Here is a 72089-nt window from a genome sequence, read left to right on the forward strand (position 1 = left end):
GCTATGACAGGGGTCATGGAGCATTGTGATGACAGGTGCATAGAGAATTGTGATGACAAAGCATGTAACACTGTGATGAGAAGTGTCATGGAGCATAGTGATGCCAAGAACATGGAGAATTGTGATGACAGGGGACATGGAGCATTGTGATGACCAGGGCATGGAGCATTGTGATGGCAAGACAGTGGAGCATTGTGATGAGAAGACCATGGATAATTGTGATTACGAGCGTCAGGGAGCACTGTAATGACAAGGGGTGTGGAACATTGTGATGACAGTGGCCATGGAGCATTGTGATGACAAGGGTCAAGGAGCATTTTGATGACAAACTTGTGGAGTATTGTGATGACAATGGCATGGAGCATGGTGATGAAAAGGGCATGGAGCATTGTGATGAAAAAGGCATGGAGCCTTTTCATGACAGGGTTCAAGGAGCATTCTGATGACAAGTGTCAGGGAGCATTGTGATGACAAGTGTATTGAGAATTGTGATGACAAAGATCATGGAGCATTGTGACAACAAGGGCATGGAGTATTGTGATGACAGGCATCATGGAGCGTTGTGATGACAAGTGTTATGGAACATTGTGATCACAAGGGTTTGGAGCATTGTGATGACAGAGGTCATGGATCATTTTGATTTCAAGGAGCATGGAGCATTGTGATGACAAGGGCATGAAGCAATGTGATCCCAAGGTTCATGGAGGATTGTGATGACAATGGTAATGGAGTATTGTGATGACAAGCGCATGGAGCATTGTGATGACAAGGTCATGTAGCATTTTGCTGACACAGGCATGGAGCATTGTGATGATAAGGGTCATGGAGCACTGTGATGACAAGCATCACAGAGCATTGTGATTACAGGGGTCATGGAGCATTGGAATGACAAGGGCGTGGATCATTGTGATGACAAGGGTCACGGAGCATTGGGCTGAAAATGTTCATGGAGCATTGTGATGACAAGGGAATAGAGCATTGTGATGACAAGAGTCCCGGATCATTGTGTTGTCAGGGATCATGGAGCGTTGTGATGACAGTGGTCATGGAGCATTGTGATGATCTGTGTCATGAAGCATTGTGATGAGAAGGTCATGGAGCATTGGGCTGAAAATGTTCATGGGGTATTGTGATGACAGGGTTCATGGAGCATTGTGATGACAAGGGCGTGGTGCATTGTGAGGAGAAGGGCAGGGAGCATTGTGATGATAGGGTCATGTAGCAATTTGATGAAAATGGTCATGGAACACTTTGATGACAGGGGTTATGGAACATTGTGATGTCAGGGGTCATGGAGCATTTTGATGACAGGGGTCATGGAACATTTGATGTCAGGGGTCATGGAGCATTTTGATGAAAAGGGTCATGGAGCATTTTGATGACAGGGGTTATGGAACATTGTGATGTCAGGGGTCATCGAACATTGTGATGATAATGTATGTAGCATTGCGATGACAGGAGTCATGGAACATTGTGATGACAGGGGTGAGGGAGTATTGTGATGAATAGTGATGTAACATTGTGATATCAGTGGTGAGAGAGCATTTTGATGAGAAGTGCATGGAGCATTGTGATGACAAGGTTTATGGAGCATTGTGATGACAAGATTGTGGAGCACTGTGATGACAAGCGCATGGCACATTGTGATGACATGGGTCATGGAGCATTGTGATGACAAGCGCATGGAGCATTGTGATGACAAGGATCATGGAGCATTGTGCTGAGAAAGGCATAGAGCATTGTGATGACAAGGGTCAAAGAGCATTGTGATGAAAAGTTCATGGAGCATTATGGTTAAAAAGGTCACAGAGACTGTTGATGACGAGGGCATGGACCATTGTGATGACAAAGGTCATGAAGCATTGTGATGACTGGAGTCATGGAGCATTGTGATGACAGGGGTCATGGAGCATTGTGATAACAAGGGCATGGAGCATTGTGATGACAATGGCATGGAGCATTGGTCTAATAAGTTTCATGGATTATTGCGACGACAGTTGGAATGGCACATTGTGATGACAAGGGCATGGAGCATTGGTCTAGTAAGTTTCATGGATTATTGCGATGACAGTTGGAATGGCGCATTGTGATGACAAGGGCATGGAGCATTGTGATGACTAGGTAATGCATTATTGTGAAGACAGGTGTCAGGGAGCACTGTGATGACATATGTAATGGCGCATCGTGATGACAATGGCATGGAGCATTGTGATGCCAAGTGTCATGGAGGATTCTGATGACAAATATAATGGAGCATTTTGATGACAATGGTTTGGAGCATTGTGATGACAAGGGTCAGGGATCATCGTGCTGACAAGTGCATGGAGAATTGTGATGACAAGGTTCATGGAGCATTCTGATGACAAGCTTGTGGAGTATTGTGATGACAGTGGCATGGAGCATTGTGATGAAAACGGCATGGGGCATTGTGATGAAAAAGGCATGGAGCCTTTTCGTGACAGGGTTCAAGGAGCATTCTGACGACAAGTGTCAGGGAGCACTGTGATGACAAGTGTATTGAGAATTGTGATGACAAAGGTCATGGAGCATTGTGATGACAGGGGTTATGGAACATTGTGATGACAAACGTTATGAAGCATTGTGATGACTGGAGTCACGGAGCATTGTTATGACAGGGGTCATGGAGCATTGTGATGAAAAGGGCATGGAGCATTGTGATGACAGGGGCATGGAGCATTGGTCTGACAAGTTTCATAGATTATTGTGATGACATTGGCATGGTGCATTTTGATGAGAAGGTCATGGAGTATTGTGAAGACAGGTGTCAGGGAGCATTGTGATGACATATGTCATGGTCCATTGCGATGACAATGGCATGGAGCATTGTGATGCCAAATGTTATGGAGGATTGTGATGACAAATATAATGGAGCATTGTGATGACTAGGGCTTGGAGCATTATGATGACAAGGGCCATTGAGAATTTTCATGAAAAGTTCGTGAAGCATTGTGATGACAAGGTCTTGGAGCACTGTGATGAGAAAACCATGGAGCCTTGTGATGACAAGTCTCATGGAGCATACTGATGAAAAGGGGCATGGAGCATTGTGATTACAGGGGTCTTGGAGCATTGTGATGACAAGGGCATCGAGCACTGTGATGAGAAGGCGAAGGAGCATTCTGATGACATGCATCATTGAGCTTTGTGATGACAAGGGCATGGAGCATTGTGATTACAGGGGTCTTGGAGCATTGTGATGAAAAGGGCATGGATCTTTGTGATGAAAAAGGCATGCAGCCTTGTCATGACAGGGATCAAGGAGCATACAGACAACAAGTGACAGGGAGCATTTTGATGACAAGTGTATTGAGCATTGTGATGACAAAGATCATGGAGCATTGTGATGAGAAGACCATGGATAATTGTGATGACGAGCATCATGAGGCATTGTGATGACAAGTGTTATGGAATATTGTGATCACAAGGGTTTGGAGCATTGTTATGACAGAGGTCATGGAGCATTTTGATTTCATTGTGATGACAATAGCATGAAGCATTATGATGATGGGCATGGTGCATTGTGATGACAGGGTTCATGGATCATTGAGATGAAAAGGGGCATGGAGCATTGTGATGACAAGGCCATGGAACATCGTGATGGCAGGGCTCATGGAGCATTGTTATGACAGGGTTAATGGAGCATTGTGATGGCAAGTGCATGGAGCATTGTGATGAGAAGGCCATGGAGCATTCTGATGACATGCGTCATGGAGCTTTGTGATGACAAGGTCATGGAGCATTTTGATGACAAGTGCGTGGTGCATTGTGATGAGAAGGGCAGGGAGCATTGTGATGACAGGGTCATGGAACAATTTGATGAAAAGCATCATTGAACATTGTGATGTCAGGGGTCATCGAAAATTGTGATGATAAGTGCCTGTAGCATTGTGATGACAGGAGTCATGGAACATTGTGATGACGGGGTGAGGGAGTATTGTGATGAATAGTGATGTACCATTGTGATATCAGTGGTGAGAGAGCATTTTGATGAGAAGTGCATGGAGCATTGTGATGACAAGATTTATGGAGCATTGTGATGACAAGATTGTGGAGCACTGTGATGACAAGATTGTGGAGCACTGTGATGACAAGCGCATGGTGCATTGTGATGACATGTGTCATGGAGCATTGTGCTGACAAGTGCATGGAGCATTGTGATGACAAGGGTCATGGAGCATTGTGATGAAAAGTTCATGGAGCATTGTGGTTAAAAAGGTCACAGAGACTGTTGATGACGAGGGCATGGACCATTGTGATGACAAAGGTCATGAAGCATTGTGATGACCGGGGTCATGGAGCATTGTGATAACAAGGGCATGGAGCATTGTGATGACAAGGGCATGGAGCATTGGTCTAATAAGTTTCATGGATTATTGCGATGACAGTTGGAATGGCGCAATGTGATGACAAGGGCATGGAGCATTGTGATGACCAGGTCATGCATTATTGTGAAGACAGGTGTCAGGGAGCATTGTGATGACATATGTAATGGCCCATTGTGAGGACAATGGCATGGAACATTGTGATGCCAAGTGTCATGGAGGATTGTGATGACAAAGGTAATGGAGCATTGTGATGACAATGGTTTGGAGCATTGTGATGACAAGGGTCAAGGAGCATTGTGCTGACAAGTGCATGGAGAATTGTGATGACAAGGGTCATGGAGCATTCTGATGACAAGCTTGTGGAGTATTTTGATGACAATGGCATGGAGCATTGTGATGAAAACGGCATGGGGCATTGTGATGAAAAAGGCATGGAGCCTTTTCGTGACAGGGTTCAAGGAGCATTCTGACGACAGTGTCAGGGAGCATTGTGATGACAAGTGTATTGAGAATTGTGATGACAAAGGTCATGGAGCACTGTGATGAAAAGGGCATGGAGTATTGTGATGACAGGCATCATGGAGCGTTGTGATGACAAGCGTTATGGAACATTGTGATCACAATGGTTTGGAGCATTGTGAGGACAGAGGTCATGGATCATTTTGATTTCAAGTAGCATGGAGCATTGTGATGACAAGGGCATGAAGCAATGTGATCCCAAGGTTCATGGAGGATTGTGATGGCAATGGTAATGGAGTATTGTGATGACAATTGCATAGAGCATTGTAATGACAAGGTCATGTAGCATTTTGCTGACAAAGGCATGGAGCATTGTGATGACAGGTGTCATGGAGCACTGTGATGACAAGCGTCACAGAGCATTGTGAATACAAGGGTCATGGAGCATTGGGATGACAAGGGCATGCATCATTCTGATGACAAGTGTCATGGAGCATTGGGCTGAAAATGTTCATGGAGTATTGTGATGACAGGGGTCATGGAGCATTGTGATGACTAGGGAATGGAGCATTGTGATGACAAGAGTCCCGGATCATTGTGTTGTCAAGTGTCATGGAGTGTTGTGATGACAGTGGTCATGGAGCATTGTGATGATATTGGTCATGGAGCATTGTGATGAGAAGGTCATGGAGTATTGGGCTGAACATGTTCATGGATTATTGTGATGACAGGGGTCATCGAGCATTGTGATGACAGGGAAATGGAGCATGGTGATGACAAGGTCCTGGAGCATTGTGATGAGAAGACCATGGAGACTTGTGATGACAAGTCTCATGGAGCATTCTGATGAAAAGGGGTATGGAGCATTGTGATTACAGGGGTCTTGGAGCATTGTGATGACAAGGGCATGGAGCATTGAGACGAGAAGGCCATGGAGCATTCTGATGACATGCGTCATGGAGCTTTGTGATGACAAGGGCAAGGAGCATTGTGATTACAGGGGTCTTGGAGCATTGTGATGAAAATGGCATGGATCATTGTGATGAAAAAGGCATGGAGCCTTGTCATGACTGGGTTCCAGGAGCATACTGACGACAAGTGTCATGGAGCATTGTGATGAGAAGACCATGGATAATTGTGATGATGAGCGTCAAGGGGTGTTGTGATGATAAGTGTTATGGAACATTGTGATCACAAGGGTTTGGAGCATTGTGATGACAGAGGTCATGGAGCATTTTGATTTCATTGTGATGACAACAGCCTGAAGCATTATGATGATGGGCATGGTGCATTGTGATGACAGGGTTCATGGGACACTGAGATGGAAAGCGGCATGGAGCATTGTGATTACAAGGGTCTTGGAGCATTGTGATGACAAGGGCATGGAGCATTGTGATGAGAAGGCCATGGAACATTCTGATGACATGCGTCATGGAGCTTTGTGATGACAGGGGCATGGAGCATTGTGATTACAGGGGTCTTGGAGCATTGTGATGACAAGTGTCATGGAGCCTTGTGATGACAAGGCCGTAGAACATTGTGATGGCAGGGGTAATGGAGCATTGTTATGACAGGGGTAATGGAGCATTGTGATGAGAAGGGCATGGAGCATTGGTCTGAAATGTTTCATGGATTATTGTGATGAGAGTGGGCATGGAGCATTGTGATGACAAGTGCACGGAACACTGTGATACATGGGTCATGGAGGATTGTAATGACAAGGGCATGGAGCATTGTGATGAGAAGGGCATCGAGCATTGTTATGACAAGTGTCATGGAGCTTTGTGATGACAAGGGCATGGAGCAATGTGATGAGAGGGTTCATGGAGCATTGTGATGACAATGACATGGAGCATTGTGATGCCAAGGGTCATGGAGCTTTGTGATGACAGAGGTCCTGGAGCATTATGATGACAAGGCCGTGGTGCATTGTGATGAGAAAGGCAGGGAGCATTTTGATGACAGGGTCATGCAGCAATTTGATGAAAAGTGTAATGGAACATTTTGATGACAGGGGTTATAGAACATTGTGATGTCAGGGGTCATGGAGCTTTGGGATGAAAAGGGTCATGGAGCATTTTGATGACAGGGGCTATGGAACATTGTGATGTCAGGTGTCATGGAACATTGTGATGATAAGGGGATGTAGCATTGTGATGACAGGGTTCATGGAACATTGTGATGACAGGGGTGAGGGAGTATTGTGATGACTAGTGATGGAACATTGTGATATCACTGGTGAGAGAGCATTTTGATGAGAAGTGCATGGAGCATTGTGATTACAAGGTTTATGGAGCATTGCGATGACAAGGTTGTGGACCGTTGTGATGAAAAGCGCGTGGCACATTGTGATGACAAGGGCCATGGAGCATTGTTCTGACAAAGGCATTGAGCATTGTGATGACAAGTGTCACGGCGCTTTGTGATGAAAAGTTCATGGAGCATTGTAGTTACAAAGGTCACAGAGCCTTGTGATGATGCGGGCATGGACCACTGTGATGACAAATGTTATGAAGCATTGTGATGACTGGGGTCACGGAGCATTGTGATGACGGGGGCATGGAGCATTGTGATGACAGGGGCATGGAGCATTGGTCTGACAAGTTTCATAGATTATTGTGATGACAGTGGGCATGGTGCATTTTGATGAGAAGTTCATGGAGTATTGTGAAGACAGGTGTCAAGGAGCATTGTGATGACATATGGCATGGTCCATTGCGATGACAATAGCATGGAGCATTGTGATGCCAAATGTTATGGAGGATTGTGATGACAAATATAATGGAGCATTGTGATGACTAGGGCTTGGAGCATTATGATGACAAGGGCCATTGAGAATTTTCATGACAAGGTCGTGAAGCATTGTGATGACAAGGTCCAGGAGCATTGTGATGAGAAAACCATGGAGCCTTGTGATGACAAGTCTCATGGAGCATACTGATGAAAAGGGGCATGGAGCATTGTGATTACAGGAGTCTTGAAACATTGTGATGACAAGGGCATGGAGCACTGTGATGAGAAGGCCATGGATAATTGTGATGACGAGCATCATGGGGCATTGTGATGACAAGTGTTATGGAATATTGTGATCACAAGGGTTTGGAGCATTGATATGACAGAGGTAATGGAGCATTTTGATTTCATTGTGATGACAATAGCATGAAGCATTATGATGATGGGCATGGTGCATTGTGATGACAGGGTTCATGGATCATTGAGATGAAAAGGGGCATGGAGCATTGTGATTACAGGGGTCTTGGAGCATTGTGATGAGAAGGGTCATGGAGCCTTGTGATGACAAGGCCATGGAACACCGTGATGGCAGGGCTCATGGAGCATTGTTATGACAGGGTTAATGGAGCATTGTGATGGCAAGGGCATGGAGCATTGTGATGAGAAGGCCATGGAGCATTCTGATGACATGCGTCATGGAGCTTTGTGATGACAAGGTCATGGAACAGTTTGATGAAATGGGTCATGGAACATTGTGATGTCAGGGGTCAACGAACATTGTGATGATAAGTGCCTGTAGCATTGTGATGACAGGAGTCATGGAACATTGTGATGACAGGGGTGAGGGAGTATTGTGATGAATAGTGATGAAACATTGTGATATCAGTGGTGAGAGCATTTTGATGAGAAGTGCATGGAGCATTGTGATGACAAGGTTTATGGAGCATTGTGATGACAAGATTGTGGAGCACTGTGATGACAAGCGCATAGTGCATTGTGATGACATGTGTCATGGAGCATTGTGCTGACAAGGGTCAAAGAGCATTGTGATGAAAAGTTCATGGAGCATTGTGGTTAAAAAGGTCACAGAGACTGTTGATGACGTGGGCATGGACCATTGTGGTGACAAAGGTCATGAAGCATTGTGATGACTGGAGTCACGGAGCATTGTGATAACAAGGGCATGCAGCATTGTGATGACAAGGGCATGGAACATTGGTCTAATAAGTTTCATGGATCATTGTGATGACAGTTAGAATGGCGCATTGTGATGACAAGGGCATGGAGCATTGTGATGACAGGCATCATGGAGTGTTGTGATGACAAGTGTTATGGAACATTGTGATCACAAGGGTTTGGAGCATTGTGATGACAGAGGTCATGGATCATTTTGATTTCAAGAAGCATGGAGCATTGTGATGACAAGGGCTTGAAGCAATGTGATCCCGAGGTTCCTGGAGGATTGTGATGACAATAGTAATGGAGTATTGTGATGACAAGCGCATAGAGCATTGTAATGACAAGGTCATGTAGCATTTTGCTGACAAAGGCATGGAGCATTGTGATGACTGGTGTCATGGAGCACTGTGATGACAAGCGTCACGGAGCATTGTGAATACAGGGGTCATGGAGCATTGGGATGACAAGGGCATGGATCATTGTGATGACAAGTGTCATGGAGCATTGGGCTGAAAATGTTCATGGAGTATTGTTATGACAGGGGTCATGGAGCATTGTGATGACAGAGGTCATGGAGCATTTTGATTTCATTGTGATGACAATAGCCTGAAGCATTATGATGATGGGAATGGTGCATTGTGATGACAGGGTTCATGGAGCATTGAGAGGAAAAGAGGCATGGATCAATGTGATTAGAGGGGTCTTGGAGCATTGTGATGAAAAGGGCATGGAGCACTGTGATGCGAGGGCCATGGAACATTCTGATGACATGCATCATAGGGCTTTGTGATGACAAGGGCATGGAGCATTGTGATTACAGGGGTCTTGGAGCATTGTGATGACAAGTGTCATGGAGCCTTGAGATGACAAGGCCGTGGAACATTGTGATGGCAGGGGTCATGGAGCATTGTTATGACAGGGGCAATGGAGCATTGTGATGAGAAGGGCATGGAGCATTGTGATTACAAGTTTTATGGAGCATGGCGATGACAAAGTTGTGGACCGTTGTGATGAAAATCGTGTGGCACCTTGTGATGACAAGGGTCATGGAGCATTTTTCTGACAATGACATGGAGCATTGTGATGACAAGTGTCATGGAGCATTGTGATGAAAAGTTCATGGAGCATTGTGGTTACAAAGGTCACAGAGCCTTGTGATGACGCGGGCAGGACCACTGTGATGACAAACGTTATGAAGCATTGTGATGACTGGAGTCACAGAGCATTGTGATGACAGGGGTCATGGAGCATTCTGATGGCAAGCTTGTGGAGTATTTTGATGAAAATGGCATGGAGCATTGTGATGAAAACGGCATGGGGCATTGTGATGAAAAAGACATGGAGCCTTTTCGTGACAGGGTTCAAGGAGCATTCTGACGACAAGTGTCAGGGAGCATTGTGATGACAAGTGTATTGAGAATTGTGATGACAAAGGTCATGGAGCATTGTGATGAAAAGGGCATGGAGTATTGTGATGACAGGCATCATAGAGCATTGTGATGAGAAGTGTTATGGAACACTGTGATTACAAGGGTTTGGAGCATTGTTATGACAGAGGTCATGGAGCATTTTGATTTCATTGTGATGACAATAGCATGAAGCTTTATGATGATGGGCATGGTGCATTGTGATGACAGGGTTCATGGATCATTGAGATGAAAAGGGGCATGGAGCATTGTGATTACAGGGCTCTTGGAGCATTGTGATGAGAAGGGTCATGGAGCCTTGTGATGACAAGGCCATGGAACATCGTGATGGCAGGGCTCATGGAGCATTGTTATGACAGGGGTAATGGAGCATTGTGATGGCAAGGGCAGGGAGCATTGTGATGAGAAGGCCATGGAACATTCTGATGACATGCGTCATGGAGCTTTGTGATGACAAGGGCATGGAGCAATGTGATGACAGCGTTCATGGAGCATTGTGATGACAATGACATGGAGCATTGTGAAGCCAAGGGTCATGGATCTATGTGATGACAAAGGTCATGGAGCATTTTGATGACAAGGACGTTGTGCATTGTGATGAGAAGGACAGGGAGCATTTTGATGACAGGGTCATGGAGCAATTTGATGAAAAGGGTCATGGAACATTTTGATGACAGGGGTTATGGAACATTGTGATGTCAGGGGTCATGGAGCATTTTGATTAAAAGGGTCATGGAGCATTCTGATGACAGGGGTTATGGAACATTGTGATATCAGGAGTCATCTAACATTGTGATGATAAGTGCATGTAGCACTGTGATGACAGGAATCATGGAACATTGTGATGACAGGGGTGAGGGAGTATTGTGATGAATAGTGATGTAACATTGTGATATCAGTGGTGAGAGAGCATTTTGATGAGAAGTGCATGGAGCATTGTGATGACAAGGTTTATGGAGCATTGTGATGACAAGATTGTGGAGCGCTGTGATGATAAGCGCATGGCACATTGTGATGACATGGGTCATGGAGCATTGTGCTGACAAGCACATGGAGCATTGTGATGACAAGGGTCATGGAGCATTGTGCTGAGAAAGGCATAGAGCATTGTGATGACAAGGGTCAAAGAGCATTGTGATGAAAATTCATGGAGCATTGTGGTTAAAAACGTCACAGAGACTGTTGATGACGAGGGCTTGGACCATTGTGATGACAAAGGTCATGAAGCATTGTGATGACTGGAGTCACGGAGCATTGTGATAACAAGGGCATGCAGCATTGTGATGACAAGGGCATGGAACATTGGTCTAATAAGTTTCATGGATCATTGTGATGACAGTTAGAATGGCGCATTGTGATGACAAGGGCATGGAGCATTGTGATGACAGGCATCATGGAGTGTTGTGATGACAAGTGTTATGGAACATTGTGATCACAAGGGTTTGGAGCATTGTGATGACAGAGGTCATGGATCATTTTGATTTCAAGAAGCATGGAGCATTGTGATGACAAGGGCATGAAGCAATGTGATCCCGAGGTTCCTGGAGGATTGTGATGACAATAGTAATGGAGTATTGTGATGACAAGCGCATAGAGCATTGTAATGACAAGGTCATGTAGCATTTTGCTGACAAAGGCATGGAGCATTGTGATGACTGGTGTCATGGAGCACTGTGATGACAAGCGTCACGGAGCATTGTGAATACAGGGGTCATGGAGCATTGGGATGACAAGGGCATGGATCATTGTGATGACAAGTGTCATGGAGCATTGGGCTGAAAATGTTCATGGAGTATTGTTATGACAGGGGTCATGGAGCATTGTGATGACAGAGGTCATGGAGCATTTTGATTTCATTGTGATGACAATAGCCTGAAGCATTATGATGATGGGAATGGTGCATTGTGATGACAGGGTTCATGGAGCATTGAGAGGAAAAGAGGCATGGATCAATGTGATTAGAGGGGTCTTGGAGCATTGTGATGAAAAGGGCATGGAGCACTGTGATGCGAGGGCCATGGAACATTCTGATGACATGCATCATAGGGCTTTGTGATGACAAGGGCATGGAGCATTGTGATTACAGGGGTCTTGGAGCATTGTGATGACAAGTGTCATGGAGCCTTGAGATGACAAGGCCGTGGAACATTGTGATGGCAGGGGTCATGGAGCATTGTTATGACAGGGGCAATGGAGCATTGTGATGAGAAGGGCATGGAGCATTGTGATTACAAGTTTTATGGAGCATGGCGATGACAAAGTTGTGGACCGTTGTGATGAAAATCGTGTGGCACCTTGTGATGACAAGGGTCATGGAGCATTTTTCTGACAATGACATGGAGCATTGTGATGACAAGTGTCATGGAGCATTGTGATGAAAAGTTCATGGAGCATTGTGGTTACAAAGGTCACAGAGCCTTGTGATGACGCGGGCAGGACCACTGTGATGACAAACGTTATGAAGCATTGTGATGACTGGAGTCACAGAGCATTGTGATGACAGGGGTCATGGAGCATTCTGATGGCAAGCTTGTGGAGTATTTTGATGAAAATGGCATGGAGCATTGTGATGAAAACGGCATGGGGCATTGTGATGAAAAAGACATGGAGCCTTTTCGTGACAGGGTTCAAGGAGCATTCTGACGACAAGTGTCAGGGAGCATTGTGATGACAAGTGTATTGAGAATTGTGATGACAAAGGTCATGGAGCATTGTGATGAAAAGGGCATGGAGTATTGTGATGACAGGCATCATAGAGCATTGTGATGAGAAGTGTTATGGAACACTGTGATTACAAGGGTTTGGAGCATTGTTATGACAGAGGTCATGGAGCATTTTGATTTCATTGTGATGACAATAGCATGAAGCTTTATGATGATGGGCATGGTGCATTGTGATGACAGGGTTCATGGATCATTGAGATGAAAAGGGGCATGGAGCATTGTGATTACAGGGCTCTTGGAGCATTGTGATGAGAAGGGTCATGGAGCCTTGTGATGACAAGGCCATGGAACATCGTGATGGCAGGGCTCATGGAGCATTGTTATGACAGGGGTAATGGAGCATTGTGATGGCAAGGGCAGGGAGCATTGTGATGAGAAGGCCATGGAACATTCTGATGACATGCGTCATGGAGCTTTGTGATGACAAGGGCATGGAGCAATGTGATGACAGCGTTCATGGAGCATTGTGATGACAATGACATGGAGCATTGTGAAGCCAAGGGTCATGGATCTATGTGATGACAAAGGTCATGGAGCATTTTGATGACAAGGACGTTGTGCATTGTGATGAGAAGGACAGGGAGCATTTTGATGACAGGGTCATGGAGCAATTTGATGAAAAGGGTCATGGAACATTTTGATGACAGGGGTTATGGAACATTGTGATGTCAGGGGTCATGGAGCATTTTGATTAAAAGGGTCATGGAGCATTCTGATGACAGGGGTTATGGAACATTGTGATATCAGGGGTCATCTAACATTGTGATGATAAGTGCATGTAGCACTGTGATGACAGGAATCATGGAACATTGTGATGACAGGGGTGAGGGAGTATTGTGATGAATAGTGATGTAACACTGTGATATCAGTGGTGAGAGAGCATTTTGATGAGAAGTGCATGGAGCATTGTGATGACAAGGTTTATGGAGCATTGTGATGACAAGATTGTGGAGCGCTGTGATGATAAGCGCATGGCACATTGTGATGACATGGGTCATGGAGCATTGTGCTGACAAGCACATGGAGCATTGTGATGACAAGGGTCATGGAGCATTGTGCTGAGAAAGGCATAGAGCATTGTGATGACAAGGGTCAAAGAGCATTGTGATGAAAATTCATGGAGCATTGTGGTTAAAAACGTCACAGAGACTGTTGATGACGAGGGCTTGGACCATTGTGATGACAAAGGTCATGAAGCATTGTGATGACTGGAGTCACGGAGCATTGTGATGACAGGGGTCATGGAGCATTGTGATAACAAGGGCATGGAGCATTGGTCTAATAAGTTTCATGGATTATTGCGATGACAGTTGGAATGGCACATTGTGATGACAAGGGCATGGAGCATTGTGATGACCAGGTCTTGCATTATTGTGAAGACAGGTGTCAGGGAGCATTGTGATGACATATGTAATGGCCCATTGTGATGACAATGGCATGGAGCATTGTGATGCCAAGTGTCATGGAGGACTGTGATGACATATGTAATGGCCCATTGTGATGACAATGGCATGGAGCATTGTGATGCCAAGTGTCATGGAGGATTGTGATGACAAAGGTAATGGAGCATTGTGATGACAATGGCTTGGAGCTTTGTGATGACAAGGGTCAGGGAGCATTGTGCCAACAACTGCATGGAGAATTGTGATGACAAGGGTCATGGAGCGTTTTGATGACAAGCTTGTGGAGTATTTTGATGACAATGGCATGGAGCATTGTGATGAAAAAGACATGGAGCCTTTTCGTGACAGGGTTCAAGGAGCATTCTGACGACAAGTGTCAGGAAGCATTGTGATGACAAGTGTATTGAGAATTGTGATGACAAAGGTCATGGAGCATTGTGATGAAAAGGGCATGGAGTATTGTGATGACAGGCATCATGGAGCATTGTGATGACAAGTGTTATGGAACATTGTGATCACAAGTGATTGGAGCATTGTGATGACAGAGGTCATGGATCATTTTGATTTCAAGAAGCATGGAGCATTGTGATGACAAGGGCATGAAGCAATGTGATCCCAAGGTTCATGGAGGATTGTGATGGCAATGGTAATGGAGTATTGTGATGACAAGCGCATAGAGCATCGTAATGACAAGGTCATGTAGCATTTTGCTGACAAAGGCATGGAGCATTATGATGACAGGTATCATGGAGCACTGTGATGACAAGCGTCACAGAGCATTGTGAATACAGGGGTCATGGAACATTGGGATGACAAGGGCATGGATCATTGTGATGAAAAGGGTCATGGAGCATTGGGCTGAAAATGTTCATGGAGTATTGTGATGACAAGGTTCATGGGGCATTTTGATGAATAGGGAATGGAGCATTGTGATGACAAGAGTCCCGGATCATTGTGTTGTCAGGTGTCATGGAACGTTGTGATGACAATGGTCATGGAGCATTGTGATGTTATTGGTCATGGAGCATTGTGATGAGAAGGTCATGGAGCATTGGGCTGAAAATGTTCATGGATTATTGTGATGACAGGGGTCATGGAGCATTGTGATGACTAGGGAATGGAGCATTGTGATGACAAGGTCCTGGAGCATTGTGATGAGAAGACCATGGAGCCTTGTGATGACAAGTCTCATGGAGCATTCTGATGACAAGGGCATGGAGCATTCTGATGACATGCGTCATGGAGCTTTGTGATGACAAGGGCAAGGAGCATTGTGATTACAGGGGTCTTGGAGCATTTTGATGAAAAGGACATGGATCATTGTGATGAAAAAGGCATGGAGCCTTGTCATGGAAGGTTTCAAGGTGCAAGAGTCAGGGAGCATTGTGATGACAAGTGTATTGAGCATTGTGATGACAAATGTCATGGGGCAATGTGATGAGAAGACCATGGATAATTGTGATGACCAGCGTCATGGGGCATTGTGATGACAAGTGTTATGGAACATTGTGATCACAAGGGTTTGGAGCATTGTGATGACAGAGGTCATGGAGCATTTTGATTTCATTGTGATGACAATAGCATGAAACATTATGATGATGGGCATGGTGCATTGTGATGACAGGGTTCATGGAACATTGTGATGTAAAGGGCATGGAGCATTGGTCTGACAATTTTCTTGGATTATTTTGATGACAGTGGGCATGGCACATTGTGATGACAAGGGCATGGAGGACTGTGATGACAAGGTCATGGAGTATTTTGAAGACAGGTGGCAGGGAGCATTGTGATGATATATGTCACGTTCCATTGTGATGACAATAGCCTGGAACATTGTGATGCCAAGTATCATGGAGGATTGTTGTGACAAAGTTAAAGGAGCATTGTGATGACAAGGGCATGGAGCATTGTGATGACAAGGGTCATTGATAATTTTAATGTTCAGGTCATGAAACATTGTGATGACAAGCGCATGGAGCTTCCTATGACAGGGTTCATGGAGCACTGCGATGACAAGTGCATGGAGTATTGTGATGACAAGAGCATATAACATTGTGATGAGAAGTGCCATGGAGCATTGTGATGACAAGGACGTGGAGAATTGAGAGGACAAGGGACATTGAGCTTTGAGATGACCAGGGCATGGAGCATTGTGATGGCAAAACCATGGAGCATTGTGATGAGAAGACCTTGGGTAATTGTGATGACGAGCATCATGGAGCACTGTAATGACAAGGGGCATGAAGCATTGTGATGACAGGGGTCATGGAGCATTGTGATGAAAAGGGCAAGGAGCATTGTGATGACAAGGGCATGGAGCATTGTGATGACAAGGGCCATTGACAGATTTGATGACAAGGTCGTGAAGCATTGTGATGACAAACACTTGGAGCTTGCTATGACAGGGGTCATGGAGCATTGCAATGACAAGTGCATGGAGAATTGTGACGAAAAGAGCATGTAACATTGTGATGAGAAGTGTCATTTAGCATTGTGATGACATGGACATGGAAAATTGTGATGACAAGGGATTTGGAGCATTGTGATAACCAGGGCATGGAGCTTTGTGATGACAGGGGTCATGGAGCATTATTATGACAATGGCCATGGTGCATTCTGACATTAGATATCACTTATGAAGGGAATGTAAACATGGCTACATATGAACTGAATTAGGAAAGAGAACAGAGTCTCAGATTTAGAAAACACTCTTATGCTTGCTGAAGGGGAAAGCAGAGGTGGGGAGATGCACAAAACCAGAGTTTGATATTAGCACAGGTACCGTTCCATAAACCAAATACAGAAGAGACAAGCCCCACCCCTTCCTCAGTGAATGGAACTCAACACCCTTATTCCCTGCAGAGAAATATATCTGACTAGTAAGAATTTTAAAACCTATGTATTGATATGTCTCCGTAAGGGAACCAAGTGTGTCTAGAACGACATATACACAGCAGTGAGAATCAGCTCAAAACCACTATAAAAATGAATTTCAAAACAAAACAAAAAAACAGTGAAATTCTTACACAATACCTTCAGGGGTTCTGATGAAACCTGGAATGACCATATCTACAACGACAGCTGGATGTGGCATAAGGCTGGACACTTGGCACTGAGAGGATTGGTGAGATTGGGTGTGATAATGCAGACCCTTTAAAGCAATAATGCCTACCACCCATTCCATGTTTCCCAACTCTGCAGGTAGAAGGGAATATCACTACAGTTATTACATATATGGGAAACCTAGAGAATGGACACCCTGTGATGTTGAAAGGTTTCTAAAACTCGGCTAATTTTTTCTCTCCTTTGCTCCAGTTTGACATTCCAACTGCTTTACTATCAATCTCCCAACTTGGAGAGTCAGCCCCTATAACCTCCTGGTTCGCACAGTTGGCAAATTGTGCAGAGAATATAAGGGAAGAGGGAGAACCAATGAGAGAGTAGCTGTAGGCATTTGGACGGCCACATGTCACTGTAATTTCCCGTCACGAAGAAGAATTAACCAAACTCTCAGCCTGCCCCCCCTGCCCCCGGAACCAATGTAGGTCGTGAAGCAAAATTGTGGATTTGCGGACAGCTCACAAAAACGCGAGTTGAAAAATGGAGCTCAGGGGCACTGCAATTCACTAACATGCAGAGTTATAAAGGACTACTCGCTTCCAAAAATCTGTTGAGGGAAATCCACGAGGAGGACTTGAAAATGAGGCAGAATTGCATGAAGCAGATTTCAAGAAGTATATTGGAATTGCTTTTAAACACAGGAAAAGCATCACAACTTCGCAAATTATGGAATTGGCCAAAAAGCGCGTATGCGTTTTCACCTAAATATATTCAGGAGAAAACGCATACGCACATTTTGGCCAAGCAAGCAAGCAGGCAATGCAAATTTGAACTAAAATGAAGTATCACTTCCCACAGGTCAAAAGGGACATCCACAAAATGTGTAAAAACCAGAAAGGCAAGAAAGGCCCTGGAGAACAGGGAGCCTTGTTATGCTGATGGGCGGGATGTAAACTGCCAACTGCCCCTCAGGAGGAGTGCATTGTGTTCCCTAAAACAAGTAAACAACAGAGCTACAGAGCCAAGGGCACTTCCAGTCTAGGGAACATACCGTGGGAAAACTGAAAATCAATAACACACAGGCACCCCAAAATTTAGGGCTGCACTGCTTACAAGAACCTCAACTTGGGTACACCTTAAATATCCCAGGAAATACAAAAATGGTTAAAGAAATTGTGGTACTTACGTACAATGGAATATCCCACAGCCATGAAATAAATGTCATAAGGCCAGTAGCAGCTAAATGAGTGGATTCAGGTAAGATGATTCTAAATGAAATAAGTCACACAGAAAAAGGAACTTATCATAAGATATCACTTATGAAGGTCCTGTAAACATGGCTACACATGAACTGAGTTAGGAAAGAGAAAAGAGTCTCAAGTTTAGAAAACACTCTTATGCCTGATAAAGGGGGAAGGAGACGTGGGGTGATGCATAAAACCAGAGTTTGATATAAGCACAGGTACCGTTCCAAAAACCAACTATGGAATAGACAAGACCTGCACCTTCCTCAGTGAAAGGGACACAACACCCGATATTTCCCAAAGAGGAAGGTATCTGACTAGTAATAATCGTAAAAATAATGTATTGATATGTCTCCATAAGGGAATCAAGTGTGTCTATACTGGCATAAACATGACACTGAGAATCAGCTCATACCCACTATAAAAAGGAATTTCCACCAAAACAATAAAACAGGGAAATTCTTTACAATTCCTCCAGGGGATCTGATGAAACCTGGAAAGACCCTATGTACAATGACAGCTGGATGTGGCATAAGTCGGGACACTTGGATTGAGAGGATTGGTGAGGTTCGGTGAGCAAATGCAGACCCTTTAAAGCAATAATGCGTGGCACCCATTCCATCGGTCCCAACTCCCCAGGTTGAAGGGAATATTACTACAGCTATAACATGTACGAGATACCTAGACAATGGACACACAGTGAAAACGAATGGTTTCTAAAACTCAACTAATAGTCGTGCTCTGGTTTGAATTTCCAACCGCTTTACTATCAATCTCCCAAATTAGTAGAAACAGCCCTTTAACCTCCCGGTTCGCACAGATTGCCAAATTGGCAGAGGATGAAAGGGAAGAGGGAGAACCAATGAGAGTGTAGCTGTAACGCTCTTGGACAGGCACATGGAACTCTAATTTCCCGGCAGGAAGAAGAATTAACCAAAGTCTGAGCAACCCACCCTGAACCAGTATAGGTCTTGAACGAAAATTTTGGACTTCTGGTCAGCTCACAAAAAACGAGTTGAAAAATGGAGTTCAAGGGAACAGCAATTCACAAACTTGCAGAGTAATAAAGGACAACTATCGTCCAAAAATCTGTTGAGGGAAGGCAATCAGGCGGCCTTTAAAGCGAGGCAGAATAGGAGGAAACAGACTTCAAAAGGTACGTTGGAATCGCCTGTAAATCACAGGAAGAGGGGCACAACTTCGACAATGATGCACTTGGCCAAAAAGGGCGTATGCGTTTTCTCCTGAATATATTCAGGAGAAAACGCATACGCCCTTTTTGGCCTAGCAGGCTAGCGGGCAATGCAAATCTGCACTACAAAGAAGTATCACTTCCCACCGTTAAAAAGGGATACGCGCAAAATGTGTAAAAACCAGAACGGCAAGACAGGCTCTGGAGAACAGGGAGCCTTGTCATGCTGACAGGCGGGATATAAATTGCCAACTGCCTCTCTGGAGGAGTGCACTGCGTTCCCTAAAACAAGTAAACAACAGAGCTACAGAGCCAAGGGCACTTCCAGTCTAGGGAATATACCTTGGGAAAACTGAAAATCAATTAGACAGAGCCACCACAAAATTTAGGGCTGCACTGCATACAAAAACCTCAACTTGGGTACAGCTTAAATACCCCAGGAAAGACAAAATTGATTCAAGAAATTGTGGTACTTACGTAGGATGGAATATCCCTCAGCCATGAAATCAATATCATAAGGCCAGTAGCAGCAAAATAAGTGGATTCAGGTACGATGATTCTAAGTGAAATAAGTCAGAGAGTAAAAGAAACTTATCATAAGATATCACTTATGAAGGTCCTGTAAACATGGCTTCACATGAACTGAGTTAGGAAAGAGAAGAGAGTCTCACATTGAGAAAATACTCTTATGCCTGATTAAGGGGGAAGGAGAGGTGGGGTGATGCATAAAACCAGAGTTTGATATTAGTACAGGTACCGCTCCAAAAACCATATACGGAATAGACAAGACCTACACCTTTCTCAGTGAAAGGAACTCAACACACCATATTTCCCGCAGAGGAATATATCTGACTACTAAGAATCTTAAAACCTATGTATTGATATGTCTCCATAGGGGAATCAAGTGTGTATAGACTAGCATAAACATGGCAGTGAGAATCAGCTCAAACCCACTATAAAATGGAATTTGAAAAACAAAACCAAAAACCGGGAAATTCTTGACCATTCCTTCAGGATCTCTGATGAAACTTGGAATGACCCTATCTACAACGACAGCTGGAGGTGGCATAAGGCTGGACATTTGGGACTGAGAGGATTGGTGAGTTTGGGTGAGCAAATGCAGACCCTTAAAAGCAATAATGCGTGGCACCCATTCCATGGGTCCCAACTCTCCAGGTTGAAGGGAATATTACTACAGCTATAACATGTACGGGAAACCTAGAGAATGGACACACTGTGAATACGAATGTTTTCTAAAACTCAATGAATAGTCCCTCTCCTGGTGCTCCGGCTTGACTTTCCATCTGCTTTACTATCAATCTCCCAACTTGGAGAGACAGCCCCTTTAACCTCCTGGTTCTCACAGAGTGCCAATTTGGCAGAGGATGAAAGGGAAGAGGGAAAACCAATGAGAGAGAAGCTGTTAGGCATTTGAAGGGGCACATGTCACTCTAATTACACGGCAGAAAGAAGAATTAAACAAAGTCTCAGCCACCCGCCGGGAACCAGTATAGGTCCTGAACCAAAATTATGGACTTGCGGTCAGCTCACAAAAAACGAGTTGAAAAATGGAGCTCAGGGGCACAGCAATTTACAAACTGGCAGAGTAATAAAGGACAACTATCGTCCAAAAATCTGTTGAGGGAAGGCTACGAGGCGGACTTGAAAGCGAGGCAGAATAGCAGGAAACAGATTTCAAGAGGTACGCTGGAATCGCCTTTAAAGCACAGGAAGAGGGGCACAACTTCGACAGTGATGCACTTGGCCAAAAACGGCGTATGTGTTTTCTCCTGAATATATTCAGGAGAAAACACATACGCCCTTTTTGGCCAAGCAAGCAAGCGAGCAGTGCAAATCTGCACTACAAAGAAGTATCACTTCCCACTGGTCAAAAGGGACATCCACAAAATGTGTAAAAACCAGAAAGGCAAGACAGGCCCTGGAGAACACGGAGCCTTGTTATGCTGATGGGCGGGATGTAAATTGCCAACTGCCTCTCTGGAGGAGTGCATTGGGTTCCCTAAAACAAGTAAACAACAGAGCTACAGAGCCAAGGGCACTTCCAGTCTAGGGAATATACCTTGGGAAAACTGAAAATCAATAAGACAGAGCCACCCCAAAATTTAGGGCTGCACTGCTTACAAGAACCTCAACTTGGGTACACCTTAAAAATCCCAGGAAAGATAAAAATGGTTCAAAAAATTGGGGTACTTACGTACGATGGAATATCCCTCAGCCATGAAGTCAACGTCATAAGACCAGGAGCAGCAAAATGAGTGGATTCAGGTACGATGATTCTAAGTGAAATAAGTCACACAGAAAAAGAAACTTATCATAAGATATCACTTATGAAGATCCTGTAAACAAGGCTACACTTGAACTGAGTTAGGAAAGAGAACAGAGTCTCACATTTAGAAAACACACTTATGCCTGCTTAAGGGGGAAGGAGAGGTGGGGTGATGCAGAAAACCAGAGTTTGATATAAGCACAGGTACTGTTCCAAAAACCAACTACGGAATAGACAACACCTACACCTTCCTCAGTGAAAGGGACTCAAAACCCCATATTTCCCGCAGAGGAATATATCTGACTAGTAAGAATCTTAAAACCTATGTATTGATATGTCTCCGTAAGGGAATCAAGTGTTTCTAGACTGGCATAATCATGGCAGCGAGAAACAGCTCAAACCCATTATAAAAAGGAATTTCAAAAACAAAACAAAAAATCAGGGAAATTCTTTACAATTCCTTCAGGGTCTCTGATGAAACCTGGAATGACCCTATCTACAACGACAGCTGGATGTGGCATAAGGCTGGACACTTGGCACTGAGAGGATTGGTGAGATTGGGTGAGCAAATGCACACCCTTTAAAGCAATAATGCATGGTACCCATTCCATGCGTCCCAACTCTCCAGGTTGAAGGGAATATGACTACAGCTATAACATGTACAGGAAACCTAGAGAATGGACACACTGTGAATACGAATGTTTTCTAAAACTCAATGAATAGTCCCTCTCCTGGTGCTCCGGTTTGACTTGCCATCTGCTTTACTATCAATATCCCAACTTGGAGAGACAGCCCCTTTAACCTCCTGGTTCGCACACAGTGCCAATTTGGCAGAGGATGAAAGGGAAGAGGGAGAACCAATGAGAGAGAAGCTGTTAGGCATTTGGACGGGCATATGTCACTCTAATTTCCCGGCAGGAAGAAGAATTAACCAAAGTCTCAGCCACCCGCTGGGGACCAGTATAGGTCCTGAACCAAAAATTTGGACTTGCGCTCAGCTCACAAAAAACGAGTTGAAAAATGGAGCTCAGGGGCACAGCAATTCACAAACTGGCAGAGTAATAAAGGACAACTATCGTCCAAAAATCTGTTGAGGGAAGGCTACGAGGCGGACTTGAAAGCGAGGCAGAATAGCAGGAAACAGATTTCAAGAGGAATGTTGGAATCGCCTTTAAAGCACAGGAAGAGGGGCACAACTTCGACAATAATGCACTTGGCCAAAAAGGGCATATGCGTTTTCTCCTTAATATATTCAGGAGAAAACGCATACGCCCTTTTTGGCCAAGCAAGCAAGCGGGCAATGCAAATCTGCACTACAAAGAAGTATCACTTCCCACTGGTCAAAAGGGACATCCACAAAATGTGTAAAAACCAGAAAGGCAAGACAGGCCCTGGAGAACACGGAGCCTTGTTATGCTGATGGGCGGGATGTAAATTGCCAACTGCCTCTCTGGAGGAGTGCATTGGGTTCCCTAAAACAAGTAAACAACAGAGCTACAGAGCCAAGGGCACTTCCAGTCTAGGGAATATACCTTGGGAAAACTGAAAATCAATAAGACAGAGCCACCCCAAAATTTAGGGCTGCACTGCTTACAAGAACCTCAACTTGGGTACACCTTAAAAATCCCAGGAAAGATAAAAATGGTTCAAAAAATTGTGGTACTTACGTACGATGGAATATCCCTCAGCCATGAAATCAACGTCATAAGACCAGGAGCAGCAAAATGAGTGGATTCAGGTACGATGATTCTAAGTGAAATAAGTCACACAGAAAACGAAACTTATCCTAAGATATCACTTATGAAGATCCGGTAAACAAGGCTACACTTGAACTGAGTTAGGAAAGAGAACAGAGTCTCACATTTAGAAAACACACTTATGCCTGCTTAAGGGGGAAGGAGAGGTGGGGTGATGCATAAAACCAGAGTTTGATATAAGCACAGGTACCGTTCCAAAAACCAACTACGGAATAGACAAGACCTACACCTTCCTCAGTGAAAGGGACTCAAAACGCCATATTTCCCGCAGAGGAATATATCTGACTAGTAAGAATCTTAAAACCTATGTATTGATATGTCTCCGTAAGGGAAGCAAGTGTTTCTAGATTGGCATAATCATGGCAGCGAGAATCAGCTCAAACCCACAATAAAAAGGAATTTCAACAACAAAACAAAAAATCAGGCAAATTATTTACAAGTCCTACAAGGTCTCTGATGAAACCTGGAATGACCCTATCTAAAACGACAGCTGGATATGGCATAAGGCTGGACACTTGGCACTGAGAGGATTGGTGAGATTGGGTGAACAAATGCACACCCTTTAAAGCAATAATGCATGGCACCCATTCCATGGGTCCCAACTCTCCAGGTTGAAGGGAATATGACTACAGCTATAACATGTACGGGAAACCTAGAGAATGGACACACTGTGAATACGAATGTTTTCTAAAACTCAATGAATAGTCCCTCTCCTGGTGCTCCGGTTTGCTTGCCATCTGCTTTACTATCAATCTCCCAACTTGGAGAGACAGCCCCTTTAACCTCCTGGTTCGCACAGAGTGCCAATTTGGCAGAGGATGAAAGGGAAGAGGGAGAACCAATGAGAGAGAAGCTGTTAGGCATTTGGACGGGCACATGTCACTCTAATTTCCCGGCAGGAAGAAGAATTAACCAAAGTCTCAGCCCCCCACCGGGAACCAGTATAGGTCCTGAACCAAAATTTTGGACTTGCGGTCACCTCACAAAAAACCAGTTGAAAAATGGAGCTCAGGGGCACAGCAATTCACAAACTGGCAGAGTAATAAAGGACAACTATCGTCCAAAAATCTGTTGAGGGAAGGCTACGAGGCAGACTTGAATGCAAGGCAGAATAGCAGGAAACAGATTTCAAGAGGTACGTTGGAATCGCCTTTAAAGCACATGAAGAGGGGCACAACTTCGACAATGATGCACTTGGCCAAAAAGGGCATACGCGTTTTCCCCTGAATATATTCAGGAGACAACGCGTACGCCCTTTTTGGCCAAGCAAGCAAGCGGGCAATGCAAATCTGCACTACAAAGAAGTATCACTTCCCACTGGTCAAAAGGGACATCCACAAAATGTGTAAAAACCAGAAAGGCAAGACAGGCCCTGGAGAACACGGAGCCTTGTTATGCTGATGGGCGGGATGTAAATTGCCAACTGCCTCTCTGGAGGAGTGCATTGGGTTCCCTAAAACAAGTAAACAACAGAGCTACAGAGCCAAGGGCACTTCCAGTCTAGGGAATATACCTTGGGAAAACTGAAAATCAATAAGACAGAGCCACCCCAAAATTTAGGGCTGCACTGCTTACAAGAACCTCAACTTGGGTACACCTTAAAAATCCCAGGAAAGTTAAAAATGCTTCAAAAAACTGTGGTACTTACGTACGATGGAATATCCCTCAGCCATGAAGTCAACGTCATAAGACCAGGAGCAGCAAAATGAGTGGATTCAGGTACGATGATTCTAAGTGAAATAAGTCACACAGAAAAAGAAACTTATCATAAGATATCACTTATGAAGATCCGGTAAGCAAGGCTACACTTGAACTGAGTCAGGAAAGAGAACAGAGTCTCACATTTAGAAAACACACTTATGCCAGCTTAAGGGGGAAGGAGAGGTGGGGTGATGCAGAAAACCAGAATTTGATATAAGCACAGGTACTGTTCCAAAAACCAACTACGGAATAGACAAGACCTACACCTTCCTCAGTGAAAGGGACTCAAAACCCCATATTTCCCGCAGAGGAATATATCTGACTAGTAAGAATCTTAAAACCTATGTATTGATATGTCTCTGTAAGGGAATCAAGTGTTTCTAGACTGGCATAATCATGGCAGCGAGAATCAGCTCAAACCCACTATAAAACGGAATTTCAAAAACAAAACAAAAAATCAGGGAAATTCTTTACAATTCCTTCAGGGTTTCTGATGAAACCTGGAATGACCCTATCTACAACGACAGCTGGATGTAGCATAAGGCTGGACACTTGGCACTGAGAGGATTGGTGAGATTGGGTGAGCAAATGCACACCCTTTAAAGCAATAATGCATGGCACCCATTCCATGGGTCCCAACTCTCCAGGTTGAAGGGAATATGACTACAGCTATAACATGTACGGGAAACCTAGAGAATGGACACACTGTGAATACGAATGTTTTCTAAAACTCAATGAATAGTCCCTCTCCTGGTGCTCCGGTTTGACTTTCCATCTGCTTTACTATCAATCTCCCAACATGGAGAGACAACCCCTTTAACCTCCTGGTTCGCACAGAGTGCCAATTTGGCAGAGGATGAAAGGGAAGACGGAGAACCAATGAGAGAGAAGCTGTTAGGCATTTGGACGGGCATATGTCCTCTAATTTCCCGGCAGGAAGAAGAATTAACCAAAGTCTCAGCCACCCGCCGGGAACCAGTATAGGTCCTGAACCAAAATTTTGGACTTGCGCTCAGCTCACAAAAAACGAGTTGAAAAATGGAGCTCAGGGGCACAGCAATTCACAAACTGGCAGAGTAATAAAGGACAACTATCGTCCAAAAATCTGTTGAGGGAAGGCTACGAGGCGGATTTGAAAGCGAGGCAGAATAGCAGGAAACAGATATCAAGAGGTACGTTGGAATCGCCTTTAAAGCACAGGAAGAGGGGCACAACTTGAACAATAATGCACTTGGCCAAAAAGGGCGTATGCGTTTTCTCCTGAATATATTCAGGAGAAAACGCATACGCCCTTTTTGGCCAAGCAAGCAAGCGGGCAATGCAAATCTGCACTACAAAGAAGTATCACTTCCCACTGGTCAAAAGGGACATCCACAAAATGTGTAAAAACCAGAAAGGCAAGACAGGCCCTGGAGAACACAGAGCCTTGTTATGCTGATGGGCGGGATGTAAATTGCCAACTGCCTCTCTGGAGGAGTGCATTGGGTTCCCTAAAACAAGTAAACAACAGAGCTACAGAGCCAAGGGCACTTCCAGTCTAGGGAATATACCTTGGGAAAACTGAAAATCAATAAGACAGAGCCACCACAAAATTTAGGGCTGCACTGCTTACAAGAACCTCAACTTGGGTACACCTTAAAAATCCCAGGAAAGATAAAAATGGTTCAAAAAATTGGGGTACTTACGTACGATGGAATATCCCTCAGTCATGAAATCAACGTCATAAGACAAGGAGCAGCAAAATGAGTGGATTCAGGTACGATGATTCTAAGTGAAATAAGTCACACAGAAAAAGAAACTTATCATAAGATATCACTTATGAAGATCCTGTAAACAAGGCTACACTTGAACTGAGTTAGGAAAGAGAACAGAGTCTCACATTTAGAAAACACACTTATGCCTGCTTAAGGGGGAAGGAGAGGTGGGGTGATGCAGAAAACCAGAGTTTGATATAAGCACAGGTACTGTTCCAAAAACCAACTACGGAATAGACAAGACCTACACCTTCCTCAGTGAAAGGGACTCAAAACCCCATATTTCCCGCAGAGGAATATATCTGACTATTAAGAATCTTAAAACCTATGTATTGATATGTCTCCGTAAGGGAATCAAGTGTTTCTAGACTGGCATAATCATGGCAGCGAGAATCAGCTCAAACCCACTATAAAAAGGAATTTCAAAAACAAAACAAAAAATTAGGGAAATTCTTTACAATTCCTTCAGGGTTTCTGATGAAACCTGGAATGACCCTATCTACAACGACAGCTGGATGTGGCATAAGGCTGGACACTTGGCACTGAGAGGATTGATGAGATTGGGTGAGCAAATGCACACCCTTTAAAGCAATAATGCATGGCACCCATTCCATGGGTCCCAACTCTCCAGGTTGAAGGGAATATGACTACAGCTATAACATGTACGCGAAACCTAGAGAATGGACACACTGTGAATACGAATGTTATCTAAAACTCAATGAATAGTCCCTCTCCTGGTGCTCCGGTTTGCTTGCCATCTGCTTTACTATCAATCTCCCAACTTGGAGAGACAGCCCCTTTAACCTCCTGGTTCGCACAGAGTGCCAATTTGGCAGAGGATGAAAGGGAAGAGGGAGAACCAATGAGAGAGAAGCTGTTAGGCATTTGGACGGGCACATGTCACTCTAATTTCCCGGCAGGAAGAAGAATTAACCAAAGTCTCAGCCCCCCACCGGGAACCAGTATAGGTCCTGAACCAAAATTTTGGACTTGCGGTCACCTCACAAAAAAACGAGTTGAAAAATGGAGCTCAGGGGCACAGCAATTCACAAAATGGCAGAGTAATAAAGGACAACTATCGTCCAAAAATCTGTTGAGGGAAGGCTACGAGGCAGACTTGAATGCGAGGCAGAATAGCAGGAAACAGATTTCAAGAGGTACGTTGGAATCGCCTTTAAAGCACAGGAAGAGGGGCACAACTTCGACAATGATGCACTTGGCCAAAAAGGGCATACACGTTTTCCCCTGAATATATTCAGGAGACAACGCGTACGCCCTTTTTGGCCAAGCAAGCAAGCGGGCAATGCAAATCTGCACTACAAAGAAGTATCACTTCCCACTGGTCAAAAGGGACATCCACAAAATGTGTAAAAACCAGAAAGGCAAGACAGGCCCTGGAGAACACGGAGCCTTGTTATGCTGATGGGCGGGATGTAAATTGCCAACTGCCTCTCTGGAGGAGTGCATTGGGTTCCCTAAAACAAGTAAACAACAGAGCTACAGAGCCAAGGGCACTTCCAGTCTAGGGAATATACCTTGGGAAAACTGAAAATCAATAAGACAGAGCCACCCCAAAATTTAGGGCTGCACTGCTTACAAGAACCTCAACTTGGGTATACCTTAAAAATCCCAGGAAAGATAAAAATGGTTCAAAAAATTGGGGTACTTACGTACGATGGAATATCCCTCAGCCATGAAGTCAACGTCATAAGACCAGGAGCAGCAAAATGAGTGGATTCAGGTACAATGATTCTAAGTGAAATAAGTCACACAGAAAAAGAAACTTATCATAAGATATCACTTATGAAGATCCGGTAAACAAGGCTACACTTGAACTGATTTAGGAAAGAGAACAGAGTCTCACATTTAGAAAACACACTTATGCCTGCTTAAGGGGGAAGGAGAGGTGGGGTGATGCAGAAAACCAGAGTTTGATATAAGCACAGGTACTGTTCCAAAAACCAACTATGGAATAGACAAGACCTACACCTTCCTCAGTGAAAGGGACTCAAAACCCCATATTTCCCGCAGAGGAATATATCTGACTAGTAAGAATCTTAAAACCTATGTATTGATATGTCTCCGTAAGGGAATCAAGTGTTTCTAGACTGGCATAATCATGGCAGCGAGAATCAGCTCAAACCCACTATAAAACGGAATTTCAAAAACAAAACAAAAAATCAGGGAAATTCTTTACAATTCCTTCAGGGTTTCTGATGAAACCTGGAATGACCCTATCTACAACGACAGCTGGATGTGGCATAAGGCTGCACACTTGGCACTGAGAGGATTGGTGAGATTGGGTGAGCAAATGCACACCCTTTAAAGCAATAATGCATGGCACCCATTCCATGGGTCCCAACTCTCCAGGTTGAAGGGAATATGACTACAGCTATAACATGTACGGGAAACCTAGAGAATGGACACACTGTGAATACGAATGTTTTCTAAAACTCAATGAATAGTCCCTCTCCTGGTGCTCCGGTTTGCTTGCCATCTGCTTTACTATCAATCTCCCAACTTGGAGAGACAGCCCCTTTAACCTCCTGGTTCGCACAGAGTGCCAATTTGGCAGAGGATGAAAGGGAAGACGGAGAACCAATGAGAGAGAAGCTGTTAGGCATTTGGACGGGCATATGTCCTCTAATTTCCCGGCAGGAAGAAGAATTAACCAAAGTCTCAGCCACCCGCCGGGAACCAGTATAGGTCCTGAACCAAAATTTTGGACTTGCGCTCAGCTCACAAAAAACGAGTTGAAAAATGGAGCTCAGGGGCACAGCAATTCACAAACTGGCAGAGTAATAAAGGACAACTATCGTCCAAAAATCTGTTGAGGGAAGGCTACGAGGCGGATTTGAAAGCGAGGCAGAATAGCAGGAAACAGATATCAAGAGGTACGTTGGAATCGCCTTTAAAGCACAGGAAGAGGGGCACAACTTCAACAATAATGCACTTGGCCAAAAAGGGCGTATGCGTTTTCTCCTGAATATATTCAGGAGAAAACGCATACGCCCTTTTTGGCCAAGCAAGCAAGCGGGCAATGCAAATCTGCACTACAAAGAAGTATCACTTCCCACTGGTCAAAAGGGACATCCACAAAATGTGTAAAAACCAGAAAGGCAAGACAGGCCCTGGAGAACACAGAGCCTTGTTATGCTGATGGGCGGGATGTAAATTGCCAACTGCCTCTCTGGAGGAGTGCATTGGGTTCCCTAAAACAAGTAAACAACAGAGCTACAGAGCCAAGGGCACTTCCAGTCTAAGGAATATACCTTGGGAAAACTGAAAATCAATAAGACAAAGCCACCACAAAATTTAGGGCTGCACTGCTTACAAGAACCTCAACTTGGGTACACCTTAAAAATCCCAGGAAAGATAAAAATGGTTCAAAAAATTGGGGTACTTACGTACGATGGAATATCCCTCAGCCATGAAATCAACGTCATAAGACAAGGAGCAGCAAAATGAGTGGATTCAGGTACGATGATTCTAAGTGAAATAAGTCACACAGAAAAAGAAACTTATCATAAGATATCACTTATGAAGATCCTGTAAACAAGGCTACACTTGAACTGAGTTAGGAAAGAGAACAGAGTCTCACATTTAGAAAACACACTTATGCCTGCTTAAGGGGGAAGGAGAGGTGGGGTGATGCAGAAAACCAGAGTTTGATATAAGCACAGGTACTGTTCCAAAAACCAACTACGGAATAGACAAGACCTACACCTTCCTCAGTGAAAGGGACTCAAAACCCCATATTTCCCGCAGAGGAATATATCTGACTAGTAAGAATCTTAAAACCTATGTATTGATATGTCTCCGTAAGGGAATCAAGTGTTTCTAGACTGGCATAATCATGGCAGCGAGAATCAGCTCAAACCCACTATAAAAAGGAATTTCAAAAACAAAAGAAAAAATTAGGGAAATTCTTTACAATTCCTTCAGGGTCTCTGATGAAACCTGGAATGACCCTATCTACAACGACAGCTGGATGTGGCATAAGGCTGCACACTTGGCACTGAGAGGATTGGTGAGATTGGGTGAGCAAATGCAGACCCTTTAAAGCAATAATGCATGGCACCTATTCCATGGGTCCCAACTCTCCAGGTTGAAGGGAATATGACTACAGCTATAACATGTACGGGAAACCTAGAGAATGGACACACTGTTAATACGAATATTTTCTAAAACTCAGTGAATACTCCCTCTCCTGGTGCTCCGGTTTGACTTTCCATCTGCTTTACTATCAATCTCCCAACTTGGAGAGACAGCCCCTTTAACCTCCTGGTTCGCACAGAGTGCCAATTTGGCAGAGGATGAAAGGGAAGAGGGAGAACCAATGAGAGAGAAGCTGTTAGGCATTTGGACGGGCACATGTCACTCTAATTTCCCGGCAGGAAGAAGAATTAACCAAAGTCTCAGCCCCCCACCGGGAACCAGTATAGGTCCTGAACCAAAATTTTGGACTTGCGGTCACCTCACAAAAAACCAGTTGAAAAATGGAGCTCAGGGGCACAGCAATTCACAAACTGGCAGAGTAATAAAGGACAACTATCGTCCAAAAATCTGTTGAGGGAAGGCTACGAGGCAGACTTGAATGCAAGGCAGAATAGCAGGAAACAGATTTCAAGAGGTACGTTGGAATCGCCTTTAAAGCACAGGAAGAGGGGCACAACTTCGACAATGATGCACTTGGCCAAAAAGGGCATACGCGTTTTCCCCTGAATATATTCAGGAGACAACGCGTACGCCCTTTTTGGCCAAGCAAGCAAGCGGGCAATGCAAATCTGCACTACAAAGAAGTATCACTTCCCACTGGTCAAAAGGGACATCCACAAAATGTGTAAAAACCAGAAAGGCAAGACAGGCCCTGGAGAACACGGAGCCTTGTTATGCTGATGGGCGGGATGTAAATTGCCAACTGCCTCTCTGGAGGAGTGCATTGGGTTCCCTAAAACAAGTAAACAACAGAGCTACAGAGCCAAGGGCACTTCCAGTCTAGGGAATATACCTTGGGAAAACTGAAAATCAATAAGACAGAGCCACCCCAAAATTTAGGGCTGCACTGCTTACAAGAACCTCAACTTGGGTACACCTTAAAAATCCCAGGAAAGATAAAAATGCTTCAAAAAACTGTGGTACTTACGTACGATGGAATATCCCTCAGCCATGAAGTCAACGTCATAAGACCAGGAGCAGCAAAATGAGTGGATTCAGGTACGATGATTCTAAGTGAAATAAGTCACACAGAAAAAGAAACTTATCATAAGATATCACTTATGAAGATCCGGTAAACAAGGCTACACTTGAACTGAGTTAGGAAAGAGAACAGAGTCTCACATTTAGAAAACACACTTATGCCTGCTTAAGGGGGAAGGAGAGGTGGGGTGATGCAGAAAACCAGAGTTTGATATAAGCACAGGTACTGTTCCAAAAACCAACTACGGAATAGACAAGACCTACACCTTCCTCAGTGAAAGGGACTCAAAACCCCATATTTCCCGCAGAGGAATATAACTGACTAGTAAGAATCTTAAAACCTATGTATTGATATGTCTCTGTAAGGGAATCAAGTGTTTCTAGACTGGCATAATCATGGCAGCGAGAAACAGCTCAAACCCACTATAAAAAGGAATTTCAAAAACAAAACAAAAAATCAGGGAAATTCTTTACAATTCCTTCAGGGTCTCTGATGAAACCTGGAATGACCCTATCTACAACGACAGCTGGATGTGGCATAAGGCTGGACACTTGGCACTGAGAGGATTGGTGAGATTGGGTGAGCAAATGCACACCCTTTAAAGCAATAATGCATGGCACCCATTCCATGGGTCCCAACTCTCCAGGTTGAAGGGAATATGACTACAGCTATAACATGTACGCGAAACCTAGAGAATGGACACACTGTGAATACGAATGTTTTCTAAAACTCAATGAATAGTCCCTCTCCTGGTGCTCCGGTTTGACTTTCCATCTGCTTTACTATCAATCTCCCAACATGGAGAGACAACCCCTTTAACCTCCTGGTTCGCACAGAGTGCCAATTTGGCAGAGGATGAAAGGAAAGACGGAGAACCAATGAGAGAGAAGCTGTTAGGCATTTGGACGGGCATATGTCCTCTAATTTCCCGGCAGGAAGAAGAATTAACCAAAGTCTCAGCCACCCGCCGGGAACCAGTATAGGTCCTGAACCAAAATTTTGGACTTGCGCTCAGCTCACAAAAAACGAGTTGAAAAATGGAGCTCAGGGGCACAGCAATTCACAAACTGGCAGAGTAATAAAGGACAACTATCGTCCAAAAATCTGTTGAGGGAAGGCTACGAGGCGGATTTGAAAGCGAGGCAGAATAGCAGGAAACAGATATCAAGAGGTACGTTGGAATCGCCTTTAAAGCACAGGAAGAGGGGCACAACTTGAACAATAATGCACTTGGCCAAAAAGGGCGTATGCGTTTTCTCCTGAATATATTCAGGAGAAAACGCATACGCCCTTTTTGGCCAAGCAAGCAAGCGGGCAATGCAAATCTGCACTACAAAGAAGTATCACTTCCCACTGGTCAAAAGGGACATCCACAAAATGTGTAAAAACCAGAAAGGCAAGACAGGCCCTGGAGAACACAGAGCCTTGTTATGCTGATGGGCGGGATGTAAATTGCCAACTGCCTCTCTGGAGGAGTGCATTGGGTTCCCTAAAACAAGTAAACAACAGAGCTACAGAGCCAAGGGCACTTCCAGTCTAGGGAATATACCTTGGGAAAACTGAAAATCAATAAGACAAAGCCACCACAAAATTTAGGGCTGCACTGCTTACAAGAACCTCAACTTGGGTACACCTTAAAAATCCCAGGAAAGATAAAAATGCTTCAAAAAATTGGGGTACTTACGTACGATGGAATATCCCTCAGCCATGAAATCAACGTCATAAGACAAGGAGCAGCAAAATGAGTGGATTCAGGTACGATGATTCTAAGTGAAATAAGTCACACAGAAAAAGAAACTTATCATAAGATATCACTTATGAAGATCCTGTAAACAAGGCTACACTTGAACTGAGTTAGGAAAGAGAACAGAGTCTCACATTTAGAAAACACACTTATGCCTGCTTAAGGGGGAAGGAGAGGTGGGGTGATGCAGAAAACCAGAGTTTGATATAAGCACAGGTACTGTTCCAAAAACCAACTACGGAATAGACAAGACCTACACCTTCCTCAGTGAAAGGGACTCAAAACCCCATATTTCCCGCAGAGGAATATATCTGACTATTAAGAATCTTAAAACCTATGTATTGATATGTCTCCGTAAGGGAATCAAGTGTTTCTAGACTGGCATAATCATGGCAGCGAGAATCAGCTCAAACCCACTATAAAAAGGAATTTCAAAAACAAAACAAAAAATTAGGGAAATTCTTTACAATTCCTTCAGGGTTTCTGATGAAACCTGGAATGACCCTATCTACAACGACAGCTGGATGTGGCATAAGGCTGGACACTTCGCACTGAGAGGATTGGTGAGATTGGGTGAGCAAATGCAGACCCTTTAAAGCAATAATGCATGGCACCCATTCCATGGGTCCCAACTCTCCAGGTTGAAGGGAATATGACTACAGCTATAACATGTACGGGAAACCTAGAGAATGGACACACTGTGAATACGAATGTTTTCTAAAACTCAATGAATAGTCCCTCTCCTGGTGCTCCGGTTTGCTTGCCATCTGCTTTACTATCAATCTCCCAACTTGGAGAGACAGCCCCTTTAACCTCCTGGTTCGCACAGAGTGCCAATTTGGCAGAGGATGAAAGGGAAGAGGGAGAACCAATGAGAGAGAAGCTGTTAGGCATTTGGACGGGCACATGTCACTCTAATTTCCCGGCAGGAAGAAGAATTAACCAAAGTCTCAGCCCCCCACCGGGAACCAGTATAGGTCCTGAACCAAAATTTTGGACTTGCGGTCACCTCACAAAAAACCGAGTTGAAAAATGGAGCTCAGGGGCACAGCAATTCACAAAATGGCAGAGTAATAAAGGACAACTATCGTCCAAAAATCTGTTGAGGGAAGGCTACGAGGCAGACTTGAATGCGAGGCAGAATAGCAGGAAACAGATTTCAAGAGGTACGTTGGAATCGCCTTTAAAGCACAGGAAGAGGGGCACAACTTCGACAATGATGCACTTGGCCAAAAAGGGCATACACGTTTTCCCCTGAATATATTCAGGAGACAACGCGTACGCCCTTTTTGGCCAAGCAAGCAAGCGGGCAATGCAAATCTGCACTACAAAGAAGTATCACTTCCCACTGGTCAAAAGGGACATCCACAAAATGTGTAAAAACCAGAAAGGCAAGACAGGCCCTGGAGAACACGGAGCCTTGTTATGCTGATGGGCGGGATGTAAATTGCCAACTGCCTCTCTGGAGGAGTGCATTGGGTTCCCTAAAACAAGTAAACAACAGAGCTACAGAGCCAAAGGCACTTCCAGTCTAGGGAATATACCTTGGGAAAACTGAAAATCAATAAGACAGAGCCACCCCAAAATTTAGGGCTGCACTGCTTACAAGAACCTCAACTTGGGTACACCTTAAAAATCCCAGGAAAGATAAAAATGCTTCAAAAAACTGTGGTACTTACGTACGATGGAATATCCCTCAGCCATGAAGTCAACGTCATAAGACCAGGAGCAGCAAAATGAGTGGATTCAGGTACGATGATTCTAAGTGAAATAAGTCACACAGAAAAAGAAACTTATCATAAGATATCACTTATGAAGATCCGGTAAACAAGGCTACACTTGAACTGAGTTAGGAAAGAGGACAGAGTCTCACATTTAGAAAACACACTTATGCCTGCTTAAGGGGGAAGGAGAGGTGGGGTGATGCAGAAAACCAGAGTTTGATATAAGCACAGGTACTGTTCCAAAAACCAACTACGGAATAGACAAGACCTACACCTTCCTCAGTGAAAGGGACTCAAAACCCCATATTTCCCGCAGAGGAATATATCTGACTAGTAAGAATCTTAAAACCTATGTATTGATATGTCTCCGTAAGGGAATCAAGTGTTTCTAGACTGGCATAATCATGGCAGCGAGAATCAGCTCAAACCCACTATAAAACGGAATTTCAAAAACAAAACAAAAAATCAGGGAAATTCTTTACAATTCCTTCAGGGTTTCTGATGAAACCTGGAATGACCCTATCTACAACGACAGCTGGATGTGGCATAAGGCTGCACACTTGGCACTGAGAGGATTGGTGAGATTGGGTGAGTAAATGCACACCCTTTAAAGCAATAATGCATGGCACCCATTCCATGGGTCCCAACTCTCCACGTTGAAGGGAATATAACTACAGCTATAACATGTACGGGAAACCTAGAGAATGGACACACTGTGAATATGAATGTTTTCTAAAACTCAATGAATAGTCCCTCTCCTGGTGCCCCGGTTTGACTTGCCATCTGCTTTACTATCAATCTCCCAATATGGAGAGACAACCCCTTTAACCTCCTGGTTCGCACAGAGTGCCAATTTGGCAGAGGATGAAAGGGAAGAGGGAGAACCAATGAGAGAGAACCTGTTAGGCATTTGGACGGGCATATGTCCTCTAATTTCCCAGCAGGAAGAAGAATTAACCAAAGTCTCAGCCACCCGCCGGGAACCAGTATAGGACCTGAACCAAAATTTTGGACTTGCGCTCAGCTCACAAAAAACGAGTTGAAAAATGGAGCTCAGGGGCACAGCAATTCACAAACTGGCAGAGTAATAAAGGACAACTATCGTCCAAAAATCTGTTGAGGGAAGGCTACGAGGCGGATTTGAAAGCGAGGCAGAATAGCAGGAAACAGATTTCAAGAGGTACGTTGGAATTGCATTTAAAGCACAGGAAAAGGGGCACAACTTCGACAGTGATGCACTTGGCCAAAAAGGGCGTATGCGTTTTCCCCTGAATATATTCAGGAGAAAACGCATACGCCCTTTTTGGCCAAGCAAGCAAGGGGGCAATGCAAATCTGCACTACAAAGAAGTATCACTTCCCACTGGTCAAAAGGGACATCCACAAAATGTGTAAAAACCAGAAAGGCAAGACAGGCCCTGGAGAACACAGAGCCTTGTTATGCTGATGGGCGGGATGTAAATTGCCAACTGCCTCTCTGGAGGAGTGCATTGGGTTCCCTAAAACAAGTAAACAACAGAGCTACAGAGCCAAGGGCACTTCCAGTCTAGGGAATATACCTTGGGAAAACTGAAAATCAATAAGACACAGCCACCCCAAAATTTAGGGCTGCACTGCTTACAAGAACCTCAACTTGGGTACACCTTAAAAATCCCAGGAAAGATAAAAATGGTTCAAAAAATTGGGGTACTTACGTACGATGGAATATCCCTCAGCCATGAAGTCAACGTCATAAGACCAGGAGCAGCAAAATGAGTGGATTCAGGTACGATGATTCTAAGTGAAATAAGTCACACAGAAAAAGAAACTTATCATAAGATATCACTTATGAAGATCCGGTAAACAAGGCTACACTTGAACTGAGTTAGGCAAGAGAACAGAGTCTCACATTTAGAAAACACACTTATGCCTGCTTAAGGGGGAAGGAGAGGTGGGGTGATGCAGAAAACCAGAGTTTGATATAAGCACAGGTACTGTTCCAAAAACCAACTACGGAATAGACAAGACCTACACCTTCCTCAGTGAAAGGGACTCAAAACCCCATATTTCCCGCAGAGGAATATATCTGACTAGTAAGAATCTTAAAACCTATGTATTGATATGTCTCCGTAAGGGAATCAAGTGTTTCTAGACTGGCATAATCATGGCAGCGAGAATCAGCTCAAACCCACTATAAAACGGAATTTCAAAAACAAAACAAAAAATCAGGGAAATTCTTTACAATTCCTTCAGGGTTTCTGATGAAACCTGGAATGACCCTATCTACAACGACAGCTGGATGTGGCATAAGGCTGCACACTTGGCACTGAGAGGATTGGTGAGATTGGGTGAGCAAATGCACACCCTTTAAAGCAATAATGCATGGCACCCATTCCATGGGTCCCAACTCTCCAGGTTGAAGGGAATATGACTACAGCTATAACATGTACGGGAAACCTAGAGAATGGACACACTGTGAATACGAATGTTTTCTAAAACTCAATGAATAGTCCCTCTCCTGGTGCTCCGGTTTGCTTGCCATCTGCTTTACTATCAGTCTCCCAACTTGGAGAGACAGCCCCTTTAACCTCCTGGTTCGCACAGAGTGCCAATTTGGCAGAGGATGAAAGGGAAGACGGAGAACCAATGAGAGAGAAGCTGTTAGGCATTTGGACGGGCATATGTCCTCTAATTTCCCGGCAGGAAGAAGAATTAACCAAAGTCTCAGCCACCCGCCGGGAACCAGTATAGGTCCTGAACCAAAATTTTGGACTTGCGCTCAGCTCACAAAAAACGAGTTGAAAAATGGAGCTCAGGGGCACAGCAATTCACAAACTGGCAGAGTAATAAAGGACAACTATCGTCCAAAAATCTGTTGAGGGAAGGCTACGAGGCGGATTTGAAAGCGAGGCAGAATAGCAGGAAACAGATATCAAGAGGTACGTTGGAATCGCCTTTAAAGCACAGGAAGAGGGGCACAACTTGAACAATAATGCACTTGGCCAAAAAGGGCGTATGCGTTTTCTCCTGAATATATTCAGGAGAAAACGCATACGCCCTTTTTGGCCAAGCAAGCAAGCGGGCAATGCAAATCTGCACTACAAAGAAGTATCACTTCCCACTGGTCAAAAGGGACATCCACAAAATGTGTAAAAACCAGAAAGGCAAGACAGGCCCTGGAGAACACAGAGCCTTGTTATGCTGATGGGCGGGATGTAAATTGCCAACTGCCTCTCTGGAGGAGTGCATTGGGTTCCCTAAAACAAGTAAACAACAGAGCTACAGAGCCAAGGGCACTTCCAGTCTAAGGAATATACCTTGGGAAAACTGAAAATCAATAAGACAAAGCCACCACAAAATTTAGGGCTGCACTGCTTACAAGAACCTCAACTTGGGTACACCTTAAAAATCCCAGGAAAGATAAAAATGGTTCAAAAAATTGGGGTACTTACGTACGATGGAATATCCCTCAGCCATGAAATCAACGTCATAAGACAAGGAGCAGCAAAATGAGTGGATTCAGGTACGATGATTCTAAGTGAAATAAGTCACACAGAAAAAGAAACTTATCATAAGATATCACTTATGAAGATCCTGTAAACAAGGCTACACTTGAACTGAGTTAGGAAAGAGAACAGAGTCTCACATTTAGAAAACACACTTATGCCTGCTTAAGGGGGAAGGAGAGGTGGGGTGATGCAGAAAACCAGAGTTTGATATAAGCACAGGTACTGTTCCAAAAACCAACTACGGAATAGACAAGACCTACACCTTCCTCAGTGAAAGGGACTCAAAACCCCATATTTCCCGCAGAGGAATATATCTGACTAGTAAGAATCTTAAAACCTATGTATTGATATGTCTCCGTAAGGGAATCAAGTGTTTCTAGACTGGCATAATCATGGCAGCGAGAATCAGCTCAAACCCACTATAAAACGGAATTTCAAAAACAAAACAAAAAATTAGGGAAATTCTTTACAATTCCTTCAGGGTTTCTGATGAAACCTGGAATGACCCTATCTACAACGACAGCTGGATGTGGCATAAGGCTGGACACTTCGCACTGAGAGGATTGGTGAGATTGGGTGAGCAAATGCAGACCCTTTAAAGCAATAATGCATGGCACCCATTCCATGGGTCCCAACTCTCCAGGTTGAAGGGAATATGACTACAGCTATAACATGTACGGGAAACCTAGAGAATGGACACACTGTGAATACGAATGTTTTCTAAAACTCAATGAATAGTCCCTCTCCTGGTGCTCCGGTTTGCTTGCCATCTGCTTTACTATCAATCTCCCAACTTGGAGAGACAGCCCCTTTTACCTCCTGGTTCGCACAGAGTGCCAATTTGGCAGAGGATGAAAGGGAAGAGGGAGAACCAATGAGAGAGAAGCTGTTAGGCATTTGGACGGGCACATGTCACTCTAATTTCCCGGCAGGAAGAAGAATTAACCAAAGTCTCAGCCCCCCACCGGGAACCAGTATAGGTCCTGAACCAAAATTTTGGACTTGCGGTCACCTCACAAAAAAACGAGTTGAAAAATGGAGCTCAGGGGCACAGCAATTCACAAACAGGCAGAGTAATAAAGGACAACTATCGTCCAAAAATCTGTTGAGGGAAGGCTACGAGGCAGACTTGAATGCGAGGCAGAATAGCAGGAAACAGATTTCAAGAGGTACGTTGGAATCGCCTTTAAAGCACAGGAAGAGGGGCACAACTTCGACAATGATGCACTTGGCCAAAAAGGGCATACACGTTTTCCCCTGAATATATTCAGGAGACAACGCGTACGCCCTTTTTGGCCAAGCAAGCAAGCGGGCAATGCAAATCTGCACTACAAAGAAGTATCACTTCCCACTGGTCAAAAGGGACATCCACAAAATGTGTAAAAACCAGAAAGGCAAGACAGGCCCTGGAGAACACGGAGCCTTGTTATGCTGATGGGCGGGATGTAAATTGCCAACTGCCTCTCTGGAGGAGTGCATTGGGTTCCCTAAAACAAGTAAACAACAGAGCTACAGAGCCAAGGGCACTTCCAGTCTAGGGAATATACCTTGGGAAAACTGAAAATCAATAAGACACAGCCACCCCAAAATTTAGGGCTGCACTGCTTACAAGAACCTCAACTTGGGTACACCTTAAAAATCCCAGGAAAGATAAAAATGCTTCAAAAAACTGTGGTACTTACGTACGATGGAATATCCCTCAGCCATGAAGTCAACGTCATAAGACCAGGAGCAGCAAAATGAGTGGATTCAGGTACGATGATTCTAAGTGAAATAAGTCACACAGAAAAAGAAACTTATCATAAGATATCACTTATGAAGATCCGGTAAACAAGGCTACACTTGAACTGAGTTAGGAAAGAGAACAGAGTCTCACATTTAGAAAACACACTTATGCCTGCTTAAGGGGGAAGGAGAGGTGGGGTGATGCAGAAAACCAGAGTTTGATATAAGCACAGGTACTGTTCCAAAAACCAACTACGGAATAGACAAGACCTACACCTTCCTCAGTGAAAGGGACTCAAAACCCCATATTTCCCGCAGAGGAATATATCTGACTAGTAAGAATCTTAAAACCTATGTATTGATATGTCTCCGTAAGGGAATCAAGTGTTTCTAGACTGGCATAATCATGGCAGCGAGAATCAGCTCAAACCCACTATAAAACGGAATTTCAAAAACAAAACAAAAAATCAGGGAAATTCTTTACAATTCCTTCAGGGTTTCTGATGAAACCTGGAATGACCCTATCTACAACGACAGCTGGATGTGGCATAAGGCTGGACACTTGGCACTGAGAGGATTGGTGAGATTGGGTGAGTAAATGCACACCCTTTAAAGCAATAATGCATGGCACCCATTCCATGGGTCCCAACTCTCCACGTTGAAGGGAATATGACTACAGCTATAACATGTACGGGAAACCTAGAGAATGGACACACTGTGAATACGAATGTTTTCTAAAACTCAATGAATAGTCCCTCTCCTGGTGCTCCGGTTTGACTTGCCATCTGCTTTACTATCAATCTCCCAACATGGAGAGACAACCCCTTTAACCTCCTGGTTCGCACAGAGTGCCAATTTGGCAGAGGATGAAAGGGAAGAGGGAGAACCAATGAGAGAGAAGCTGTTAGGCATTTGGACGGGCATATGTCCTCTAATTTCCCGGCAGGAAGAAGAATTAACCAAAGTCTCAGCCACCCGCCGGGAACCAGTATAGGACCTGAACCAAAATTTTGGACTTGCGCTCAGCTCACAAAAAACGAGTTGAAAAATGGAGCTCAGGGGCACAGCAATTCACAAACTGGCAGAGTAATAAAGGACAACTATCGTCCAAAAATCTGTTGAGGGAAGGCTACGAGGCGGATTTGAAAGCGAGGCAGAATAGCAGGAAACAGATTTCAAGAGGTACGTTGGAATCGCATTTAAAGCACAGGAAAAGGGGCACAACTTCGACAGTGATGCACTTGGCCAAAAAGGGCGTATGCGTTTTCCCCTGAATATATTCAGGAGAAAACGCATACGCCCTTTTTGGCCAAGCAAGCAAGGGGGCAATGCAAATCTGCACTACAAAGAAGTCTCACTTCCCACTGGTCAAAAGGGACATCCACAAAATGTGTAAAAACCAGAAAGGCAAGACAGGCCCTGGAGAACACAGAGCCTTGTTATGCTGATGGGCGGGATGTAAATTGCCAACTGCCTCTCTGGAGGAGTGCATTGGGTTCCCTAAAACAAGTAAACAACAGAGCTACAGAGCCAAGGGCACTTCCAGTCTAGGGAATATACCTTGGGAAAACTGAAAATCAATAAGACAGAGCCACCCCAAAATTTAGGGCTGCACTGCTTACAAGAACCTCAACTTGGGTACACCTTAAAAATCCCAGGAAAGATAAAAATGCTTCAAAAAATTGGGGTACTTACGTACGATGGAATATCCCTCAGCCATGAAATCAACGTCATAAGACCAGGAGCAGCAAAATGAGTGGATTCAGGTACGATGATTCTAAGTGAAATAAGTCACACAGAAAAAGAAACTTATCATAAGATATCACTTATGAAGATCCGGTAAACAAGGCTACACTTGAACTGAGTTAGGAAAGAGAACAGAGTCTCACATTTAGAAAACACACTTATGCCTGGTTAAGGGGGAAGGAGAGGTGGAGTGATGCAGAAAACCAGAATTTGATATAAGCACAGGTACTGTTCCAAAAACCAACTACGGAATAGAAAAGACCTACACCTTCCTCAGTGAAAGGGACTCAAAACCCCATATTTCCCGCAGAGGAATATATATGACTAGTAAGAATCTTAAAACCTATGTATTGATATGTCTCCGTAAGCGAATCAAGTGTTTCTAGACTGGCATAATCATGGCAGCGAGAATCAGCTCAAACCCACTATAAAACGGAATTTCAAAAACAAAACAAAAAATCAGGGAAATTCTTTACAATTCCTTCAGGGTCTCTGATGAAACCTGGAATGACCCTATCTAAAACGACAGCTGGATGTGGCATAAGGCTGGACACTTGGCACTGAGAGGATTGGTGAGATTGGGTGAGCAAATGCAGACCCTTTAAAGCAATAATGCATGGCACCCATTCCATGGGTCCCAACTCTCCAGGTTGAAGGGAATATGACTACAGCTATAACATGTACGCGAAACCTAGAGAATGGACACACTGTGAATACGAATGTTTACTAAAACTCAATGAATACTCCCTCTCCTGGTGCTCCGGTTTGACTTTCCATCTGCTTTACTATCAATCTCCCAACTTGGGAGAGAGAGCCCCTTTAACCTCCTGGTTCGCATAGAGTGCCAATTTGGCAGAGGATGAAAGGGAAGAGGGAGAACCAATGAGAGAGAAGCTGTTAGGCATTTGGACGGGCACATGTCACTCTAATTTCCCGGCAGGAAGAAGAATTAACCAAAGTCTCAGCCCCCCACCGGGAACCAGTATAGGTCCTGAACCAAAATTTTGGACTTGCGCTCAGCTCACAAAAAACGAGTTGAAAAATGGAGCTCAGGGGCACAGCAATTCACAAACAGGCAGAGTAATAAAGGACAACTATCGTCCAAAAATCTGTTGAGGGAAGTCTACGAGGCGGACTTGAATGCGAGGCAGAATAGCAGGAAACAGATTTCAAGAGGTACGTTGGAATCGCCTTTAAAGCACAGGAAGAGGGGCACAACTTCGACAATGATGCACTTGGCCAAAAAGGGCGTATGCGTTTTCTCCTGAATATATTCAGGAGAAAACGCATACGCCCTTTTTGGCCAAGCAAGCAAGCGGGCAATGCAAATCTGCACTACAAAGAAGTATCACTTCCCTCTGGTCAAAAGGGACATCCACAAAATGTGTAAAAACCAGAAAGACAAGACAGGCCCTGGAGAACACGGAGCCTTGTTATGCTGATGGGCGGGATGTAAATTGCCAACTGCCTCTCTGGAGGAGTGCATTGGGTTCCCTAAAACAAGTAAACAACAGAGCTACAGAGCCAAGGGCACTTCCAGTCTAGGGAATATACCTTGGGAAAACTGAAAATCAATAAGACACAGCCACCCCAAAATTTAGGGCTGCACTGCTTACAAGAACCTCAACTTGGGTACACCTTAAAAATCCCAGGAAAGATAAAAATGCTTCAAAAAATTGGGGTACTTACGTACGATGGAATATCCCTCAGCCATGAAATCAACGTCATAAGACCAGGAGCAGCAAAATGAGTGGATTCAGGTACGATGATTCTAAGTGAAATAAGTCACACAGAAAAAGAAACTTATCATAAGATATCACTTATGAAGATCCGGTAAACAAGGCTACACTTGAACTGAGTTAGGAAAGAGAACAGAGTCTCACATTTAGAAAACACACTTATGCCTGCTTAAGGGGGAAGGAGAGGTGGAGTGATGCAGAAAATCAGAATTTGATATAAGCACAGGTACTGTTCCAAAAACCAACTACGGAATAGAAAAGACCTACACCTTCCTCAGTGAAAGGGACTCAAAACCCCATATTTCCCGCAGAGGAATATATATGACTAGTAAGAATCTTAAAACCTATGTATTGATATGTCTCCGTAAGCGAATCAAGTGTTTCTAGACTGGCATAATCATGGCAGCGAGAATCAGCTCAAACCCACTATAAAAAGGAATTTCAAAAACAAAACAAAAAATCAGGGAAATTCTTTACAATTCCTTCAGGGTCTCTGATGAAACCTGGAATGACCCTATCTAAAACGACAGCTGGATGTGGCATAAGGCTGCACACTTGGCACTGAGAGGATTGGTGAGATTGGGTGAGCAAATGCAGACCCTTTAAAGCAATAATGCATGGCACCCATTCCATGGGTCCCAACTCTCCAGGTTGAAGGGAATATGACTACAGCTATAACATGTACGCGAAACCTAGAGAATGGACACACTGTGAATACGAATGTTTACTAAAACTCAATGAATACTCCCTCTCCTGGTGCTCCGGTTTGACTTTCCATCTGCTTTACTATCAATCTCCCAACTTGGGAGAGAGAGCCCCTTTAACCTCCTGGTTCGCATAGAGTGCCAATTTGGCAGAGGATGAAAGGGAAGAGGGAGAACCAATGAGAGAGAAGCTGTTAGGCATTTGGACGGGCACATGTCACTCTAATTTCCCGGCAGGAAGAAGAATTAACCAAAGTCTCAGCCCCCCACCGGGAACCAGTATAGGTCCTGAACCAAAATTTTGGACTTGCGCTCAGCTCACAAAAAACGAGTTGAAAAATGGAGCTCAGGGGCACAGCAATTCACAAACAGGCAGAGTAATAAAGGACAACTTTCGTCCAAAAATCTGTTGAGGGAAGTCTACGAGGCGGACTTGAATGCGAGGCAGAATAGCAGGAAACAGATTTCAAGAGGTACGTTGGAATCGCCTTTAAAGCACAGGAAGAGGGGCACAACTTCGACAATGATGCACTTGGCCAAAAAGGGCGTATGCGTTTTCTCCTGAATATATTCAGGAGAAAACGCATACGCCCTTTTTGGCCAAGCAAGCAAGCGGGCAATGCAAATCTGCACTACAAAGAAGTATCACTTCCCTCTGGTCAAAAGGGACATCCACAAAATGTGTAAAAACCAGAAAGACAAGACAGGCCCTGGAGAACACGGAGCCTTGTTATGCTGATGGGCGGGATGTAAATTGCCAACTGCCTCTCTGGAGGAGTGCATTGGGTTCCCTAAAACAAGTAAACAACAGAGCTACAGAGCCAAGGGCACTTCCAGTCTAGGGAATATACCTTGGGAAAACTGAAAATCAATAAGACACAGCCACCCCAAAATTTAGGGCTGCACTGCTTACAAGAACCTCAACTTGGGTACACCTTAAAAATCCCAGGAAAGATAAAAATGCTTCAAAAAATTGGGGTACTTACGTACGATGGAATATCCCTCAGCCATGAAATCAACGTCATAAGACCAGGAGCAGCAAAATGAGTGGATTCAGGTACGATGATTCTAAGTGAAATAAGTCACACAGAAAAAGAAACTTATCATAAGATATCACTTATGAAGATCCGGTAAACAAGGCTACACTTGAACTGAGTTAGGAAAGAGAACAGAGTCTCACATTTAGAAAACACACTTATGCCTGCTTAAGGGGGAAGGAGAGGTGGGGTGATGCAGAAAACCAGAGTTTGATATAAGCACAGGTACTGTTCCAAAAACCAACTACGGAATAGACAAGACCTACACCTTCCTCAGTGAAAGGGACTCAAAACCCCATATTTCCCGCAGAGGAATATATCTGACTAGTAAGAATCTTAAAACCTATGTATTAATATGTCTCCGTAAGGGAATCAAGTGTTTCTAGACTGGCATAATCATGGCAGCGAGAATCAGCTCAAACCCACTATAAAAAGGAATTTCAAAAACAAAACAAAAAATCAGGGAAATTCTTTACAATTCCTTCAGGGTTTCTGATGAAACCTGGAATGACCCTATCTACAACGACAGTTGGATGTGGCATAAGGCTGCACACTTGGCACTGAGAGGATTGGTGAGATTGGGTGAGCAAATGCAGACCCTTTAAAGCAATAATGCATGGCACCCATTCCATGGGTCCCAACTCTCCAGGTTGAAGGGAATATGACTACAGCTATAACATGTACGGGAAACCTAGAGAATGGACACACTGTGAATACGAATGTTTTCTAAAACTCAATGAATAGTCCCTCTCCTGGTGCTCCGGTTTGACTTGCCATCTGCTTTACTATCAATCTCCCAACTTGGAGAGACAGCCCCTTTAACCTCCTGGTTCTCACAGAGTGCCAATTTGGCAGAGGATGAAAGGGAAGAGGGAGAACCAATGAGAGAGAAGCTGTTAGGCATTTGGACGGGCATATGTCACTCTAATTTCCCGGCAGGAAGAAGAATTAACCAAAGTCTCAGCCACCCGCCGGGAACCAGTATAGGTCCTGAACCAAAATTTTGGACTTGCGCTCAGCTCACAAAAAACGAGTTGAAAAATGGAGCTCAGGGGCACAGCAATTCACAAACTGGCAGAGTAATAAAGGACAACTATCGTCCAAAAATCTGTGGAGGGAAGGCAACGACGCGGACTTGAAAGCGAGGCAGAATAGCAGGAAACAGATTTCAAGAGGTACGTTGGAATCACCTTTAAAGCTCAGGAAGAGGGGCACAACTTCGACAATGATGCACTTGGCCAAAAAGGGCGTATGCGTTTTCTCCTGAATATATTCAGGAGAAAACGCATACACACGCCCTTTTTGGCCAAGCAAGCAAGCGGGCAATGCAAATCTGCACTACAAAGAAGTATCACTTCCCACTGGTCAAAAGGGACATCCACAAAATGTGTAAAAACCAGAAAGGCAAGACAGGCCCTGGAGAACACAGAGCCTTGTTATGCTGATGGGCGGGATGTAAATTGCCAACTGCCTCTCTGGAGGAGTGCATTGGGTTCCCTAAAACAAGTAAACAACAGAGCTACAGAGCCAAGGGCACTTCCAGTCTAGGGAATATACCTTGGGAAAACTGAAAATCAATAAGACAGAGCCACCCCAAAATTTAGGGCTGCACTGCTTACAAGAACCTCAACTTGGGTACACCTTAAAAATCCCAGGAAAGATAAAAATGCTTCAAAAAATTGTGGTACTTACGTACGATGGAATATCCCTCAGCCATGAAATCAACGTCATAAGACCAGGAGCACCAAAATGAGTGGATTCAGGTACGATGATTCTAAGTGAAATAAGTCACACAGAAAAAGAAACTTATCATAAGATATCACTTATGAAGATCCGGTAAACAAGGCTACACTTGAACTGAGTTAGGAAAGCGAACAGAGTCTCACATTTAGAAAACACACTTATGCCTGCTTAAGGGGGAAGGAGAGGTGGGGTGATGCATAAAACCAGAGTTTGATATAAGCACAGGTACCGTTCCAAAAACCAACTACGGAATAGCCAAGACCTACACCTTCCTCAGTGAAAGAGACTCAAAACCCCATATTTCCCGCAGAGGAATATATCTGACTAGTAAGAATCTTAAAACATATGTATTGATATGTCTCCGTAAGGGAATCAAGTGTTCCTAGATTGGCATAATCATGGCAGCGAGAATCAACTCAAACCCACTATAAAAAGGAATTTCAAAAACAAAACAAAAAATCAGGGAAATTCTTTACAATTCCTTCAGGGTCTCTGATGAAACCTGGAATGACCCTATCTACAACGACAGCTGGATGTGGCATAAGGCTGGACACTTGGCACTGAGAGGATTGGTGAGATTGGGTGAGCAAATGCAGCCCTTTAAAGCAATAATGCATGGCACCCATTCCATGGGTCCCAACTCTCCAGGTTGAAGGGAATATGACTACAGCTATAACATGTACGCGAAACCTAGAGAATGGACACACTGTGAATACGAATGTTTTCTAAAACTCAATGAATAGTCCCTCTCCTGGTGCTCGGGTTTGACTTTCCATCTGCTTTACTATCAATCTCCCAACTTGGAGAGACAGCCCCTTTAACCTCCTGGTTCGCACAGAGTGCCAATTTGGCAGAGGATGAAAGGGAAGAGGGAGAACCAATGAGAGAGAAGCTGTTAGGCATTTGGACGGGCACATGTCACTCTAATTTCCCGGCAGGAAGAAGAATTAACCAAAGTCTCAGCCCCCCGCCGGGAACCAGTATAGGTCCTGAACCAAAATTTTGGACTTGCGGTCAGCTCACAAAAATCGAGTTGAAAAATGGAGCTCAGGGGCACAGCAATTCACAAACTGGCAGAGTAATAAAGGACAACTATCGTCCAAAAATCTGTTGAGGGAAGGCTACGAGGCGGACTTGAAAGCGAGGCAGAATAGCAGGAAACAGATTTCAAGAGGTACGTTGGAATCGCCTTTAAAGCACAGGAAGAGGGGCACAACTTCGACAATGACGCACTTGGCCAAAAAGGGCGTATGCGTTTCCCCCTGAATATATTCAGGAGAAAACGCATACGCCCTTTTTGGCCAAGCAAGCAAGCGGGCTATGCAAATCTGCACTACAAAGAAGTATCACTTCCCACTGGTCAAAAGGGACATCCACAAAATGTGTAAAAACCAGAAAGGCAAGACAGGCCCTGGAGAACACGGAGCCTTGTTATGCTGATGGGCGGGATGTAAATTGCCAACTGCCTCTCTGGAGGAGTGCATTGGGTTCCCTAAAACAAGTAAACAACAGAGCTACAGAGCCAAGGGCACTTCCAGTCTAGGGAATATACCTTGGGAAAACTGAAAATCAATAAGAAAGAGCCACCCCAAAATTTAGGGCTGCACTGCTTACAAGAACCTCAACTTGGGTACACCTTAAAAATCCCAGGAAAGATAAAAATGCTTCAAAAAATTGGGGTACTTACGTACGATGGAATATCGCTCAGCCATGAAATCAACGTCATAAGACCAGGAGCAGCAAAATGAGTGGATTCAGGTACGATGATTCTAAGTGAAATAAGTCACACAGAAAAAGAAACTTATCATAAGATATCACTTATGAAGATCCGGTAAACAAGGCTACACTTGAACTGAGTTAGGAAAGAGAACAGAGTCTCACATTTAGAAAACACACTTATGCCTGCTTAAGGGGGAAGGAGAGGTGGAGTGATGCAGAAAACCAGAATTTGATATAAGCACAGGTACTGTTCCAAAAACCAACTACGGAATAGACAAGACCTACACCTTCCTCAGTGAAAGGGACTCAAAACCCCATATTTCCCGCAGAGGAATATATCTGACTAGTAAGAATCTTAAAACCTATGTATTGATATGTCTCCGTAAGGGAATCAAGTGTTTCTAGACTGGCATAATCATGGCAGCGAGAATCAGCTCAAACCCACTATAAAAAGGAATTTCAAAAACAAAACAAAAAATCAGGGAAATTCTTTACAATTCCTTCAGGGTCTCTGATGAAACCTGGAATGACCCTATCTAAAACGACAGCTGGATGTGGCATAAGGCTGCACACTTGGCACTGAGAGGATTGGTGAGATTGGGTGAGCAAATGCAGACCCTTTAAAGCAATAATGCATGGCACCCATTCCATGGGTCCCAACTCTCCAGGTTGAAGGGAATATGACTACAGCTATAACATGTACGCGAAACCTAGAGAATGGACACACTGTGAATACGAATGTTTACTAAAACTCAATGAATACTCCCTCTCCTGGTGCTCCGGTTTGACTTTCCATCTGCTTTACTATCAATCTCCCAACTTGGGAGAGAGAGCCCCTTTAACCTCCTCGTTCGCATAGAGTGCCAATTTGGCAGAGGATGAAAGGGAAGAGGGAGAACCAATGAGAGAGAAGCTGTTAGGCATTTGGACGGGCACATGTCACTCTAATTTCCCAGCAGGAAGAAGAATTAACCAAAGTCTCAGCCCCCCACCGGGAACCAGTATAGGTCCTGAACCAAAATTTTGGACTTGCGCTCAGCTCACAAAAAACGAGTTGAAAAATGGAGCTCAGGGGCACAGCAATTCACAAACAGGCAGAGTAATAAAGGACAACTATCGTCCAAAAATCTGTTGAGGGAAGTCTACGAGGCGGACTTGAATGCGAGGCAGAATAGCAGGAAACAGATTTCAAGAGGTACGTTGGAATCGCCTTTAAAGCACAGGAAGAGGGGCACAACTTCGACAATGATGCACTTGGCCAAAAAGGGCGTATGCGTTTTCTCCTGAATATATTCAGGAGAAAACGCATACGCCCTTTTTGGCCAAGCAAGCAAGCGGGCAATGCAAATCTGCACTACAAAGATGTATCACATCACACCGGTCAAAACGGACATCCACAAAATGTGTAAAAACCAGAAAGGCAAGACAGGCCCTGGAGAACACGGAGCCTTGTTATGTTGATGGGCGGGATGTAAATTGCCAACTGCCTCTCTGGAGGAGTGCATTGGGTTCCCTAAAACAAGTAAACAACAGAGCTACAGAGCCAAGGGCACTTCCAGTCTAGGGAATATACCTTGGGAAAACTGAAAATCAATAAGACAGAGCCACCCCAAAATTTAGGGCTGCACTGCTTACAAGAACCTCAACTTGGGTACACCTTAAAAATCCCAGGAAAGATAAAAATGGTTCAAAAAATTGTGGTACTTACGTACGATGGAATATCCCTCAGCCATGAAATCAACGTCATAAGACCAGTAGCAGCAAAATGAGTGGATTCAGGTACGATGATTCTAAGTGAAATAAGTCACACAGAAAAAGAAACTTATCATAAGATATCACTTATGAAGATCCGGTAAACAAAGCTACACTTGAACTGAGTTAGGAAAGAGAACAGAGTCTCACATTTAGAAAACACACTTATGCCTGCTTAAGGGGGAAGGAGAGGTGGGGTGATGCAGAAAACCAGAGTTTGATATAAGCACAGGTACCGTTCCAAAAACCAACTACGGAATAGACAAGACCTACACCTTCCTCAGTGAAAGAAACTCAAAACCCCATATTTCCTGCAGAGGAATGTATCTGACTAGTAAGAATCTTAAAACCTATGTATTGATATGTCTCCGTAAGGGAAGCCAGTGTTTCTAGACTGGCATAATCATGGCAGCGAGAATCAGCTCAAACCCAATATAAAAAAGAATTTCAAAAACAAAACAAAAAATCAGGGAAATTCTTTACAATTCCTTCAGGGTCTCTGATGAAACCTGGAATGACCCTATCTACAACGACAGCTGGATGTGGCATAAGGCTGCACACTTGGCACTGAGAGGATTGGTGAGTTTGGGTGAGCAAATGCAGACCCTTTAAAGCAATAATGCATGGCACCCATTCCATGGGTCCCAACTCTCCAGGTTGAAGGGAATATGACTACAGCTATAACATGTACGGGAAACCTAGAGAATGGACACACTGTGAATACGAATGTTTTCTAAAACTCAATGAATACTCCCTCTCCTGGTGCTCCGGTTTGACTTACCATCTGCTTTACTATCAATCTGCCAACTTGGAGAGACAGCCCCTTTAACCTTCTGGTTCGCACAGAGTGCCAATTTCGCAGAGGATGAAAGGGAAGAGGGAGAACCAATGAGAGAGAAGCTGTTAGGCATTTGGACGGGCACATGTCACTCTAATTTCCCGGCAGGAAGAAGAATTAAGCAAAGTCTCAGCCACCCGCCGGGAACCAGTATAGGTCCTGAACCAAAATTTTGGACTTGCGGTCAGCTCACAAAAAACGAGTTGAAAAATGGAGCTCAGGGGCACAGCAATTCACAAACTGGCAGATTAATAAAGGACAACTATCGTCCAAAAATCTGTTGAGGGAAGGCTACAAGGCGGACTCGAAAGCGAGGCAGAATAGCAGGAAACAGATTTCAAGAGGTACGTTTTAATCGCCTTTAAAGCACAGGAAGAGGGGCACAACTTCGACAATGATGCACTTGGCCAAAAAGGGCGTATGCGTTTTCTCCTGAATATATTCAGGAGAAAACGCATACGCCCTTTTTGGCCAAGCAAGCAAGTGGGCAATGCAAATCTGCACTACAAAGATGTATCACATCACACCGGTCAAAAGGGACATCCACAAAATGTGTAAAAACCAGAAAGGCAAGACAGGCCCTGGAGAACACGGAGCCTTGTTATGCTGATGGGCGGGATGTAAATTGCCAACTGCCTCTCTGGAGGAGTGCATTGGGTTCCCTAAAACAAGTAAACAACAGAGCTACAGAGCCAAGGGCACTTCCAGTCTAGGGAATATACCTTGGGAAAACTGAAAATCAATAAGACACAGCCACCCCAAAATTTAGGGCTGCACTGCTTACAAGAACCTCAACTTGGGTACACCTTAAAAATCCCAGGAAAGATAAAAATGGTTCAAAAAATTGTGGTACTTACGTACGATGGAATATCCCTCAGCTATGAAATCAATGTCATAAGACCAGGAGCAGCAAAATGAATGGATTCAGGTACGATGATTCTAAGTGAAATAAGTCACGCAGAAAAAGAAACTTATCCTAAGATATCACTTATAAAGGGAATGTCAACATGGCTACACATGAACTGAATTAGAAAACAGAACAAAGTCTCACTTTTAGACAACACTCTTCTGCCTGCTTTAGGGGAAATGTGAGGTGGGGTGATGAATAAAACCAGAGTTTGATGTTAGCACAAGTACCATTCCATAAACCAAATATGTAATAGACAAGACCTCCTCCTTGCTCAGTGAACTGGACTCTACACCCCATATTCACCGCAGAGGAATATATCTGACTAGTAAGAAGCATAAAACCTATGTATTGATATCTCTCCGTAAGGGAATCAATTATGTCTAGAGCGCCGTAAGCACAGCAGTGAAAATCAGCTCAAGCCCACTCTAAAAATAAATTTCAAAAACAAAACACAAAACTTGAAATTCTTACAAAGGTCCTTCAGCGGCTCTGATACAACCTGGATACAACCCATCTACACCCACAGCTGGATGAGACATAAGGCTGGACACTTGGGGCTGACAGGATTGGTGAGGTTTGGTGAGTAAATGCAGACCGTTTAAAGCAATAATCGCACCCCCCATTCCATGGGTCCCAACTCTCCAGGTTTAAGGGAATCTTACTACAGCTAAAACATGCATGGGAAACCCAGAGGATGGGACACCGTGTGATCGGGAAAGGTTTCTAAAACGCACCTAATTTTTCCTCTCCTGGTGCTCGGATTCCCCATTCCAGCTGCCTTACTATCAATCTCCCCACTTGGAGAGTCAGCGCCTTTAACCTCCTGTTTGGCACTGTTTGCAATTTGTGCAGAGGATGAAAGGGAAGAGGTGGAACCAATGAGAGACTAGCCGTAGGCATTTGAACCCGCACATGTCACTCTAATTTCCCGTCTGGACGAAGAATTAATCAAAGGCCAGCCTGCCACCCCGGAACCAGAATAGGGGCTGAAGCAATTCTGCCGTTATGGGGCCAGCTCACAAAAAAGCGAGTTGAAAAACGGAGCTCAGCGGCTCAGCAATTCACAAACCTGCAGAGTTTTACAGGACAACTGTCGTCCAAAAATCTGTTGAGGGAAGGCAATGAGGAGGACGTGAAAGCGAGGCAGAATAGCAGAAAACAGATTTCAAGCGGTAGGTTGGAATCACCTTTAAAGCACATGAAAAGCAGCAGAAGTTCGACAATGATGCACTTGGCCAAAAAGGGCGTATGCGTTTTTTCCTGAATATATACAGGAAAAAATGCATACGCCATTTTTGGCCAACCAACAAGCAGGCCATGCAAATCCGCACTACAAAGAAGTCTCACTGTCCACTGTTCAAAAGGGAATTCCGAAAACATTCTAAAAAATTGAAAGGCAGCACAGACCTTGGGGATCAGGGAGCCTTGTTATGCTAATGGGAGGGTTGTAAATTGCCAAGAGCCACTCTGGAGAAGTGCATGGTGTTTCCTAAATCATCTAAAAAACAGAGCTACAGAGCCTAGGGCACTTCCACTCATGGGCGTATAACATGGGAAAAACGAAAATCAACAAGACACAGCCATCCCAAAGTTTAGGGCTGCTCTGTTTACATCAACCTCGACTTCGGTACACCTTAAATATCCCAGGAAACAGAAAATGGATAGAGAAGTTGTGGTACTTACGTACGATGGAATATCCCTCAGCCATGAAATCAATGTCATAAGGCCAGTAGCAGCATATTGATTGGACTTAGGAACGATGATTCTAATTGAAATAAGTCACACAGAAAAAGAAACTTATCCTAAGATATCACTTATAAAGGGAACGTCAACATGGCTACACATGAACTGAATTAGAAAACAGAACAGAGTCTCACATTTAGACAACACTCTTCGGCCTGCTTAAGGGGAAAGGTGAGGTGGGGTGATGAATAAAACCAGAGTTTGATGTTAGCACAAGTACCGTTCCATAAACCAAATATATAATAGACAAGACCTACTCCTTGCTCAGTGAACAGGACTCAACACCCCCTATTCACCACAGAGGAATATATCTGACTAGTAAACATCATAAAACCTATGGATTGATATGTCTCCGTAAGGGAATCAAGTGTGTCTAGAGTGGCGTAAGCACGGCAGTGAAAATCAGCTCAAGCCCACTCTAAAAATAAATTTCAAAAATAAAACACAAAAACTGCGAAATTCTTACAAAGGTCCTTCAGCGGCTCTGATGCAACCTGGATAGACCACATCTACACCCACAGCTGGATGAGACATAAGGCTGGACACTTGGGGCTGACAGGATTGGTGAGGTTGGGTGAGTAAATGCAGACCCTTGAAAGCAATAATCATGCCACCCATTCCATGGGTCCCAACTCTCCAGGTTTAAGGGAATCTTACTACAGCTAAAACACGCATGGGAAACCCAGAGGATGGGACACCGTGTGATCGGGAAAGGTTTCTAAAACGCACCTCATTTTTCCTCTCCTGGTGCTCGGATTCGCCATTCCAGCCGCTTTACTATCAATCTCCCCACTTGCAGAGTCAGCGCCTTTAACCTCCTGTTTTTCACTGTTTGCAATTTGTGCAGAGGATGAAAGGGAAGAGGTGGAAACAATGAGAGACAAGCCATAGGCCTCTGAACCCGCACATGTCACTCTAATTTCCCGTCAGGACGAAGAATTAATCAAAAGCTCAGCCTGCCCCCCCAGGAACCTGAATAGGCCCTGAAGCATTCCTGCGGTTTGGGGGCCAGCTCACAAAAAAGCGAGTGAAAAATGGAGCTCATCGGCACAGCAATTCACAAACCTGCAGAATTTTACAGGACAACTATCGTCCAAAAATCTGTGGAGCGAAGGCTACCAGGAGGTCTTGAAAGCGAGGCAGAATTGCAGCAAACTGATTTCAAGCGGTAGATTGGAATCGCCTTTAAAGCACATGAAAAGCAGCAGATGTTCGACAATGATGCACTTGGCCAAAAAGGGCGTATGCGTTTTTTCCTTAATATATTCAGGAGAAAACCCATACGCCCTTTTTGGCCAACCAAGCAAGCAGGCAATGCAAATCCGCACTACAAAGAAGTCTCACTTCCCACCGGTCAAAAGGGAATTCCGAAAAAAGTGTAAAAAACAGAAAGGCAGGACTGGCCCTGGGGATCAGGGAGCCATGTTATGCTAATGGGAGGGATGTAAATTGCCAAGAGCCACTCTGGAGAAGTGCATGGTGTTTCCTAAAACATCTAAAAAACAGAGCTACAGAGCCTAGGGCACTTCCACTCATGGGCGTATAACTTGGGAAAACTGAAAATCAACAGGACACAGCCACCCCAAAGTTTAGGGCTGCTCTGTTTACAAGAACCTCGACTTTGGTACACCTTAAATATCCCAGGAAAGAGAAAATGGATAGAGAAGCAGTGGTACTTATGTACGATGGAATATCCCTCAGCCATGTAATCAATTTCATAAGGCCAGTAGCAGCATAATGAGTTGATTTTGGTACGATGATTCTAAGTGAAATAAGTCACACAGAAAAAGAAACTTATCCTAAGATATCACTTATAAAGGGAATGGAAACATGGCTACACATGAACTGAATTAGAAAACAGGACAGTGTCTCACATTTAGAAAACACCCTTCTGCCTCCTTAAGGGGAAAAGTAAGGTGGGGTGATGCATAAAACCAGACTTTGAAATTAGCACAGGTACCATTCCATGAATCAAATATGTAATAGGGAAGACCTACTCCTTGCTCAATAAACTGGACTCAACACCCCGTATTCACCACAGAGGAATATATTTGACCAGTAAGAATCTTAAAACCTATGTATTGATACGTCCCCGTAAGGGAATCAAGTGTCTGTAGAGCAGCATAAACACGGCAGTGAAAATCAGCTAAACCACATTATGAAAATAAATTTCAAAAACAAAGCACAAACACAGCGAAATTCTTACAAAATTCGTTCTTTGGGCTCTGATGCAGCCTGGATTCACGACATCTACACCCACTGCTGGATGAGACATAAGGCTGGACACTTGGCGCTGAGGGGATTGGTGAGGTTGCGTGAGCAAATGCCGACCCTTTAAAGCAATACTGTGTGCTACCCATTCCATGTGTCCCAACTGTCCAGGTTTAAGGGAATCTTACTACAGCTAAAACATGCATGGGAAACCCAGAGGATGGGACACCGTGTGATCGGGAAAGGTTTCTAAAACACACTTCATGTTTCCTCTCTGGGTGCTCGGGTTCCCCATTGCAGCCGATTTACTCTCAATCTCCCCAATTGTGGTGTCAGTGCCTTTAACCTCCTGTTTCGCACAGTTTGCAATTTGTGCAGAGGTTGCACGGGAAGAGGGGTAACCAATGAGAGACTAGCTGTAGGCTTATGGACGGGCACATGTCCTTGTAATTTCCCATCAGGAAAAAGAATTTACCAAAGGCTCAGCCTGCCGCCCAGGAACCAGAATAGGGCCTGTAGCAATCCTGCGGTTTTGCGGCAAACTCACAAAAAACCGAATTGCAAAATGGAGCTCAGGGGCACTGCAATTCAGAAACCTGCAGAGCTCTAAAGGACAACTAAAGTCCAAAAATATATTGATGTAAGGCAATGAGGAGGACTTGAAAGCGAGGCAGAATTGCAGGAAACAGATTTCAAGAGGAAGACTGGAATCGCTTTAAAGCACATGAAAAGCGGCAGAAGTTCGACAATGATGCACTTGGCCAAAAAGGGCGTATGCGTTTTTTCCTGAATATATTCAGGAAAAAACGCATACGCCCTTTTTGGCCAACCAAGCAAGCAGGCAATGCAAACCTGCACTACAAAGATGTCTCACTTCCCCATGGTCCAAAGGGACCTCCGAAAAATGTGTAAAAACCAGAAAGGCAGGACAGGCCGAGGAGAACAGGCAACCTTGTTATGCTGATGGGCGGGATGTAAATTGCCAACACCCACTCTGGAGAAGTGCATGATGTTTCCTACAACATCTAAACAATAGAGCTACAGAGCCTAGGGCACTTCCACTCATGGGCATATACCTTTTGAAAACTGAAAATCAACAAGACACAGCCACCCCAAAATTTAGGGCTAACCTGTTTACAAGAAGTTCAGCTTCGGTACACCTTAAATATCCCAGGAAACAGAAAAGTGGATAAAAATGTTGTGGTACTTACGTACGATGTAATATCACTCAGCCTTGAAATCAATGTCATACGGCCAGTAGCAGCATAATGAGTTATGTACAATGTGTCTAAGTGAAATAAATAGCACAGAAAAATATACTTATAAGATTTTACTTATAAAGAGAATGTAAACATGGCTACACAGGAACTGAATTACAAAACAGAACAGATTCTCACATTTAGAAATCACACTTATTCCTTGTGAAGGGGAAGGGTGAGGTGGGGTGATGCATAAAACCAGAGTTTGAAATTAGCACAGGTACCGTTCCATGAACCAAATATGTAATAGACAAGACCTACTCCTTGCTCAATGAACTGGACTCACCACACCCTATTCACCGCAGAAGAGTATATCTGACTAGTAAGAATCTTAACATGTATTTATTGATATCTCTCTGTAAGTGAATCAAGTGGATGTAAATCAGCATAAACACAGCAGTGGAAATTAGCTAAACCGCACCATAAAAATAAATATATTCAGGAAAAATGCTACACCCTTTTGGTCATCCAAACAAGCACGAAATGCAAATCAGCACTACAAAGAAGTCTCTGATCGCATTCGAAAAAGGGGCCATCCTGGAAAAGTGTAAAACCAGAAATGCAGCACAGAACATGGAGAAAAGGGAGCCTTGTTACGCTGATGGGGGTCGGATGTAAACAGCCAACGGCCACTCTGGAGAAGTGTATGGTGTTTCCTAAAATATCAAAATAACAGAGCTACAGAGCATTCGGCACTTCCACTCTTGGGCGTATATCTTGGGAAAACCAAAAATCGACAGCACAAAGGCACCCCTACATTTTGTGCTGCTCTGTTTACTAATGCCTCGACTTCAGTACAACTTACATGTCCTTGGAAGTAAAAAAGGTATAAAGAAGACGTGGTACTTATGTACAATGGAATATTACTGAGCAATTAAATCAGTGAAATAAGACCAGTTGCAGCAACTCGTGGAAACTGAGGTACGATCATTCTAAGTGACATAAATCAGACATAAAAAGACACCTATCATAAGGTAATACTTATAGATGGTATCTAAAAATGGCTACACATGAACTCAGTTACAAAACAGAAACAGAGTCACACATTTAGAAAATACACTTATGGCTGCTAAAGGGGAATGGTGGGGTGGGGTGATGCATAAACCAGGAGGTTGGAATTAGCATAGATATGGTTCCAGAAACAAAATAGGTAATCGACAGGACCTACTGTATAGCTCAAAGAGCTGGACTCAGCACACTGTTGTCACCGGAAAAGGATATATAAGACTGGTAAGAATCTGTAAAAGAATTTATTGATGTCTCTCATTAAGTGAATCAAGTGGATAGATGTAGAGCAGGAAGAAACACAGTATTGAAAATCAGCTAGACTCCATTATAAAATTAAATAAGAACAAAAACAAAAGACAGTGAGAGAGACAGAAATTCTTACAAAATTTGTTCAAGGGCTGTGATGCAACCTGGACTGAACACATCTAGACACACAGCTGGATGGGACCTAAGGCTCTACACTCATGGGTCTGAGAGGCTTGGTGAGGATGGGACAGCAAATGCAGCACTTTTAGAGTAATACTGCCTGGCCCCCATTCCATGGGTCCCATATCAAAAGGTGCAGGGGACCCTTCCTAGAGCTAAAATATGAATAGGACATCCAGAGGATGGTACACTGTCTGCTCAGGAAGAGTTTGGGAAAGTCACCTCATCTCCACTTCTCCTGGTATTCAGGTTCCCCAGCTCCTTTCCTTAGAGTCTCCCCACTTTGGGAAGGCAGCACACTCAACAGCCGGTTTTGCACAGCTTGGAATTTTCCGTGTGAAGAAAGGGAATGGGGGGATGGACTGAGACACAAGCCCTAGATGTTTGGACAGGCATATGCCACTCTAGTTTCCTAATCTGGGAGAATTTCCCTATCCTTCAGGTGTCTCAGCAACTGGAATGGGGCTGTAGAAATCCTGCCCCTTTGTGGCTGCTTCCCTAAACAAGTTGAAAACTGGTGCTCAGGGGCACTGCAATTCAAAAACATGCAGGGTTGTAACTGACACCTCTAAAGGAGTCATTTCTTGAGCCAAATATTTGTAAAGACCTTGTAAGCAAGGCAGAATTGCAGGAAAGGGATTTCAAGAGGTAGTTTGCACTCGCCATTAAAGCACATGCAAAGCTGCTGAACATCGCCAATGATGCAGTTGGCCAAAAAGGCCGTATGCGGTATTCCTTAATATATTCAGGAAAAACCCTTACTCCATTTTTGGCCAACAAAACAGGCGGGCAATGTAAATTAATACTACAAAGAGGTATCATTTCGCACCAGTCAGAATGGCAAGGTTCACAAAGTGTAAAACCTGAAATGCAGGACAGGGCGAGGAGCAAAGGGAACCCTGACAAGCTGATGGTGGGAATGTAAATTGCTAACAGCCACTGTGAAGCAGTGGGTGGTGATTCCTTAAAAATCTAAAACACAGAGCTTCAGAGCATATGCTGCTTCCACTCCTGGGCCTGTATCTTGGAAAAAACGTAAATTGACAGGACCCAGGCACTCCAAAATTATTCAGCCCTGTTTACAAGAGCCTCTACTTGGAAGCTACCTAAACGTCCTTGGAAGGAAGACTGTATAAACAAATGATGGTAGATATGTACAATGGAATATTACTCAGCCATGAAATGAATGGAATAAGGCCATTTGCAGCCACTCGGAAGGACATAGATACGTTCATACTAAGTGTCATAAATCAGACAATGATAAATATCATATGATATTACTTATAGGTGGAATCTAACAATTGATACAAAGGTACTATCTTACAACACGAAACAGAGTCCCAGACGTAGAACACAAACTAATGGTTACCAAACTGGAAAGGCGTGTTGGAGGCATAAATCATGAGGTTGGAGTTATATATACATATTTACAGAGAGAAAACTTGTAATCAACATGGACTTGCTGTAGAGCACTTGGAACTCTTCTCAACACCCTTTAGTAACCTCAATGGGAAAATAATTCCAAAAAGAATATATAGTCTTCTCTGTATAAATGAATCATGTTGGTGTATATCAAAAATGAACACAACATGGTAAATCAACTATACTCCATTACAAATTTAAAATTAAATTCTAGAAAAGAAAAATGATCACTAAATTCGTTTAGTCGCGGTGAACGTGCTAGTGTCACATCCCTGGACACAGACCCAATTTGGTCCCAAGGCTGGAGTGTTGTGGGCCTGAGGACCTTGGGAGGATATGCCAGCTAATTCGACCCCTTGAACATGTAGTACCTGGTCTCCTCTGCATGGGATCACAATCTCCAGATCTAAGTGTGCCCTCATACTACTAAACCAACCCTCTGACACCCAAAGGATGGTGGACTCTCTGGGCTGGATGACATTTGGAAAATCATCTGGTCTCAACATAACTTGGTGTTTGGGTTCCGACATCCCGACTCCTTCGTTAGGGTCATCCCACTCTACAAGACAGCACCCTCAACAGGTGATTTTGCAGGGGGTTATACTTGTTCGGGGGATGAAGGGTAAGGGGGAAGGAGGAATGGGACAGAAGCCCTTACATGTTTGGTCGGGCACATTCCACTCTAATTTAAAACCCAGGAACAGGACTTTCCCTACATCTAAGGTTGTGTCAGTAACCAGAGAGGGACAGTAGAAATCCTGTCGCCTTCTATTTCCCATAACTACAATTCTAAAACTTGACCTTATAGGCACTTCATATTCACAATGCCTGGGGAGCTGTAAATGACAACAGCCCTTAAAAAATGTCTTGGGGTAGGTAATCAAAATAGACTTCAAAACAAGGCAAACTTTCAATAACCCTTTTTCAAGGGGTAAATTTTACTCACTGTTCATAAAAAAAGCACATATGAAGATGCTCACCATTGCTTTATGTTAGACAAAGGCAAATCAGTTCTACAAAGATGTATCACCTGGAACCACTCAGAATAGCTATCCTCACAATGTCTAGAAACAATAAATGGTTCAGAGGGTGAGGAAGAAAGAGAAACCTACTACTTATTGTTATGTTTTTTTTTAATCCGCGTTGGGTCTTCGTTGCTGCGTGCAGCTTTTCTATACTTGCGGCAAGCGGGGGCTACTCATCGTTGTGGTATGCAGCCTTCTGTTTGTGGTGGCTTCTCTTGTTGTGGAGCACAGGCTCGAGGCACACAGGCTTCAGTAGTTGTGGCACGTGGGCTCAGCAGTTGTGGCTCGTGGGCTCTAGAGCGCAGACTCAGTAGTTGTGGCGCACGGGGTTAGTTGCTCTGTGGCGCGTGGGATCTTCCTGGACCAGGGCTCGAATCTGTGTCCCCTGCACTGGCAGGCAGATTCTTAACCACTGAGCCACCAATACTACATTACTGGTGGCAATTCCAATTTGTAATAGCCACTGTGGAGCACAGAATGGAGGTAACCAGAGTAAGGGGAGTTGGGAGGATTAAACTGGAAATTGGGTTTGACATGTACATACCAGTATATATAAAAGAGATAACAAATAACGGCCTACTGTATAGCACAGGGAACTCTACTCAATACTCTGTAATGACCTGTATGGGAAAGGAATGCAAAAAGGATTAGATATATGTACAACTGCTTCACTCTGCTGTGCAGCAGAAAGTAACACAACGTTGTAAATCAACTATACTCCAAAAATGATTGGATATATGTACAACTGCTTCACTCTGCTGTGCAGCAGAAAGTAACACAACGTTGTAAATCAACTATACTCCAAAAAATTGAAATTGAAATGAAATGAAATGAAATAAAATAAAATAGAGCTTCCAGATGATCCAGCAAGTTCACTCCTGTGTGCATATCTGGAGGAAAGCATAAATCCAAAAGATACATCTTCCCCAATGTTCACTGCAACACTCTTTACAATAGCAAAGACATGGAAGCAACCAAAATGTCCATCAACATATGAATATAGGTAAAGAATATGTGATACATATGTATATTATGGAATATGACTCAGCCATAAAATAGAAGAAAATAATGCCAATTTCAGTAACATGGATGGACCTAGAGATGATTGCACTACGTGGAGTAAGTCAGACACAGTAAGACAAATACTGTATGATATCAGTTCTAGGTGGAAGCTAAAAATTGATACAAATGAACTAACTTACAAAACAGAGGCAGACTCACAGACTTGGAAAACAAACTTATGGTTACCAAAGGGGAAAGGTGGGGGATAGGGATAAATCAGGAACTTGGGGTAAACATACGAATACTACTCTATATAACATACATAAGCAACAAGGACCTACTATATGGCACAGGGAACTCTACTCAATATTCTGGGAATACCTTTATCATAAAAGAATCTGAAAAAGAATGAATATATGCATATGTGTAACTGAATCACTTGCTGTGAAGCTGAAATGAAGACATTATAAATCAACTATACTCCAATAAAATTTAAATTACAAAATAGAGAAAATCACCTATATTTCAAAAGAAAAAAAGAATTCCCATGTATTTTTATGGCTTGATAGCTTACTTTTTTAGTGCTCAATATTATCCCATTCCCAGAATATATTAATACTATATCATTTCATTCACCTATTGGAGGACACCTTAGTTCCATTCACATTTTGGCAATATTGAATTAAGTGCTATAAATATCCATATGCAGGTTTTCATCTGGAAGTATGTTTGAAACTACTTTCAGTAAATATCCATGAGAACACTTGCCGGATTGTACAGTAAAGGAATATTCAATATTAAAGCAAGTGTCAATCAGACTACCAAAGTAGCTGTATTATTTTTCATTTCCACCAATAACAAATGACATTTCCTATCGTTCCACATCCCCTACAAAATTTGTTCTTGTCATTGTTCACATTTTAGCCATTCTAATGGCTAAAATTGTATGTAATTGTATTGTTAATTTGCTCTTTCATGGCAGCATGTAATCTGGATTATTCTTCTGTATACTTATATGCATAGTGTCTATTTTCTTTGGTGAGGTGTCCATAAAGTATATTGGTCCACATTTTATTTAGGCTGCTTTCATTTTTTTCTACCCAATCTATATTTGTTTTATTTATTTTTGTGCCTTATTGCATTAGCAAGGACTTGGAGTAAAATATGGAAAAGGAGACATGAAAGGGGGACATCCTTGCTTTTACCTGAACTTAATAGAAAAGCTTCATGTTTTTGACCATTAATCATGATGTAAGATAAAAGTTTCTTCTAGAGCTCTGTTATCAATTTGAGAAAGTTCCAGTCTATTTCTTTAACTGAGAGCTTTTATGAAGAATGGATGTTAGATTTTTTCAAAGGTCTTCTGAATCTATTCATATGCTAATGATTGTCTTTAGGGTCTTGATATGATGGATATAATTATTTGATTTTAGAATGTTGAATCAGCCTTGCATTCCTGGGATTATTCCCTCTCATTCATGATATAAAATTCTCTCAAAATATTGTTCGATTCGATTTGTTAATATTTTGTTGAGGATTTTTGCATTGATGTTTCTGAGAGATATTGGTCAGTTTTCTTTACTATTCATATGTTCCTCTAAGTTGGGATGTTGTGGATTTAGTGTCAGACATTCATTTAGGGAGATTCTCAGTCATTTTTTAAAATATGTTCTGTTCTTTGTTATCTTTACTCTCCTCCTGCTATACCCATTATGTATAGGTCACAGAATTTTCACTGTTCCACAATTATTGACTACTCTGTTCTGTTGATTTATTTCCTGCCCATTTTCTCTTTTCTTTTGAGATTTAAAGGTTTCTCTTGATATGTCTTCAAGCTCACAGATATTTCTCCTCAGCCAGCTCTTTGACTGCTAAAACAAAATATGAGAGACTTGGTATTTTATAAACAACAGAATATTTTTTGTTTTCTCATAATTGCTGAGGCTGAAAAGTTCAAGAACAAGTGACCAGGGGCTTCCCGGGTGGCACAGTGGTTAAGAATCTGCCTAAAAATAAAGGGGACACGGGTTCGAGCCCTGGTCTGGGAAGATCCCACATGCCAAGGAACAACTAAGCCCGTGCACCACAAATACTGAGCCTGTACTCTACAGCCCACAGGCCACAACTGCTTAGCCCGTGTGCCACAACTACTGAAAACCTCACGCCTAGAGCCCATGCTCTGCAACAAGAGAAGCCACCCAATGAGAAGCCTGAACACTGCAACAAAGAGCCAACACAGCCAAAAATTAATTAATTAATTAATTAATTAATTAATTAATTATTTTGAAAAAGAACAAGTTGGCAGCTGACTTGGTGTCTGGTGAGGGAACAATATCTTGTTCATAATGTGGGTCTTCTCGCGTAGCAATGAAATCATGTGATGGGCATGAGATCTGTGTGCTACATTTATTAGATCACTAATCCCATGTTTCAGGTCCCTGGCCTCATGACCTAATCACCTCCCAAAAGCCCCACCTCCTAATACCATCAACATGGGAGCTGGCTTTCAAAATTTTAAAATTAGACGTACAAAATGTTTACACCATAACAGGGACCACAGAGTTAACTGATTTTCCTTTCATATTAAAGGTTTACACATTTATATTTATTTTATAATCCCAAAACCCTTGTTGTTTTTTTTAAGATTCTTTTCCCATATAGGCCAGTACACACCATTGAGTAGAGTTCCCTGTGCTATAAAGCAGGTCCTTATCAATACTTATCTATTTTATATATACTAGTGTGTATAGGTCAGTCCCAATCTCCCAATTTATCCCTTCCACACTTATCCCCTGGTAACCATAAGTGTTTTTTCTATATCCATGACTCTATTTCACAACTCTATTAGTTCATTTGTACATTTTTTTTAGATTCCTCATATAAGCAATATCAAATGATACCTGTCTTTCTGTGTCTGACTTGCTCCATTCAGTATAAAAATCTCTGGGTCCATCCATGTTGCTACAAAACCCTTAATTGTTAAGGATAACTCTCAAATTTTTCCAGTATCATCAGCAATTCTTTCTGGCAGACATGTGATAACACTTTTTAAACAGGGATATTGAGACCAAGGCTCCTGATCTGCAAACAAAAAAAACATAATTCATATAGTGAAAACTTTGCACATCAAAGGGTGAAAGCACTTGGTCTCAATCCCTTTGTACCCACTGCTGACAGAGGGCAGAGCAGTTTGACTCACTAATCTTCCTTACGTGCACTTCTTCCTAATGGGTTATTCCATCTAAAACTTATAAGAAGTGGGAATGCATCAGGGAACACACCAATCTATACTACAGATTCTGAAGCAGAAAAAAAACAAAAACATGATGAATCCATCCAAAGCATTCTGTCCACATTGTTACAATAGTTTTCCTCGCACTGTGAACCCTTGTCAAACCCTATCACTTGAAGCTACTTTTATTATTTTCAACAAAAATAATGTTAATCTGCAGTCACACGCTCCAGTAATATTACACTATCCCTTGTGCAAGTATGTAGGGATTTGAGGAGTTATGGGAGGCTATCATGGGAGGTTGCCTAGAGTAATTAGGACATTTCATTTCACGTTGGCTCTTCTCCCTAAGATGTCTGCTGTCGTCTTCTTTTTGTAGCTACTAGCATCGAGAAAGTGAGCAAGATAAGGCCCTTCTCTTTTACTGCCCATGAATGCAGCTGTGATTAACCCCACAGACCGTGGTGCTTCCAGAATCCCCTGAACCTACTGACCCTCCATGCATGGCATGACATAGATAAGGATGGTGACGTGTAGACTTGTATAGAGCATGCTATAAAATTTTCGAGTCTTCCCTTCCTCATAATTCCAAAGAATAGATTTCTTTGGATTTCTACTTAATGCTGATGGAGTTGGTACCTAAGTTGTGGGAAGTATCAGGACACACCAAAAGAGAGGGTAACTGCACAGAAAATACAAGCAGGTATATTTCTGTGTACTTTCAAGCAGCTTATTTGCTATATCAACCATGGTGACATGTTGACCCTTCCTCTTTCTACTAGTAGTACAACAAACATAAAGGATATTTAGGCTGTGTGTTTTATCCCCACCTCTCTCAATTGATCTGCATTCACATATAGGACAATGAAGGGCCCTTTCTACCATCTTAACCAATACTTGAGAACTAGAAAATGTCCAGATTTTTCTGGGGATTAGTTTCATATTCCCCAATCAGGCCTATGAAGGAATCTTACCTATTGTGTTTCATGAAGTCATCCCATGATGGCATCCCATCATCAACAAAACTGGAAAGAAATTTGAAGGGTCTTAGATTTTACCATATTTGAAATTCCAATATTTTAGCCTGACACGGTTTTGGATTTTAGAAAAAAAATATTTTAAATGAGACAAAAAATCATTTTTATGACACAAAAAGACAGCAAGAGTTTTATATTTTTATCTGTTCCACTTGCACACAAAAGTCTCATGGGGTTAGGTAAAGCAGTCCTGTTGGGTGCTGTGCATGGTGCAAGTATGGATTAAAGCTTAGGAATCCTAAGCTTCACTCACCTGAAACTTTTAAATTAGGATGCAAGCAATCCTGTCCAACATTTGAACAGAGCAAGACACTGTCTTTATTTTATTTGTCAGGTAATTAATCTGTCTTTTGCCCCAAGGAGAGAAACAACTGGCATCTTCCATCAATGTGTTGTACAAAAATCTTTGAACACAGAGCGCAAGCAGAGGCTAATACAAGATGCGGGAAAAAAATGAGAGACCCTTGTGGCATTTTCTCCTAACTTATTGCAATCTCCCATTTAAAATGTGGGAATAAGCAATCTTCTGAGGAAAAAGGCCCAAGGAAGGTTTTTGCTTCTCTGGAATAATGGGATTGCTAAAGATATCAGGAGGCAAGACGAATTAGTGAGAATGACCATGAGAAATCAGAGAAAAGTCAGATCCATGGATGAAGTGATGTTTACCCCTGTGAATCAATGAGAAGTAGGAGCAAATGAAAAGAAAGCTGAATACAACATTTTCTGAATAAATGTAACCTTTCAGCTGTCAAAGAAAAATTAATACTCACTATAATACAACATATTTAGTTTAGAAAATTAACTTAAATTTAAAGATTAATAATTAGATTTATGGAAGAAATGAAAACATTTTGTGGTTTAGAATAAATAATGTGTTCTGCTACAGATAAAAGACTACATAAATAAGTAGAAATAAGACTAAATAAATAAATAAGTGGGAAAATAACAAATTAGATATTATTAACATTAAAAACTGATACTCATCTAAAAAAAGAGGAGAGACAGAAAGAGAGAACAACTCATAGCGAGCATATATTAAAAACCCCTAAATAAGAAGTCTTCGGATGTTAAAAAAGTAATCAATAAGAAGATAATGTAATAGCAAAAATGGGGAAAATATACCAAAAGATATTTCAAAAAAGAGAGTACAGAATGTTAAATAAACATATCAAAAGATGCTTGGCTTCTTAGTAGTCAATTAAATGCAAAAAGGTGATACCTAGAATTATCACTCACCAACCAGAAAGTTCAAATGAAAATGACAGGTATTATCATGTTTGACAAGAATGTGTATAAGCCTTGAATCTCATTCACTGCTGCTGAGGATGAAAAATCATACAAATGTTTTGGAAATATTTAGAAATATCTAAAAAGATAAACACATGAAAGCTATGACTCTAAAATCTTACTACTACATGTATACTGAACAATAATTTATACACACACCACCAAAGCTCAAGTTCTAGAATTTATATACCAGTGCTATTCTCAATAGACCCAAACTGAAAATCACTCATATTGTAATACACATTGGAATAAATTAATTAATAGTTAAATATTTACACTATGGAATCCTATGCAACAGTGGCAATGCAGGATCACAGCAACAGGCAACCATATAGGCATATTCACAAGCAATATAAAATAAAAAAGCCCAATCCAAAAGTGATTTTACTGTGCCATAACATTTATATAAAATATAAAACACAGGTAACACGATCTTTTTGTTAGATACAAGAACAATATTAAACCTTAAGGGGAATCACTAGAATGGGACCAGGGGGCCTCTGAGTATCTGGCAATTTTCTGTGTCTTTATCTAGAATCTATGTATAGAGTGTATTCAGATTCTGAATTTTCTGAAATTTGTCATTTCCTTACAAACCATGCATGTTTTTAGTTGTGTTTTATACATAACAAAAAGTAAAAACGATAGACTAGGGAAGGTAATTATTTTAGCACTTAAATATCCATGCTTTTCAAGGTGGAAGTGAAAGGTACTAAATACTTGACATTGTGATTACTTCTTAAAAGTAAGTTGAAAATTTGAGATTCATAAATAAGACATAATTCTTCATATATAATCCTCAAACAGGAGGGGTAGAAAGGAGTATTATTTTTTAAAATTTAATACAGAATTGTTAAGATAGAAAATAATGAAAACTGACTAGGTTTAAAAAAGAGCACACTGGACTTCCCTGGTGGCACAGTGGGTAAGAATTTGCCTGCCAATGCAGGGGACAGGGGTTCAATCCCTGGTCTGGGAAGATCCCACATGCCGCACAACAACTAAGCCCATGTGCCACAACTACTGAGCCTGCACTCTAGAGCCAGCAAGCAACAAGTATTGAGCCTGCATGACACAACTACTGAAGCCCATGCACCTAGAGCCCATACTCCACAACAAGAGAAACGACCACAAAGAGGAGCCCGTGCACCACAACAATGAGTAACCCCTGCTTGACACAACTAGAGAAACCTTGTGCAGCAACGAAGACCAAACACAACCAATAATAAATAAAATTAAATCTTTTGATTTCTGAGATGACTCACTCACGTGGCTGTAGGTAAGAGACCTCAGTTCCTTGCCACATGGATCTCTCCTTAGGGCTGCATGAGTGTCCTCATGACATGGCAGCTGGCTTACCCCAGGATGAGTAATCTAGCAGAAACCAAAGCAGAAGCTACAATGTCTTTTATAACTTTGGAAGCTGCACTGTGTCATTTCTGCAAGTTCTTATTAGTTAAACAGTCAGCCCTCTTCAAGTGCAAGGAGCCACATACGTACATGAAGACTGGGAGAAAATTAGGGGATAATTAGGGCCATGTTAGAGGCTGGATACCAAAGTGGCTGACTAGCCGAAGACTGAATTTTGTTTTCTTCACTTCTGGAGAGAAAATGGTCAGTGAATCTCATTTATGGTCTCTGAGATGTACCAAAGCTACCTCTTGCTCTCATCCACAGCAGTGTGGCTGACAGGGTCTTGGTGCTCCGGCCGGTTGTCAGGCCTGTGCCTATGAGTTGGGAGAGCCGAGTTCAGGACATTGGTCTACCAGAGACCTCCGGCACCTTGTCATATCAAAATGGCGAAAGCCTCCCAGAGATATCCGTCTCAATGCTAAGACCCAGCTCCACTCAGAGACCAGCAAGATCCAGTGCTGGACATCCCATGCCAAACAACTAGCAAGACAGGAATGCAGGCCCACCCATTAGCAGAGAGGTTGCCTAAAATCATAACAAGGCCACAGACACCCCAAAACACACCACCGGATGTGGACCTGTCCACCAGAAAGACAAGATCCAGACACACCCACCAGAACACAGGCACCAGTCCCCTCCACCAGAAAGCCTACACAACCCACTGAACCAACCTTAGCCACTGGGGGCAGACACCAAAAACAACAGGAACTACGAATCTGCAGCCTGCAAAAAGGAGACCCCAAACACAGTCCCCAAAGCCAAATGAGAAAATAGAGAAACACACAGCAGATGAAGGAGCAAGGTAAAATCCCAACAGAACAACCAAATGTAGAGGAAATAGGCAGTCTACTGGAAAAAGAATTCAGAGTAATGATAGTAAAGATGATCCCAAATCTTGGAACTGGAATGGAGAATAAATAAGAAACGTTTAATAAGGACCTAGAAGAACTAAAGGGCAAACAAACAATGATGAACAACACAATAAATGGAATTAAATATTCTATAGAAGGAAACAATAGCAGAATAACTGAGGCAGAAGAATGGATAAATGACCTGGAAGACAAAATAGTGGAAATAACTACCGCAGAGCAGAATAAACAAAAAGGAATGAAAAGAATTGAGGACAATCTGAGACACCTCTGGGACAACATTAAACACACCAGCATTCTAATATAGGGGTCCCAGAAGAGAAAAAGAAAGAGACTGAGAAAATATTTGAAGAGATAATAGTTGATAATAGTTGAAAACTTCCCTAGTATGAGAAAGGAAATCATTAATCAAGTGCAGGAATTGCAGGGAGTCCCATACAAGATACATACAAGATACACCCAAGGAGAAACATGCCAAAACATATATTAATCAAACTGTCAAAAATTAAATACAAAGAAAAAAATATTAAAAGCAGCAAGGGAAAAACAATAAATAACATACAAGGGAATCCCCATAAGGTTAACAGCTGATCTTTCAGCAGAAACTCTGCAAGCCAGAAGGAACTGGAAGGACATATTTAAAGTGATGAAAGGGGAAAAGCTACAACCAAGATGACTCGACCCAACAAAGAATCTCATTCAGATTTGAGAGAGAAATTATAAACTTTACAGACAAGCAAAAGCTAAGAGAATTCAGCACCACCAAACGAGCTTTACAACAAATCATAAAGGAACTCCTCTAGGCAGGAAACACAAGAGAAG

This window comes from Mesoplodon mirus, assembly GCF_964341445.2.
Source record: "Mesoplodon mirus genome assembly, chromosome: 2".
In the NCBI taxonomy this organism is placed as follows: Eukaryota; Metazoa; Chordata; class Mammalia; order Artiodactyla; family Ziphiidae; genus Mesoplodon; species Mesoplodon mirus.